Genomic DNA, 72089 nt, shown 5'->3' with positions numbered 1-72089 from the left:
ACATTGACACGACTTCAAGAAAATAGTATTCTCATGAGGTTCTCTCTTCACCTCTGTTTTCGACTTGCAGGGCCAGAGCCTCAGTCTATCTCAGTGCAGGGTCTCCGTTTTGTCCAATTAGCCCAACCTACATAACTGGGTGTGTGCATATATATGCACGCACACACACGTGCGCACGCACGCACACACGCACGCACGCACACACACACGCACACACACACACACACACAGGACTTTTAAACCTCCAGAGTGAAGGAACAGTGCTGTCTACATGGGACCGAGTTTCCGAGATAACGTGGAAACCTCCATGTCAGCGAGCCATGGTCCTGGCTGTGAAAGTCATGGAGGAAGGTCAGGCTGGGCGTACGGAAAGAAGCTCAGGGGACACATAACCGCACAAGTGCCACAGCAATGGACCTGAAAGGTAAAAGGGATCAATGCATGCAGCTCATGCACAGTCCATCTCAAACACATGCAGGGATAATTACATGAATTACAGCAAGTCATTCATAATAAGCTGGGTAGGAACATTAACCTGGGCTATTTGGCCTACTGGACCGAATTACCCCTGGAACCAAGAGTGGCCAGGTAAACACATAAACCTCAAAGGGAAAGCTCTGGTATTTTCTAACCAAAACCTCATTTTCAGGAGTCGGGATTCAACCTAAGTAAGTTCCTCCTTAATCTTTCAAATTGAGCTGCAATACGTTGCACAACATATTGCAGCTCAATTTGAAAGATTCTGATGCCAGTCAATCGGGTTGACTTCCAATGATCAAAAAAATACGATTTAAGTTAAAGCTAGGTTCAAAGCTCTGTATTGAATCATGGTTGCAGCAATAGAGAACAATGAGAGGAAAAAAGGGGAACCCGGTAGGAAAAGGCGATGTTGCCTGCATATTCCTTTGGCCCCTGGGATTGTTTGGAGGGCAGCTTCTACAGGGCAGAGAGGCAGAGAGGGCAAATGCTACAGTATATATATGTAGTATATATTATATATAACATTTTATAATTTGGCAGGAAGACCCTAGAGTCACTTTAATAAGACGTTGGAAACAGGATGATGTTTGGCTCATAGTTAAAACACGCTAGTGAACACTTCTTCTGCTTATTTTTTATTCCATCCAAAGCACATTGGACTGTTACTGTAGCTAAAACAAATTTGCTTTTTGTCAGCATGGTCACAAAGACAGCAAATGACACTCGATATATAGACTATCTTATGAATCTGATGAAGTATGACTGGATACAAAAATTAATATGAAGAAGGGTGAGTTAGATATCAATTTTGATGTATTGTGCAAAAGAAAACATTTCATTATTTCCTTTCCATCCAGTGAGTTAATAAAATAAATGACACAACAGGTAATTGCACCCTCCTATTTATCATTTATTTGATTATATTTAGTTTTTCCTATTTCCTCAGTCCTAGCACCCGTTTAATCGTTCATTTATCTCCCGGTTTCCTTGTGGCTTACATGATAATGAGACGGCATGTCTAAAACGCCTGGGCGGTGTGTGATACATCACGGGTATTATGCACAACAAGCGATTACTTGTCTGTGAATAGAATTACCATATTCAGCAACTAAATATTCGATGTGGGATTCCCATGAGCTCCTCTTGCATGGTCCCTTTTTCATGACCCTCGTCTTTCCTTACACCGTGTGACATACATCCCTGCAGCCAGCTTTGTGAAAGGGGTGCGTTTTTTTGGGGGGTTTTTTGAATCAAAAGTGGACCTTTTCATTGTGAAAAGGATATATTGTGTACAGGATATATTATTTGAGGCATTTTGCATACTATCAAATCACTGTTTACCCGCTTTAAATATGGAATGCAGAATCAATCTCTCACCTGGATTTCCAAGACTCCAAGGAGAAGGATTACAGTTTAATTAAAAAAATATGCATGCACACTGGTCCTGCCTTCAGAATTATTTTGTAAATATAAAATATGAAACCATGAATACAAATAAAATAAATATAAATATCATAAAGTTGGTCTAGTCTCACTGTGACAGATGACTTAGGTGGGAAAATGACTGAACTGATGTGACTCATGCAACTAGTTACTAGATTATAATGTAAAGAAATTCCATTGAGTTTTCCATTGAAAACCAAATACAAACACAAAATCGGCTCTTACAAAAACCATTGAGTTTGTACAAGTGAAGTTAAACGGTATCATGGGTTCTGTAAATAATGACTGGAGTTGAGGAACTTTTAGAATTGCACAGTGTGGCGCTTTGAGTGTCAGTCACTAATGTAAACTGACTGCACGCACTGCTCTGAGTTTAATTTCCTTTTCTCTTTGGCCACTGACGCTCTGATAAACCATGGCTTCTGTGGAAATGCTGAAAAATAAAATAGATGAGAGGGCTGTCACGTTGATGACAGTCAGGATATGGCAGTGTGCCAGCACGCCTGTAGCTTCCCTATTTTCTGACTCTGTCAACAGTCATATTTACCACCGCTGTAGTTGCCAGCGTAAACATACATGGACCTTTTGATCAATAAAGCACTTCATGAAACCTGTATATTCAACTAAATCATGTAACCCTTTCTATGAAGCACCTGTTTACAGTGCATTATACAGTGTAGTTACATTTTTCTATGAACATATTTGTGATGATTTATGACGGCATTTATAAGAATCTATAGTAATTACACCCATATATGATGCTTTCCGAAGATCTGTTTATAGGGATTAATGCACATTATAAGGCTTGAAGGGAAGCGGACGTTTTGACTATATCGGTCCTTTTTTTATATGCTGGCATAGGGTATTCCAACCTGCTCCATGTTTCGCTGAGAATTGTTTTAGTGAATATCCGTTGTAAAAGCAATAGCAGATAATGGAGAGCAGAAAGAATTACATTCCCAATTTCACTCACAGAGACCACAGAAGCTGATGTTAAAAATTATTGCAGCATTTGGATTTCAATCGAGGTAAGGAACATATACAGTCAAACATTCTTCGGAACTTGCATGGAGCTTCAAATATTCAGAAATATTCATGTTACTCAAATATTTTGGATGTGTTAAAGTGAGATGCTTGATTGTAGTTTATAAATCATTTTTTGTCTGCTTCAAATACAATTATCAACTTGACCAGACAAGAGAATTAATACCAAAAATACATTTTTCCTTTAATTACAAAATTTACCATCAATAATTGAAGTGCTCTGTATAGCGAAGGCTTTAATTTACCAGATGGGATTAAATCTTTTGCAATGGTCAATTCACCACCAACAATTTAATTTCCAAATTATAATTGTTGGAAAATGTCAAATTCCAGTCTGGAGGTTAGGAGCATTTCCTCCTAAACAGAGACAAACAACCCTGTGGTTCCAGGTATCTTAAATAAGACCCGGGAGATCAGCCACTCGACCTTCACTGGAGCGATCATTTCCCTCAGAGGGGGAGTTGTAACCCCCGTTGCCATGGAAACGCCGCAAAACTATTATGAACAGGCTAAATGCAGCAGGGAAATTTGAAAATCTCAGTTCAAGGAAACCAAGACCGAAGGCCAAAACCCTATGATTGCACAGCATGAAACGAAGCCTCAGCCAAATGGTTTGACCCCCAAACAAGATAAACAACCTGCTCCCAGTATTCACCACCTAAAATGATGTCCATCAACTGTGCCAGAATGGTTGTACTGTTTACTGACATTCTCCAATGAGGTTCAGAATTTGGAATGAACTATGATACAATCAGAATGGGTTCAGAATGAATTAAAAATAAATATGCATTCTAGTGTCTGCAGTTGAAGGATTCACTACAGGATTAACCATATACAAACCTCTATTGTTCTCTTGGAAATTGTGTTCTAAGGAAATAAACTAAATGTGTTATTGTTTGTGGAAATAATTGCTGAGCAGCAAAATAATATGGTTGCCCGGTAAAAGGCGGCGAAAAGAGTGCCGATCAAACCAGTAGGTGCTCCTGTGAGCAAAGTCAGAAGAGCGCCTATCAAATCAGTTGGTGTCCCTGCAATCAGACCGTATTGTGCTAAGCAAGGGTCAAATCAACCCCATACTACCTGGGGGCCTTTTTTTTTGTTTTTACAGTAAGCACTGGCGAATTGCTGAATTGGTGACTATAAAAACAAGTAAATAAATAAATAAATACATTATATGCAATAGATAATTCAATGAATGAATCAAAATTGAATTCAAAATGTAATCAGAATAAAACGAAATCAAAATAGATCTGTGGCAGACAAGGGGGAGTGGTTAAGCCGGGGTCGGCGGCTTACAGCGGTTACTTCCTCCCGCGGCGGCGCAGCTGGCCAGCGAGCCTTTTTCCTTGATTCATTAAATAATAATAAAACCCTGTCGTGTCGGCACCTCACTGCCAGGAAGTCTCCGTATCCCTCCCTGAACCCATGTCTGTGGACAGAGCTTCCCACAAGATCATGCTTATCGACCAATAAAATAAATCTTTGCTGTATTCCATTGCATTCTGTTTCACAATCTGAAAATGCAATAGAGTAAAACTGCGCGAATTAATGAATCATTGTGGTTTTAAAAATAAACCAAAATTGTAATTTATTTGCGGGCCAAATTTAACAATAGATCATAAACGTGTAGCGGGCCCCATTAAATTGTCACACTGTTGACTGTGGACCCGGGGCCTGTGGTTTGTGCTAAAGAGGATCGTCATATTTACCAGTCCTCAATGTACAAGACACGAAGAAGAACTCTTTTGTTACGTTTTAAAGGGGGTCATACAAATATTTGCATCGGCATTTTTTTCTGACTGGGGTCCAGTGCTACCAGATATCCTCCACTGCTCGATTATCATCCGAATCTGCCTCCCAACGCAGACATTTAGGTGCATCCTTGTCGAAGCAGAGTTTCGGGTTTATTAAGGCTTTCTCAAAAGACCTCAAACAGTTCACTGTCCAGCACACAAGCGAAAAATAACTTTCCAGACATTTCAGACTCAGTCTGAAGAGATTCCACAGTTGACATTTTGCTTTCAAATGGTGCTTTAGTGAAAGTTCAGTCAGGACGACTACTTATTATCATTGTCGGGTTTTGAATGTCAGCTCAACAGATCCTTCTGCTCCCCCTTAGTACTCGCACGGCAGCGCGTTTCTCCCTTGTGTGTGAGTAGCCACAGCCTATCCATATCATCCAGACATCTATCAGCTGTAATCTCCATCACCACCAGCATTAGGACTCCAACAGGACTCGAATACATATGGTATCACAGCCACTGGGAGACTTTTGGCCTTAGCTGCCTTTACTAAGTATTTAGTGACAGACAATATATTTGTAGCCATATGGAAAATTAGGCCTAGAATCTAAAAGTTTATTGATTCATAAATAGGAATTAATAAATAGTAGAAATAGAACAAGTTCATAAATAGGATTTAAAAGGTTAAAAACTATGCAGCGGTGTGATATTGCATATTGTGCCATAGGCAGAGGACTTCATTACTAAGTTCATGTGTTGAAATATTGGAATATTGGAACATTGGAACATTGGAATGCAGTGGACAGCGGACAACTCGGACATCGCGTGTGAGCTGTTTTGAAGACGTCTCTTCTTTCTACCAACTCGGCGCGCTCGCAGCAGCAGCGGCGGCGGCGGCAGCCATCGTTGCAAGCGAGTATTTCTTTTGTTCTCAGCGCATTGGCGCGAAGCAGCCTGTGTATTTGTGGCTGCTACCATCCCGAGCTTCATATCAGGCCTGCACCGTGGGACTCGGTAACTCATTGGGTTCCCATAGTATAATTTCAGTAAGCTGCCGGCGATAGGTATAAGTTTAAATTGTTTGAAATACTGTTTCATTGGAACTGTGTACAACTTGGTTTTGGTGGTCACTGAAATACTATTCTTTGTTTATTCATATTCTTGTACAGATGTAATCAGATGTAATTATATTATTCTAAGTAAACAGTTAAACTTATCTGTATTGCAGTTAAATGGTTAATTTGCATTTGATGGTTAATTCATAGCCATAGCCTTTACTTGAAGGTAAGCATTTAAATAGTATATTGAGTGAAGTATATAGATTAACTAAAATACTGAAAGTTAAGGGCTAATCCTTTAAAAGTGAGTAATAACCTATTAGTCATAATAGTCTTGCTATATAGTAATTAATACACACAGTTAAAAGACAAAGTAAACACACACTAATAGTTAGAGATAACACTTTATTTAAAGAACTCAGGTTAGTTACCCCTATTAATTGCCCGGGCGGCAAAGGGTTGCTACATATTGTAATTGCAAATTATTTCTCGGCGTCAACACAGACCGGTCCATCTTTAATCGCAGCCTATCTCTGAAACCTAATTTAGTACTCATATCAGGGGAAAATAAAACACTGAAACCAGAGTCAACATTGGTTTACTGGTGTTTTTATATGATGGAGAGCTCTCTCTCTTCTTGTATTCTGACCTGGTATGGTTTGTTTTGAGGATATGATCGACTAGTGCTCCCTCTAATGGTCGACACAACACAGTGTAACTTTGAAGGAAGCAGAATCACTACGATCACCAGGGACTGTGGCAGACCTTGCACAGGAGGAAAAAACATTCAGCATAATAATACTAAACATAAACATGAACATTTAGAGCTCATGGTATTTGGCTGTACTTTGAATTATTTGATACATAGCCATCTATATTTCTTCTTCTGAGGGACAAAATAAGACATCTTATATCATTGTTGCTCTTTGTACAGTATAAGGTAATTTTTTAAGTTCTCTACAGCATTGGGCTCTGAATCCAGCTTAATTGTACCTGTGTTATGGATTTCATTACAGGTGTTTTGCCAAAAGCTCTATCCTTTGACAGAATAGATTTGACAGTATATCGCGCTGTCAAGGTACAGTGGCTGGTATCTGCACTGTAATCATATGGCTTCCACTTTAATGGAGAATCACATAATTTCTATGCTTGTGTTAACTACTTGCTTTGCTCCACCTCTTATGTCTCTGCAGTGGATGGAGGTTGTTGTTCTCGCTACGCTGCCCCTCTCAGTTTGTTCTGGACCTGAGTTGATTCCTCTGCTGACTGGACTCTGCAGAGCGACGTCCTAGTGTTTCGTCTTAACAAGGAGCATCCTCACTGCTACACACAGTAACCTCATTATCCTTCTTGAGCTAGGGCCATCGACGCAATTGATAAAGTAAAATGAAAAAGTACCAAACTCATGTGTAAACTTATTTATTTTAGTTGCTCTTTTTGTTCTCTAATCTAATTTTTCTCATCTTGTTTTTATGGGTATTTTATATATATATATATATATATATATTTTTTTTTTTAAATTATTTTATTTTATTATTATTTATTTTTTTCAATTATCAAAAATGGCTACGTGACCAATTCCTTGTTTAGTTTATTATGACGACATTGTATGTACCGTAATACGGTATAATAATAACAACAAATATAGCTGCAGGCAGCAATACACGGGGTCTAGTAGATTCCTTTTAGGTACATATTACAGTTTTTTGGTTTCTGTGAAAAGCATCACGAGTTACAAAGATAACAAACATCATGGACTTCGTCTGGATCAATCAACATGGACTTATGTCTGCATGTTTCTGTTCTTGCATTCAGTTAAAATATTCCTGAAGAACGGTGTTTTAAGAATAATGGTCATTCCTGAGTAACGCAGTGTGGACACTGCGTCACCCAGTAATTTTAGTGGTGACTTTTTTCATCGAATTACATTTTCAATAAGTAACGTTTCCATGAAATACAAAAAATGTGGTATTTCTGTGAGTAATTACCATTGCACAGCTTCTATTTTTCCGCAGCTCGCTGGATCTTGAATGCATCACTCAGTCGTGCGTTCGAGTGGATTCGACTCGAGGTGCTCATGAGTTTTTGTGGACTGCTTTTTTTTTTTTTTTCACATTTTTCATTAATCCGACAAAGTAATGGGGACCAAAGAGATAAAATATCAATCGAACAGATCCAGAGACATCTACCAGGTAAGAAGGTACATAAATATACACGTAAATGCATAGTTTGTAATCTCTAACCACTACACAGTGACAGAGTCTACACCGCACACTGGACACGGTCCAAATGGACATTCTGAATCAGAGCCTGCACATTAACAGTTAATAGTATGATGACATCATAAAGCGTCTTACTGTAAATCTCATTCATTTTGTTTACAAATAGTGGCATGTCAGTCAAGCACGACCAGCTGAATACTTGGGGTCAAATTTGTTCGGTTTTTCACTTATATCTGCTCCGTTTGTGGATCGATTTGGATGAAATTTGAACCACAAGATGCTTGTGACTTTACCGATTTATATGACACCTCAACCTTGTACATAGCTTACGTCGTTGTTGTGTTCCAGATACTTTTACTGGATACCGGACCCCTAATAAACACAAAATTGTTTATCATGAAATTACACATTTGAAAAAATCTGAAATTAGTGACATGTATTGAGTAAGCATACAAACTACTTAACCTATTTGTTAAACTAACTCTGACTTGGTTGGTAATGGTTGGACTGTTATTGTGGCCCAAGGAACAGTACTGGAGGTAAGTTAAGGTAAGTTTTATTTAGGAGGATAAAATGTATATTTAAAACAACACAGACAATTAAATTATATAATTATAGAACCTAGAATCACGATTGTGGTGCCGCCCCGTGTGGCCACCTGCGCGACCGTGTCGGTTACGGACATTTTAGTACTTATTGTACTTTTAGAGCTTACAGAGCTTATTGTGCGTAATCACTAGGAGTCATGACATTTTACTGCATATATGTATGACCCTATGTTTAAGTATGTGACAAACACTCTTGTAAAGGTTTGAATAAGAATGCAAGTTTGTACCTTTAATATAAGAAAATAGGAGAGAAAAAAAACACGCTTTTATAGGACTGTTGTAGGATTTTGAACTTTTGTGAATGTCAAGGACTTACATTTTTAACAAAAATGAGACTCCTATAATTGTATTGCAAGTTCAAAGAAATGCCATTTTCTATCTGGTGAGGAATCATGCAAGAGAATGTAAAAATTTGAAGAAGATGTAAGAAGACACACTCTTGCCCTCCACTCTTGACCGCCGCTGTAAAACCTGGAACCATTTGCCAAAGTCTTTTGACTATATATTTTTGAAGACAGTAATCAAAAAATAAATAGTCAAAAGACTTTGGCACCATCCAATTATTCCAAATTTATCCTGCTTGTTGTGTTGAGATTTTCCATTACTTTGTGGATCATTAAAATGATAAATTATGCCATAATTTGACCATTAATATTTATTCCAGTTTTCCTAATATTTTTATATTATTACATTTAAATTGATCCAAATATATACAATATATATTTTAAGGGGTCTCTAGTGGCTGCTTTTCAAGCAGTACTATTCGTATGATTTCATCATGTCAGAAAAAAAAGTAGTTCCAATTAAAAATCTTGGAGAATAGTGAATATGTTAGGATACTAGTTTCTGTTCATACTGTTCAGTGAATATGAAACAGCTGCCACAGCGATCCTGTGGAGATTTTAAGTGGGGCCATCCAATCCAAGGCATAACAATGTATTAAAAGTTACTAATATGAACTTGAGAATCTTCAGAATGTACAACAGTGGAACCACTGCAAACGTGGAGAAGGAGCCTCGGCAGAATAGACTGATCTGGAAACTGCCTGTGCCATTGTAGTCGATACATTCCTGGTCATTCAAGATTCAAGAGGTTTATTCGTCACATACATATACATACTTTCATACATATATGCAGTGAAATGTAATGCAACTCTCCCGGTGATTACACACAATATGTTTTTGGAAAATTTCTTTCTACGAGACCAACTAACCGATTCCTAAAACGTAATACAGTAAGTCGAGTACTTATAGAATAAAATAAAAATATATAGAATGAAATAAAAATTAAATAGAATAGATAGAGGGAATAGGCTTACATATATGGGATAGACTTATGTATATGGGATAGGCAATTATGTATATACAGATATGTGCATTAAAGTGACAGGTGAATAACGTGAGGTAGTGTTTGTGGGATATTACAGCACAGTATACAACAGTACAGCGCAGCAATACGGTAACACCAAACAACCCAGAACAGTGACACAGTATGCGGTACAGTATGCTACATACAGTACAGTAGGTAGTGGAGCCTATGTGTGTGGCTCAGTGAGGACCCCTGGTGAGGTCAGCATTGACATTTCTTATGGCTTGCGGGAAAAAACTCTTGTCTCAGTCTCTCTGGTCTCGCTGTGTGACTGCGGAGGCGCTTACCCGATCGCAGCAGCTGGAACAATCCGTTGTTGGGGTGATGAGGATCCTTCATGATCCTGCAGGCTCTGCTACTACACCTCCTGGTGTATAAGTCCTGCAGGCAGGGGAGGTTTGTTCCAGTGGTACGTTCAGCTGAACGCACCACCCTCCGCAGGGCTCGCCTGTCCTGAGCAGTACAGTTCCCAAACCAGGCAGTGATGTTGCCTGTCAGGATGCTCTCCACTGCTCCAGAGTAGAAGGACTTGAGGATCCTCATCGAGACCTGGAATTTCCTCAGCTGCCTGGGGTGGTAAAGAGGCTGCCTCGCCTTTCTCACCAGAGTGTCTGTTTGTAAAGTCCATGTTAAATCCTCTGTGATGTGGACTCCCAGGTACTTGAAGCTGCTCACCCTGTCAACAGAAGTCCCATTAATCACCAAGGGCATGTGCGTCGCAACCCTGGGGGGATCCTGTATTCAGGGTGAGGGAGCTGGACATGTGCTTCCCCACCCTAACCACCTGGGGCCGGGCTGTGGGGAAGTCCAGGATCCAGGCGCACAGTGGAGTATTCAGTCTGAGCTCCTTCAGCTTGACAGCCAGTCTGGTGGGGACTATGGTGTTGAAAGCTCAACTGTAATCGATGAACAGCATTCTCACATAGGCCCCCTTCCGGCCATCCAGGTGTGTGAGCGAGGTGTGCAGTACCTGGGAGACCGCGTCATCCATAGCTCTGTTCTGCCGGTACGCAAACTGCAACGTGTCCAAGGTGCGGGGGAGGGAGGCGCAGATATAATCCTTAATCAGCCTCTCGAAACACTTCATGACCACCGAGGTGAGGGCCACCGGACGGTAGTCATTCAGGCAGGCAGGCAGGGGAGGCGATCTTCGGGACAGGAACGACGGTGGACCTCTTGAAGCAGGACGGGACCACTGATTCAGCCTGGGAGATGTTGAATATTGTAGTAAACACCAGAGCTAGCTGGTTAGCACAGGTCTTCAGTACTCGCCCAGATCTGCCGTCTGGGCCCGCAGCTTTCCTGGTGTTCACCATCGCCTCAGAGCCTTCCTGTCCTCCTGCACGGACACTGAGAGTGTGTGCTCATCCCCAGCGGTGTAACTCCAATTAGCCGGCGAGTTAGTGGTGCTGTTGCCAGACTCAAACCGCGCATAAAAGGAGTTCAGTTTGTTGGCTAGGGAGGCGTCCACACTCGTGGCTGGGGAGGAACTGCTTTTGTAGTTTGTTATCGTCCGCAGCCCTTGCAACAAGGGTCTTGTGTCCCCCTGCTCCATCTGCAGCTCCACAGTCTCCCTGTACATCCGTTTAGCGTCCTTCACCGCCCTCCGCAGATTGTAAGACGCCGCTTTGTAATTGTCCATATTTCCGGATACAAGACCGTCGTTGTAAGCGGCCGTGGATTTATCAACCCACGGTTTCTGGTTTGGAAATATCCAAACTTTCACCGTGGGAACTATGCTGTCTGCTACCGTAGCCACAAAGCTCACCGCTACGTCTGTAAACTCGCTGACGTCACTTGAACTTGATTGGAACATGTCCCAGTCTATGTCAGCGAGTGCGTCCTGAAGCGCAGCCTCTGATTGGTCTGTCCACCGCTTCACTTCCCTCGTCACCACCAGTTCTTGCGTGATCAGAGGCCTGTAAACGGGAACCAGCGAGATCGTAGCGTGGTCAGATTTCCCGAAAGCAGGGAGAGAAACGGTCTTGTATCTGTTCTTGTAAGGTGTGTAGCAATGGTCCAAAGTTCTATCTCCCCTGGTGGCACACGTGATGAGTTGGTGGAAATTAGGCAGAACTTTTTTAAGGTTCGCCCTGTTAAAGTCCCCAGTCACCACCACAGCCGCGTCAGGATGTTTGTTTTGAAATCCGCACAACACATCATGCAGGTCTGACAGTGCTGTGTCGGTATCCGCATGCGATGGGATATAAACGGCTGTAATGATGACCGTGCTGAATTCCCGGGGGAGATAAAATGGACGGCATAAGATGGTCAGCTGTTCCAGGTTCGGCGAGCAGGAGCGGGAGAGACGTGGTGTTGTTGGGGTTACACCAGCGGTTGTTTACCATTAGGCAGACGCCTCCACCTTTGGATTTCCCCGACTCCCCCGATCTGTCGCCCCGGAAAACGGAGAAGGACTCGGCTGGACGGATGGCTTCATCCAGCACCAGTGGGTTCAACCATGTTTCCGTCAGGCAGAGGACGCAGGAGTTCCTCGTGTCTCGTTGGAATTTAGTCCTCGCTCGAAGTTCATCCATCTTGTTCTCCAGGGACTGAACGTTGGCAAGAAGGATGCTTGGCAGAGGTGGTAAGGTTGCGTCCTCATTCTGACCCGAATGCTGCCTCGTTTACAACGGTGCTTCCTCTGTGGGCCCGCTCGTGGAACAGCGGCTCCATTTTTGTTGTTTTTGTTGAGCGTCTTCCCGCGTAGAATTTCAGCCGGCCACTCTGCTTCCACGGATAAAAAGTCCCAAAGAAGTTTTTATGTCCATGAGTGCATCGCGGCCCTCAGAGGTAACTGCCGATGCTTTTTTGGCGGACATTATGATGAAAAAAGGAAAAAAATACTAAAATGTGCAAAAGTCCACTGGAGCGCCGGCGACCGCAAGGGGTGGCGTCACTATCGACCATTCATTCATGGTCCTGCGTCTTTATTGCCAAAAAGGGTGTTTGGTTGTTGCTCGGTTTCAAAAGCGTGGTGCAGCTGGCCTTGGGAATCCGAATACATCTGGACGGTTGAGGTGGCTTGATATATTTATATAGCTTTGTTACTTTTTAGTCCTGCATGAAAACTGCTGATAATCACTGTTCTCCCCTCGACAGAAAATATTTCTGTTTTGTATGTTTGTAGAAAATCACATGTATCGTTACATAATCGATAGATAGAAAAATGACGTGTGAGTGAATAACCTGAAAAATCACGTGTTAGTGTATGTAAGTGTGTGTAGGGTGTGTGTAGGGTGTATGTGTATTTGAAAACCAGAGTCGAATTCCTTATATGTGTAAGTGTACTTTTGATCATGGGTCAGTAAAAATTCAACATTAAAAAAATACACAAATTCTGAATTATCCCTTTGAGCTTATCTCCATGCACAGTACAGTCATATTTCTAGGGACTCCCATGCTCTCTGTCTTCTAACTGGAGAAGCTGGTTGTTCTTTTTATTTATATTTTCTGGAGTTCCTACTCATATGCAACTTAGAAAATCACAAATTTGGTTAGAAAATTGCCATAGCAGTGTCATAATAAATAAAAAACAAAATAAAACAACAACAACCGAATTTATTCCAGTAGGTGGAATGTTATAACAGAGTGTATTCTCTAAAACCATTTTATGTGCATCTTCCCTCAAATGAACAAGCTTTGTGCCTCAGACTTTCAGACCTAATAGTCAGGGAAAAAAAGCTTTTCATTCCTCGCTACCTTTCCTCCTCCAACACAGAGAACACAAACACCACATTTCACACACAACCCCTGTGTTGCCTGTGCGCTGACCTTGTCAGCTCTACGGAAACCCACAATCCCCAGAGACTTGTCATATAACAGAATAACACTTCACCCTGCTGGATAACTCCCTCTGCTCAGCTCCCTGTCCACCTCTCCTCTGTGAAGGAAACACAGCTTTTTTCAAGTTTCCATTCTTGTGGAATCCACAAAACGGAACAGGTTTGAGCCAGGGTTATTGTTGTGGAAACGTATATATGTAGCTATAAAAATCATTGTTAGAAAGTTATTTATTTCTCTAGTTTCTCTGTGTTTCTCTAGTCTCTAGTTTAGTGCTGGCATCAGTGGTCATATCCTCTTCCTGACGAAATGTATGGGCTCCAGGAATCAGATTTACATGGCCATTTCTCTAAAACACTCAAGCTTTATATCAAGATTCATCTCGGATCCCAGCAGTCCTTATCTAAAAGGGACTTCTGGGGGGAAGTGTAGTGACTGGTGGAATGACAGGCAAGAGGACTCAATAGCATGACTCAAAGAGAGTAATCTTTATTCTGTAAAAGAAAACAGTCTTTACTTGGAGCAGGATCGGTACACAGGTAGACAGTCAGTAGATAGGGCAAAAGATCTGACAAGGAGTAGAGGAAGGCGAAGTCCAGGAAACAGAGCAGGGAATCAAAAATACCAGGATAACAAGAAACTCGGGAATAACGCTGTAATGCTTGACACAACAAAGACAAACTCACACAGAGAGAGGGGAACATCAGACTAAACACACTGGGGAGGAGAAGGTAATGAGGAACAGGTGAAACTAATCGGGCGGGGTAGGAAGTGAACAGGAAGTGAAGTCTATGGAGCAGGCCAGGACATGACAGTACGATACCCCATCTAGGGACGGCACCTGACATCCCCGCCTGGCCTGGATGGCAGTGATCGAAGTCCTGGATCAGGTCAGGATACAAAATGTGGCTGAAGGCCATCCATGACCTCTCCTCAGGACTGTACCCCCCCCCCCCCCCCCCCAGTCCACCAGGTACTGTGGTCGATGGCTGCGACTATGAACCACCAAGAGCCACTTGACAGTATAAACCGTCAACTGTCAAACATCGATGATCTGGGGGGGGTGGCGAGGGCCTGGAGAAGGGAACTAAGTGACTCCCCCTCACAGGTTTGACTCTGGCCACACGGAAGATGAGGTAAACCCTCATGGATCTGGGGAGTCTGAGTCACACAGCCACCAGATTGATCACCTTAGAGACAGGGAAGGCCCCATGAACCTGTGATCCAGCTTGCGGGATTCTACATGCAGGGGAAGGCTTTGGTACACATACGTTCTGCCCAGGCCAGTAGGTGAGAGCAGGGGTTTGCTGGCGGTCAGCCATCCTCTTATAATGGGCCGTGCTTCTTAGGAGGACCTGACGGGCCAGATGTGGTGACACCAATGAATGAAGGCCTGGGCAGAGAGGACCTCTGTCACTAGATCAGGGAACAGTGTACCTGTAGGCACACTGAAAGGGAGAGAGGCCAGAAGCAGAGCTGGGTAAGGTGTTGTGTGCGTATTCTGTCCAGATAAGGTACTTGCTCAAGGTGGCCAGATTCTGGGAGATGAAGCAGCGTAGATCGCTGTCCAGCTCCTTTTTAGCCGTTCGGTCTGTCCATTAGACTGGGGGTGGTACCCAGACGACTCCACCAGAGACTGAAACATAGCTGGAGCCCTGATGGGGTGAAAGGGCATTACGAGATACTCGTAATGCCAACCAGGAGTGTTGAAACTACTTCTACTTGTTCTCCTCCCTTATCTTCACCAAATAATAAGCATTTCCCAGATCGAACTTTGTAAAGAGCTCCTTGCAAGTAGTCCTTTGCAATAACTCAAATGGTGAAGAGATAAGAAGGAGGGAGTACCTGTTCTTGATGGTGATGTTGTTCAGCTCTCGGTAGTCGATGCAAGGACAAAGCATCTTGTCCTTCTTGTCCACAAAGAAGAAACCATCCCCAGCAGTAGAGGAAGATGGATGAATAACTCCAGCATCAATTGAGTATTTAATATACTTACTCATCGCTTCTATCTCTGGGACTGACAGAGAATAGAGGCATCCCTTGGGGGAGGAGGTACCTAGTAGGAAGTCAATTGCACAGTCATAGGGTTGTTGAGAGGGCAGAGAGGTAGCCCATTCTAGGAAGGAACCAATGATGCCAGCATACCAGCCGGGTGAAGACGGAACATTTTCTTCTCCGATTCGCAGGGCAAGAACATAGCAATGGCCAGTGGAGGGGTGGGCCTGCCACCTAATTCCCTTGCTCACAGGGAAGCCTCTGGAGGCCTACACAGCGATGGATGAGAAGTCCAACACCTATGACGACCTGAAGGAGGCGCTGTTGGTAAAATTCTCACCAGAGACTTATCAGCAACGCTCCAGGTCTGAAGCTGTACCACCAGGGGAGTCACCAACAGAAACCTATCATCGCCTGAAGGGTCGCTACCAAAGTTGGATATGGCAATAACAGCGGACAAAAGAGGAGATCGGTGAGGCAGTAATCCTGGAACAGCTGCTGCAGGACTTCCCACCAGACATCAGAACCTGGGTCCGTGAGCATGAGCCTGAGGATTGGCTCACTATAGCCAGTTTAGCCCTGCATTATCTAAATGCCAGGAAGGCGGCGCCTACAACATCTGCGCCACGATTCAAGGACACAATCCACTCCAAGGACACTGCAATTAACTCTGGGAGGATGGGGTTGGTGAGGAAAGACGGCAAGGAACAGACTATGATGCAGCACAACTTTAAAGGATTTGTATTTCTTCACTGTCGCTTGTATGGGGTATGTTATGTGCTTAGAGAGGGGGATGGTGGTCAGGGGGATAATGATAATGGGAACCAGAGAAAGAGAAAGTCTGGAATAGTACTTGTGAAAGTGAATGGTAAAACAATCCCTGTATTGCTTGACTCTGGTAGCTCCATGTCATTAATCAAGAAATGCCACGGCAGGAGGTGAAATGTCAGAGGAGCTAGAGGAGCTAACTGGTCCTTTATGGGGTCGGCTAGCCTATAGAGCAGGGGTTGGGAACCTATGCCTCTTTCGATGACGGTATATGGCTCACAGACAATTTTGAGCTAAAATTTTTCATCACAATCAATAAGTAATAAATTATTATTCTGTGTAATTTTAAAGTAAAACAGGTAAGAGAAATTACAATTTTGAAAATGAAATGCAAAATATGAACGTGATGGACAAAGGGGCGTAGTCAAGCACCGGCTGTGGACCACAGAAAGACTCCGGGGCGCCTTTTACTCGGCGCCCTGTCCCTCCCGGGTCTCTGCTCAGGCGCAACTTGTGGGAGTCTCTGCCCACAGGTAAAGGTTTGGGGAGGGAGACGGAGTCTTTCTGGCCGTGATGCACCGACATGGTGAGAGTTTTATTGTTCATTTCAATATGCAGCATGCAGGCCACAATTATATATATCACTGAGGATTATTATAATAATTGTGGATAATAATGATCCTCTTGGGTGCAGGAGGAATGGCGTTCCACTGCTGTGCTGCTTACGAGCCTGTGCGCCGATCCCCTCTGTAAGACAGACAAACATTAAGAAAACTCCCTGCCTTGAGTCAGACCAATCAGCTGAACACAAGTGGACAGACCAGCTGATTCTTAAAACTTGGAACGAGCTTCCTGTCACCACACAAGGCAGCGTGTGAGTATTGCCGTATTGACCATGTTTGGTTCTACATACGCATGTGAGCAGTCTTTCTCGCATCTGAGAAACATTAAGACCAACCTACACTCACGTCTAACTGATAGAAGCCTCAACGCCTGCATGAAGCTTAACCTCACTATGTATGAACCAGACTACAAGGCCATCAGCAAAACCATGAAGTCGTATTAATGGTAAAAAGTATTTCATTTATTATTGGTTAGCTACAGTATAACAACAATATTATTAAGAAGAATAAAGATAAATGTATTATATATAGCGCTTTTTTAAGTACTCAGAGATGTGTTATACGTTAAATATGTATGCCTTACTTAAAATGCACGCATTAAGTTGCATTCAATTTTATTGAATATTATATGGCTCACCAGGAAATACATTTAGAAATACTTGGCTTTTATGGCTCTCCCAGTCAAAAAGGTTCCCGACCCCTGCTATAGAGGAAGGCGTTGAACAATGAGTGAGAGTTCCAGCCGCTGTCGGCTGCCAGGGTGCGGAACTTAATGCGGTTGTCGGGGACCCAACACTTACCCAGGCACAGGCCCAATAACGTTCTGGCCACCTCTCGGCTCGAGATCGGGTCGGAAACGAGGATGCCTGTAGATGGAAATGCAGCCCACACCAGGAAGGATCAGCAGTCCCCAAAGTCCCCGGAAAACGGTTCAGGTCTGGAGAGGTGAGGTACCAGGGCTGGGGATGTGAAGACGGGAGTTGAAGCTGGTGCTGGAGCCAGACAAAGACTGGAACTGGAGCTGCCACTGGGTCATGGGCTGGATCAGGCCTATGCAACTGGGCTATCATTACTCTGAACAGGTTGTCTTGAGAGTTCTGTTGTTCAGTGATGGTATGAAGGACCTGTCAAGTATGACTCCCTGGGCAACAATTACCTGTCCATGCACCGCTAGCAGGTTATCGAGCACTGAGTCCATGGTCTTGTCCAGTTTATACTGTAACAAATGGTGGAAAGACAGAACACAAATGGATAAGACAGAACGTGTGTTGGATAATGAGAGGGCGACAAAAAGAAAGGCAGAATGGGAGAGAGAGAAAGAGAGAGCAAAACTGCAGAGGGGAAGAGTCAGAGAGAAAGGATGGGAGATATTATCAGTTATCATTTCCTGTTCTAAATGAGCTGCTTGAGTGGGAGGTTAGTTAAGCAGCTTAAAGCACCATTCTCCCATTCCAGTGGAAGAAATAGAAACACTGCAGTGTGCAGGAGCCACTCATTGAAACTGGCAAGCAAACTGAGAAGCTATAAAAATGAAAAGTGAGCCATGCTTTTTGGCAATTATTTCATCAAATCTCAAATATCAAACAGCAAAGTGGCTCTGTTTTTTTTTAATCACTCTGTTTAGTTCAATTAATCAATTTATCCAATGTGCCGTTGATGAAGGATAATATCGAAATCTCCATTAACTGTCATTGTCTCTTAGCAAGGGTCTGGCTTCACTTCCAAAAACTACTGCAGTGGAACCTCGACTTACGACTGCATCTACTTACGACTAATCCAAGATACGAGTAGCGATAGTCATAAAAATTTGTATCGACTTGCGACCGACTGCTCCAAGATACGACCGTGGAAATTTGCAGTTGGCAGGTCGGCGCCAGTCAGCAGTCAGTCAGCGGGCGACCTACATCGTGTGTGCATGTAGTTCGTGGCTTATCGATATTTTTTTCATATTTACTGTGTTTGTGCTGTGTATTTTGTTTATTTTCACCCTTCATGATTTCATAATTCATATGGTAAAAATTGCTTCGACATACGACTGTTTTAACATACGACCGTTCTTATAGAACGAGTCACAGTCGTAAGTCGAGGTACCACTGTATTTGGATAAACACCTAATTTCACAGTTCAGATATCTGTTTTCACTGAGGAGCTTAATTTCAAGTCAAAGTGATGTATCACCAGTGAAATGCAATCTAATTTCAAATAAAAGAAAATACTTATTTTGCTAAATATGTTTGTTATGGTGAACTCTATATTACTTAAATCTGGAATTCCCACATTTAGAACTGAAGACACATATCTAGACACACTTTAGACACTAACTTTATGACACAGCCTACAAAACAACAAAAAAATTATAATTAATTTGTATCCTCGTACTAATCCCGACAACAACTGGGACTGTGAAATCAAGTAATCAAGCAAATAAAACAGAAGGTAATATCTGGCTGGCTCTTCAAAGCTGCTTATCATTGTCTGGTGTTGAGGGTGCGTAAAACAGATGAGCAATCCGAGAGACAGGCACACGCACGCACGCACGCACACACACACACACACATTTTACCTGATATTTCGTAGCACGATTCCATCTGTAACTGTTACAGGAGATTTTGAATTACATTGTAAAATGTTAGTGATTCTTGTCACTGGGCGTAATTGCTGCGTATTATCAGTCCTGACTGCGCTCCTGGACCGGAGGATTAAAAGTTGCAGCGGGGCACATTACGCTGATTGTGCTTTGGATCTGATGGGTTGGTCTTCCAAACATGAGATAAGCAGTCTGCACGCATGGCTCCACCACGCCGCTTCGGCACCGGACACATGCTTCAAGCACACACACACACACACACACACACACGGGGCGGAAGCCTGTAAAAACAGGCCCAAAAATACAAACATTATGAAAACATTATAGGTGTCCAGGTATGTGTTTATTGCACAGAACTTTTTTGAAAGGATGATTTGTTTGACGAGGTGTGTCAGATTTAGATTAAGTGGAATCTAGCAATGTTTACTGAATCAGGTGTCTGATGGTATCTTGTCTTAAAGAATTGCTTTGAAGGCAAATGGTGACGCTGACAAGCAGCGGTGGACTGGCAAGACGTGTGTCTGGACTTTCAATGACAGTGCAAATAAAGACAGTTTGATCTTTCTTGTCATTTTGGAAGTACTGCAGACTACACAAGTAATATAAAGGTGACACACCGGTGCTGCATAAGACTGAACCCCCCCTATATGTCATTAATTCATGACATTGATAAATACAGGGTTCATTCTTGCATTGCAGAATTCAGGTAGTTTTTCAAGCACTTTACTTCCATTTTCAAGGACTTCACGCAAAACAAATATAACCAAATTTCAATGCGATCTTTATTTATAAAAACATAATTCTAATATAATGTTAATCTCATCGTCTTTTATTTGTTTTGGTATATCTTAATATTCTACACCTGTTAAAGCTAAACAGTTATAAACTTTCTTCGTGGACGGACTAATCGTTACAAAGGAAATCCGAGACTATACTTTTAAGTAAATAAAGTATTTAATCTGGTGCCAGAGGCGCATTCATAAAAGCAACAGCACAATACGATGTCACCGTGGAAATGGTCAACTCTCTCCGGAGAGCTGAGACTTTTATAGGATGAAGACTCTTGTTACATCATCGGCTTGCTGATGGTGATCAATATGTCCTTCTGTGACACGTTATGAACACGTTGTTCCTGCACGTAGCCACTTGGGTACAAACTGTTCATGATGTCCTGCACGTACACGTCAGGACATGTCACAATACCTTATAACTTCAATCGAAAAATACACAGAAATACAAAATTCTTATTACAACATCTATTATAGATCTCATTGCTGGAATAACAAAACCAGGGGGGGGTGCATATGCTTTTAATTATTCTTCAATGGCATTTCAAGCACTTCAGCATGACGTGGGCTTTTTTCAAGGTATTCCACCACTTAACTTCTGAGGACGAAATTCAAGCACTTCAAGCATCTCAGGGACCCGGGAAAAACCCTGTAAATAACACTTTACTTTAATCAGCTTGTCAAAGCAGAAGTTCCTGCACACCGAGGAGCGTGTGAATTTACGGATGATCCTAGTCTGTCCTAGAGTCCTAGTCCTCTCCCTGTTTTTAGCTCCTGTGGAAGAAGAAGCCCCAGAAGCTCATAACAGTAAACTGCAAGAAGTTCAATTCATTGTTTCAATACTTACAAAAAAACCTGTGTGAAAGGAGCAACTGTTATGCAAGGCTGAAATTCCGGCCCCAAATTGGTATTTTTGTCCTAAAAATAAGACGCTATGACAGAGAAATATTGTATAACAGGTCAGTATGAGTTGCTCATAGATGTCCGAATTAGACCGGGCAGGTTCTTTTTTCTGGTTGTTGTTTTTTTAATCAGAGCAGCCAGATCCCATATTAGTGTCCACGCAATAGAATCGAAATGTGTTTATTATTCCCACAAAGCCCCACAAGTTGTGTTTTGAGTTTCTTTTCAGAAACGTCCTCTACAGCGTTGAAAAAAAGCCTATAATTTGTGAGTTTGTCGTCTAGATTTTTGTTGATGTGCACAAGGTCATTTAGACTGAAAACCTCCTGAAATCTTTGTTCTGTTGAGTGATTAAAAAACAGACAACAAAAAAAAAACCCAGAAATTCAGATAAAAGCATGTAGTCTAAGCTACAACAGACAGATGGCACATTCTCTTTTCTTTCATCTCTGATGTGAAAACAATGGCAATCCTTCATTTATATTCATGGCTGACATGGCATTTCAATGCCTGGCACATTTCCTCTAATACGATTTTTGAATGAATATTGAATTTGCTCTTGTTGCTATAGGCCTATTTGAAAGTTGGGACTTAATAACAAATGTCTTCAGCGGAGCATCACGTCCTCCTTTCGGGGTTACCTATCACTCCACAGCGAGGGGATGGCCTTTTGTGCCGATTTGTTCTTTCTGAGGAAAAAGGTTACGCTTTAGAAATCACCTTCAACCTGTCAGGGTGTTTTGTCTGCAACAGCGAGAGACTGTCACAGCTGTTCTTACAAGATAATCCGGCCTTTTTTTTTTCTCTTTTCCTCCTTTCATTTTTTACAGAATCAGAACCCTCTCCAACCACATTATCTTTCCTGAACATCACACACACACACACACGCGCACACACACACACAATACACACACACATGTGCAGACCTACAATCAATTAGCACCTTCCTCCACAGCATGAGAGCAGTTGCCATGAGAAGAGTCCACCTACTCACTGGATACTTAAGATAATGCATGTAAGGATTCCTCATCTCTCTGCTTTACTCATGTAATAGCGGTATGAATGTACACACACACAAACACAGTTTTAAGTATGCCCAAGGACTTCCCAAACAAAACCAAAATCCTGAGTGAGGACCCGCCCTGGTGACAAAGGATAAAATACGTTTGAGTTTGTATATACTGTGGGTCACGACTACAAAAAATAAAAAAATAAAATGCTCGATCATGCATCCTTTTTGCAATTCTTGTCACTTCTAAATTCCCGGAAGTCGGAGGGGGTTGATTGGATTTATTGGGCTGAATGCAAGTCTTTCATGCAGTTGTGAGGAAACATTTGCACGATACATGTGATTGTGAATGTTGTTTATGTTGCAGACCCGTAATGGCAGCAAATAGGATGCTGTTGCTGTATGTCTGTTGTGAATGGAAAACAAAAAATTGAAAATAATTGGCTTAACAACAATTCCTTCCACTATCCACATCCAAGTGTAAGCCAGCAAACTGAACATTTAAATGAATGAATTACATAACTCAAACCAAACCACAGTACGACCCTATATATCAACGTTATGATTACTCACCGCACACTGTAGATGAATTCAACTGACATTGTAGTTTTATACCAGACCTATCTAATCGATATGTCCTCGGACGATATCGAACGCATTGTCTTGCGAAAAGCAGCACAGTGTGGATATTATGTTGGGAGAGCGTTTTGCGAGGGCGAGCCCGGGCTTGTTGCCCGTCCTGGTGAAAAGGTCATTGCCTTCGATAAAGGAACCGCGTGACAACGGGGTGAGAAAAGGGCAAGAAAGATCGCCGCCGTCACAACCCCAATACAGGCAACCATCTGCTGCGGCAGCATCGCCACGCAGCGCATTCATCCTGTATGCTCATCCACCAGTTAACCCTGGAAGCCCAGCTGCAGGCTCCTATTGCCTCCATGTATTACGACAATAAACCCAATTTCCGCAAATTGACAACAAAAACGACACTGGCTCCGTGCTGGTAACAATCTTTGATAAAATAATGAAAGCATGTAAATAAATAGTATAATATCCGCACGATAACATTTCATGCTCAATGTAATTACTAAGGGAAACCCAGAGAAATGGCCTTACACCACACGACGATACTTTCCAGCCTCGTGCATTATAACCAACCAGCCACGATGAATGATCCGTGGACATCAACACAACAATTAAATCACACTTCACGCAGGCAAAGCAGAGAATTTAGATCAAACATCCAAGAAAACAAAAAAAAAACAGGACAATTACTGTGACTGAAAACTTGTCAAAATAGGCTCATGTAAAAAAGAAAAAAAGAAATAAGTTCATGTTTGAAGCCGGTGTCCTGGCTTTCTCTGGGGAGACATTAGCGCCTGCTGAAGGGTTCTTCTGTCTCTTTTCCCTTTCTCATATTTCTCAATCTTCAAATATATGTACGTTCATGTTTAAAAAAAAATAAAAAATAAAGTCTAGAAGCAGAAACACAAAGGCCTGGGGGGGGGGCGGGTATTTCCCCGGCGGTACTCGCAGCTACATATAGGCGCAAATATATATAGTTCTCACATAGGTGTAGATCCCCCAGAGAGGAACTGACAGAGATCCTCCTTTGATATATGTGCTCGTCGCCGTCCTAATGAGCAGAAGTCTCTCTGTGATAACCGACCGCGCCGCGCAGGAGGAGGGCTTCATTACTCCGCCACCACTGAGTTGATATTCTTACCCCCCCCCCCCAGTGCACGCCTCTCCGCCGTCTCCCACCGCCTGCTCCCCGCCTCATTCCGTCTTGTTTGAGAAGGAACCCTTTGACAACCGCGGCGGCAAAAAAAAAAAAAAAGAAAGCACCAACTAAATGGCGCCGTACGTTCAAACGGCGGAGCGGAGGCGCGAACCACACCTAGAGAGGTTGTTTAACGCAGCACTCGCTCTGAGAGGACGTCACCGTCGCGGCCACCGGCGCCATCAAGCGCTGATCGGACACGAAACCAAAATAAAGTGACGGGACCGGTTTTCGGGGGAGAGAGCGCAGCAGCACAAGTTCTTTGGGAGATTCGGTGCTGGAGACTTTTGACTCCACGACATTTCAACGCAAATTACTATAGTTTTCGGTCTAATATTTTTCCGAGCATGGTCCCGGATATTTATATTCACAAATATCAAAAATGTATCCCGCGCGCCGAACGTGCCTCTTTTAATTGTAGCCGCGCAGGCGACCGCCTGCCGCTGAGACTCGGAAATGAGCCTCTCTCAACTTCCCAGCAAAGTGCCTTCGATCGCGCCTGTTATTGGTCTGCAGTGGTGGTTGTGGAAGTGCTTTCACGTGGAAAACCCTGATCAGTGTAACTTGAGTTCACCGGGGGCCAGTGTGCGCCGCCATGTTGCTGTGACGTCAGATGTGCTGGAAGGTTGGATTTTTATTTTATTTTATTTTTTTTTCCTCTCTCTTTACCGGTTCACGCCGGCATTGGGACGCCGGCACTGGGACTCGGCACTGGGCACTGGGACGCCGGCACTGGGACGCACCCTGGGAGCTCCTTCCACCGCCGCGGCGTCGCGCATTTCTGCGCTCCAGGCCCACGTGACGCCGCGCTCAGGTGTTCGGCTGATTGCCGGGTCGCCGCGGGACTTAACTTGAGTTCGCGCTCGAAATGTGTCGACCCGACGCGCCTCGCCGAACCCCAGCCATGTCTCTCTGAAGGAAGCATGTTCTCGACGGCGAACTTCTCAGCCCACGGGGAAGTAAACGTGAGCACGGCGGACGCCCAGGGGCTCGTGGAGCTGGCCCACCGGCCCGTCAAGGTGGCCATCATCACGGCCCTGGGCGTCGTCATCACGCTGGGGAACATGGCGGTTCTGGTTGTGATCTCCTCCTCCGTGTCGGGCTGGTCCAGGAACTCCAGGTACTTCCTGCTCTCCCTCACCGGGGCGGACTCCGCCTTCGGACTGGTCGTGATGCCGCTGAACCTGTGGGTGAGCCTGGTGAAGGACTACGACGAGGGCCCCGACGCGCTCTGCCACGTGGTGGCCTTCTGCAACGCCGCGGTCTACGCCACCTGCATGTACACGCTGGCCGCCATCAGCCTGGAGCGGTACGTGGCGGTGTTATACCCACTACAATACTCCACCCTGATGACCAGGCGGAGGGCGTTACTCCTGATCGGCTTCTCCTGGTGTTTCCCGCCGTGCCTGCTCCTGCCGGTGTCTATTCCGGAGGGGATCATAGAGGTCCGCTTCTCCACGGCGTCGCTGGTCTGCAACCCGTGCTACTCCACCAACGTAGGCTACTCCCTGTCCCTGACTTGTTTTATATTCTTCCCATGTTCCATCGTCATGACCTTCGCCAATCTGAGAGTGTGGTGGGCCGCCAAGAGACAGGGGCTAAAGTTGCGCAAGTATCACCCGGGTCGCAGCCACAAGTCCAACATAGCGTCCCGGGTGCTGGTCCCCGTCATGGCCGTGTACTACACCTGCTGGACCCCCTGCATGGCAGCCATGATCTACAATGGTGAGGATATGATGTAGTGATTTAAAAAAAATAATAATAATATCCGTCGATATTCAGTGGTTGGAAGAAGCAATCAGAACTTTTACCAAAGTTAAAAGTGCAGATGCCCTGATGCACAATGGCTTGCTCTCAAATGTACTCAATGTACTAAAAGTAGTTGTCATCGCAAGTGCCCTGATACAGCAGTGACTATAATACGACATCATGTGCTGCTGTACCCTTTTGTTCTGCAGGCGAGTGTCCATGCAGATCCTAATTACAACTCCAAAAAAACATAGTATGGGACGTGTCTAACGAGTCACTGAACAATCCCGAATGAGCAGTCCAATAGTCCCCGATTAAAACACAGATCGATAAATACAAATGTGGACGAGAGCATATTCTAGATATTTGCGTTTAAAAAGTGGTGGAGTGAAAGTTGAAAGTCTCCAATGGCATATACTTGTTTGAGTACAGTAACAAAGTACTTGTACTTTTCTATTTTCCACTTACATACTGTACATCTTAACAGCCTCCACTACAGTCCCCTTTACAAACACACTAGTAGTGGTCGATACATCTTGCAATTACTGCGAACGTTTAACTTAAGCCTAACATAGAGCATAAAATACGTAACGTGACAGCAAAGAAGAATAAAAGCATATCAGTAAAAAGCTTGAAATGAATAAAAACATTAAAGTGCAGTTTAAAACAGGTCTTCACACTGCTTTGGTCATAAGCACTTCAACGAAAATTTTGAACTCTGTTACGACACATTTCGGAATTTATATAAAAAATAAAAAAAAAATCTTAAAACAGACAAACACATAGATAAAGATTAAAGTACAATCAATAACAGGCTGGTTATTCCCATAAGTTATTTTGACTGGTGTTTTGGAAGAAGTGTTAGTTTTGAGGTGTACCATACTTCTAAATAATATAGTCGGAATTAAAATTTGGCAGGGTAGATGTTGGCAATCCTACGTTATTTGACCATACACTATAAATATTAGTGTGAATCACAATTCTAAATACTTACTTTACTTCCTCACTTACTTTAATTTCATCTGCAAAGTAAATGAATAACACTCATAGAACTTGAGAAGCAAGTTAAAGCAAATGACAGGTGCTGGGAATAGATATAAGAATGAATTTGATTTTATATCTTTCAAAATATATTTTTAAATGTCACCCTTTATGAGAGTGCCATGAAGTGAACCACCTTTTGTTGAAGCGTTTATGAATGAATTACTTTGTTTTTAGCAATTGGCAGTAACAGCTTATGATCTTTGATTTAAGGTTATACATGGTGCTTTATTTGCCATGATCAAAACTCCAGGCAGTGAATGTGCCGCTTGTTAGAACTAATATGTAATTTATGAGTCACATAGCCTATTGAAGACAATCATTCAGGATGTGTATTCATAGGACAGGTATTTGAGTACTGCTAATGAATTTTCCCTTTTCAAAGGTTGGCAAGATGTGTCCTCAAACCCATAGGTACAGCTGTGAACCCTGTGTTAAGTGTAAAATGCATTATGTCCCTATGCTGTGTTACCCCGCAGCCATCTCCGGTAGCAGCGTTCCAGAGTGGATAGAGTTTGTTGTGGTATGGCTGCCAACCTCCAATGGTTTCCTCAACTGTATCTTCTACTTTTGGATAAACCGCAGCTTTCGCCGGAAATTCCACCTCGTCATCCACAGGCTGTCATTGTCGTTGTGCCCTGCGTTGGCCAAGCTCCTTGGCTGTTCGGAAACTCCTCAAACAGATTTTGCCGCAGGCGTTTGGGATAACAACAACAGTGTCCATGAGCGTTCGTCCAGTGTGTCCTCCACCTGCACCCTGGTGACCCTGGCGGAGGGCGACTCCGTCTGAGGAGCTTCACCGGCCCAGTAAAACCTTTGTACCCTCATGAGTTGGGCACCAGGACGATCCGGTGGATTAACACATGGTCAACATGTTATGAAGATTGGTCGATTAGGAGGCACCACCGTGCTGTCACAGTATGATGGCAAGGCTATCTTTCCCACTGTTCTTCTTCCATCATTTTTCAATTTTCTGTCTTTATTTTATTTTTATTTTTTTTTCCCCCCAATCTTAACCAATGTTCTGCTTATTACAGTAAGATTGATTTGTATTTTTTTTTTTTGTTTGTTTTACTCAGGCACACTTGTATCAAGATTCCATGGGTTTTGAGGATTCCATGCACTCTTAAAGCAAGCTTCTTAAGTCATGTTTTAGTTTTTTGTTTTTGTTTTGTTTAGTTTTTTAGCTCCCTTTCCATCCTCCAATTATCAAATGAGCTGTCCATATGTGTATGGCACTATGGTCTATTCTGTCTATGGTACTTTGTAAGTAGCCACCAAATCAGTTTTTTTTTTTTTTTTTTTTTTTATGGGTCACATGTGCACATTTTATGTGTTGGTCATGTTTGACCTCAGGCTTTTGTTATTAATCAGTAAATTCATGAAACAATATTCATATTTAGCCTTCCAATCATACAGTGTTAGACTTTTGTAAAATATTGCACCGCAGCCTATTCTTCAATTCAAACTCCTGCAAGACCTTGACATATAACAGCTTAGTGAAGTTAACCTTTAGGGCAGAGCATTTCAATATTTTCAGGGAGAAAAGTAATTAGCAACTACACTATAAAAAAAAGGTTACCCAATTTGTGCCTCTGAGAGATAACTTGCTGTGTTTGTCACTTCTCTGGCTGTGGTTCATGATTTTGAAATGTTAAGCCTGTAATCTGCCCTTCTGTGTTCATTATGACATCAAATGGCTACTGGGTGGCTGGTGTTGACTGTTGTGGTGAAGGTTGATCTACATGTGATAATCAGGGTTTTTTTCCCTTTTTTATGACTGTACTTGTGCCATTTTTCCAGAATATATGAAGCGCAAATTGACTTGCAAAATCAACTACGAGTTTTATTCAATATTTTAGCCCTCAAGGTTGTTGAGAGGGTACAGTGTAGACCTTGGCAAATGGCCTATTGTGTATTGTAAAAAAATGTCAAATTTTTAATTGTGTGTAAGTGAATGACTTGTACAAAATGAATACTTAATTAATTATATAAATTAACTGTTGACAATGTGCTGATTTGTGAATATTCTGAGAAATAAAGCATTTTGCCTTAAGTGCGTCTTCATTTATCCTCAGTCACGCATCATGTCAAATGATCGAAAATATAAGATTGCCTGGTTTTCTCCTAAATGCAGGAGGTCCTGTATTCAATCAAAATACAGGAATTTCTTAAGTATACATTATTTTACACACTGTTGTGTGAATATCTCACTTTTCCATACTGCTATGGGGGAAGTTTGGAAGGGCTTGGAAGTTACAGAACTACGTAAAATGGTGCGTTCTAAAGAGTTCTCACACTCACTGTTATTTAGCATGATTTACTGTTTGTGATGATGGTAAATGTCACAAATACTCTTGTTTACTGTGCAGTGACCTCTTGCAAGCACTGGCTGTCCTCCCTGATAAACCTTTGACGGGGGGCTGCTTCATGCCCGGTCTCTAGTCTGTCAGAGGAGCTGAAGACGGCAAGGGCACATGCTGAGAAGCCCCAAGGCTTCATACAGATTTTTACTGCTCTGACAGCACATTGCTACTGAACTGCTCCCTTGACAAAAATAATAGTGTGGCTCAATCCCAGTGATTTTTTAATGGAACAAGCCTGCCGCACCCTCCTCCATTGGGGGCTTTTTAGCTCTGTATCCCTCCATTTCTCACCTTGCCTAAAAAAAAAAGGAAATATATGCTTGTGTTATTGACATATTTAAATTGGGCTGTTTTAAATGAAAGGGACAAGCACTATTCCTACAAATTCACAATGTAAATGAGCAAAAATTGTATTGAGTTTGGGACTGCATGCTGAGCGTGGAGAGAGACTTACACAGCTTTAATTGCATCATGATAATTTTGAGTGTTTGAAAATGAATAACCATATGTTACTCATAACTTCTGAAGATGATTCATATTATGAATGAATGCATTATTTGTGTTCTTACAATTTCCTTGCACAAAGTCTAATACATGTATTTATTTTAGATTTTTCAAAATCACATTCACTTTTCTATTATTTGCAGAGTCCGTCCCTGCAAACTGAGAAGGAAGTGTTTTGATTAGCTGTCTGACTGAAGGTCGCGGGTAAGCCCCGCCCATCATTCAGGGCCAGTTTATGCAAGGATGGGTCAAAGATGATGGGCTGAAACCCCGAATCAACATCGTGCTTGCAGCCAAATCTGTCTTGATCGTTTGTTGATTGTTAGGCTCTGATGAACTCGGGCAAAAATATTTTCATGCAGATATTTTCCACGTGGTTTCCAGCACGAGCAGGACCCTTCTCGCAAACCAATCTGCAAATAGAAAATGTTGAGCTGATAGGGCTGGAAATAATGGAGAACCTCTCATCTGTGATAGAGTATTACCCTGTAATAATACATATTATCTTACTTTATGCAGGAACCGAACCTAATTTTCTCATACGTAGCACACAAAGCTGTTTCTGTGAACACATTCACTCTAAATAAATGACCTTTTTGGCTGACTCAAACCACCTTTAGGGTGAATGGTGTTTGTCCTGGAACATCCATAAGTGATTTTCCAAGCGGTTAGGGTTTTCACTGAGATGGTCCCAGGAGATGCTGGAGTGTTGTGCATTAGCAGCCAAAGCTCTTCTTGAAGATGTCTGATTGTCGAGAGACGTGACTCTGGGAGTGAAGCAGGTCTAAAGCAGTTTATTCACCCATGTCATATTACAGTACATGTTCATTGGTACACCTCTGTTCTTCTCATTGTTATCCTAGCAGTGTCCGAGATACTTATCCTGCTGAATATCCTAGCAGACATGGTCCGTGCTGCAATCAGTCAATAAAGCTGATCACTTATACAATGCTGCTAGAGCTGGTTCAATGACACCCTAACACACTGAGTCCTTATTGGTTAATGATAAGAAACATTAAATAATTGTGGGAGAATGAATCAGTGTTAAACAATTTACACCTGTTAATAATCTATATTTGTGCAACAGTTTTGCTTAAACATGAACACCTTCACGTGAAAAGCAGTCAAACTGTTTCTTGTCCATCGCAATAATTCTAAAGTTGTGTCTTGGTGTAAACTCTGCACGCACTTATAGTGTGTGTTTTCAGGGGTTTAGATCATACTGAAAATAAATGAGTATCCTATTATTGTATGTGATTTATTGGATGCGATTCTTTTGTATAAATATACATGTACTCAACCTGAAAAAGACAAAATAAGTCTGAAATAAACTGCACAGAAGCAGTAAGCTGTAGTATCATGTCGCCTGCAACGGGACCAGTCTAGTTTAATTTGTTGGTGAAATAACTGGATGCATGGGATATTAACAACCTCGTTGTAAGTGTTCTTTATCAGCATTCAACTCAAATGCTGTTAATGTTGTTGTGGGCTGTTTTTATTTATTTTTATTTTTTAATTACCTCATCTTCCCTATCATGTGTCATTGTGTTTGCCGATGTGCCATGCAGTGGAATCATGCAGATACACAATGTGATGAATGTATTGGAGTGGGTGCATAAAAGAGATCAGCCATGGCATGATCCATGTGGAGATTCTACTTCAGTATCTCCTGCTGCTGACTACATGGCTCGTCTAAAATGAAACAATTGAGATATCACAACCTGCTTGAGGTTATGGTGCCCCCCTGTGGTTGTAGTCAGAATGACAACAGCAGAAAATAGCATGTGAATTTCAAGTCATTAAAAAGTATTATTTCAAAAGTTAAGAGTCAAGAAACAGGTGTTGTAGTGAAACTTTCTTGAACATTCAGGAATGTGAAAACGAGGCATTCCCTAATTTGGAGTGTTTATCACCAAGTTTATGAGCACTGAAAATGCGCGATGCACCTTATTATGCATCTGAAAAATGCAAATCAACAGGTATATTACCACTTTGCCCTGTCAACAGCATCTTCACCTTTAGTTTATTCTCAGTCGTCTGGGTTTTTGCATCAGTTATATAACTCGAGTACCAAACCTGATACATTCATTAGTACTGATTTGTGCCTTCTCTGCTTCGCTGGGCACACAGGCACCCACCTCTGTGTTGGCACTTTGAGGTTGTGGGTGGAACAGAGTAGAATTTAACCACTGCTACCTATTCCTCTCCACAGAATTATGCTTGTTGGGTGCAGGTAAATGGATGACTCAAGTATCATTCAATCTGTGTTTGTGCTGCACTATGAAAGCATACTTAAAAAAAAAATCTGGTCAAAGTGAGTGACTTTGATTATGACCACACTATGATGTAATGGATAAATACTTTCAAAGCAAACCTTTGTAATTGATTGGAAAAGTTTGGAAAAAAAAAAAAAAAGTGGTGGCAGCAGACAACCTTCCGAACAGATAGATCCATCAAAAATAAAAGCCTCCCCTTCCTTGAGGGATTGGGGGCGGAAATGTACTTTGCACTCTTTGCTCCAGAACTTTCTTAGAGGTTCGGGATATTCGGATCACGGCCTCGGGGAGGACAGATTGACAGATCCTGGTGTTCACGAAACTTGAATTTGTTTGGTTGTGTGTATGGAGGCACTATGGTCCTGTCACATCATGAGCAAACTGTTTGCACCACAGGTTGCACCTGATAATGACTGCCACTAGATAGCTGCCCACAGGGATCCATCATCAAACATGTTTAAAATTTGGCTCCAGTCATTGTTGGTTGAAGGCATCTTTAATCCATAAATGAGTACATAGAAATTATTCTGTCCACTTTACTAGACTACAGTAAATGTTTTAGAATGTTTGTTGTGGGCTCTCAGCTACTTTATTTGTAAATGATCGAAATAGATGTTATGGAAAAACTGATCCCAGTGATATGTTACACCCTGAAAATAGTCACAAGGTTCACTGAACACCATTTAAACATTTCTTTTTCCCAGGTGTCCTTAAATTCCAATTATAGAAATTCCAGCATTACCCACTACAATATGTAATCTGGAGTCACAATCACATTGATTGAGCAATTTAGTACAAAGTGAATCTCCAGGTTGCAATGTCCACTTCTAGAAATTTAGGTGAACACTGTGACAGGATGAGAATTTTAAACTACTATTTACAGAATTATATCCCAGTTAAATCAAAGTTCGCTTTCAAGTTTTGAAAGGTATGCGCATCCCAAAAACATAACCTATAAAATTCTGACATGCAGTCTAAAAGCAGCATGTTCCTATATTTGATGAGACATTATTTAGCCAAACTGACTACGATCTACTTCTGTAAACAATAGTGAAATAAATTTGTTTAAGTAATTTTGGCCTTTGCAATATAATCTTTTGTGTTTGCAAAAAAAAAAAATAATAATAATCAAATCCTTAACTTTTGACAAATTGTGCAGAATTAACATAACAATGCTAATATGTCAAACATTGTGAACATGGATGCAACTCAAATAACGTCATGGACAACTAAAGACAAACTAGAAGGGTGGAGACCTGCCCGGCTGAAATGTAAAGTTAAACCACTGACATGTCCAAACAATATCCATAAATCACAATGAATAAGTTGTGAAATTGCATTGGTATTGAAGACTGTCTACCATTTAGACCACACACACACACACACACACACTTCAAGTTTGGTTACAATGAACATAAAAGAAACAGAAGAGTAGGACGCAAGGCATTCAAACACACATGTGGACGGCCAAAATAAATGTCACACGTCGTTGTCATGTCCCAGTGTTGGTAAGCTTGAGCAAAAACAGATGAAAAACAAAAGGGATCATTGCGCTCGACAGTTTGAACACATCCCCCAGCGAGCAAGAAAATGGAATGTCCAAATGAAGGATTCTATATTCTTTGAGGGTATGAACAACAATTTTATCCTTTTTTAAATTTACATTGTTTGCATATTATGACATATTTTACAATAACACAGGAAATAAGCAGGATGCAGAGTCATTAGTCATGTAGCCTGTATTTGTTATCCTAAGAATATCTAATTTTCAGTATTAAAAAAGGTTATCGGTACACCTGTTATTTTGTTGGTACTTAATTTTTATTTAACACAACTGAACCCGCTGATGTGAAAACTTCCAGCCCACCCAGTGAGAGAAGGCGATGTAGACTATAACGCCTCTCCAGCACCAATGATTTATTTGTTGACATTAACTTCCTTCCAGATCCCATTGTTGAGATGTCCCTGATCTTCCTCCCCACTCCCCAGTGTGTGCTGAGGTGCAGCCCTGTCATACCATTAGTTTAATCTGGTTTGTGCAATTCCTAGATAAAAAATAAATATAGCCCAGTCTAAGAGGCCATTAGTTCAAGCAGAACATTTACAGAAAGATTTGACATTGCCGGCATGTAGCATGTTATACACCAATCAGCCACAACATTTAAACCACTGACAGGTGAAGTGAAGAACATTGCTCATCCCGTTAGCCATTTCTTGAAGTTGATGTGTTTAGAAGCAGGAAAAATGTAAGTAAGGATATGAGCCACTTTGACAAGGACCAAATTATGATGGCTTGACGACAGGATCAGAGCATCTCCAAAACAGCAGGTCTTGTGGGGTGTTCCTGGTACGCAGTGGGTACTACCTACCAAACGTGGTCCAAGGAAGGACAACCAGTGAACCGGCGATAGAGTCATGGGCGCCCATGAGCTCATTGATGCACGTGGGGAGCAAAGTCTACCCCGTCTGTTCCGATCCAACAGAAGAGCTGCTGTAGCACAAACTGCTGAAAAAGGTAATGCTGCTATGATAGAAAGCCACAGATCGGTCAGAGTGCCCATGCTGACCCCTGTCCACCGCCGAGTGCCTACAATGGTCCCGTGAGCGTCAGAACTGGACCGTGGAGCAATGGAAGAAGGTGGTCCGGTCTGATGAATCGTGTTTTCTTCTACGTCATGTGGATGGGCGGGGTTAGGCTCCGATCCGATCGAGCATCTGTGGGATGTGCTCGACAGCCCGATCCATGGGGGACCCACTTCGCAACTTCCAGGACTTAAAGGAGCTGCTGCTAACGTCTTGGTGCCAGATACCACAGGACACCTTCAGAGGTCGTGTGGAGTCCATGCCTCCACGGGTCACAGCTGTTTTAGTGACATGAGGAGGAGCTACACAATATAAGTGGTTATTAGTGGTGATTTTAATGTTGTGGCTGATCGGTGTATATTGTGCATTTCGATGTGATTGATGCATTTGGCCTGTAAGGAGTGGAATTAACTCATGGTTCCCGTTTAGACTAACAGGAAGGTGGCAGTATTTTGGAAAGTCGAAGGAAGACTTTCTTACACTCAAATTAGTTATTTAAAAATGCATAAAAATTGAACAAGAACAAATTGTTCCATTGAAATTAAAACCCTATTTCTAACACCCTTTAACTATATTTCTGTTTGCTTTAAGTCTCATATCAGTGAGTAGAAGGCATTTGACAAACAAATACATCGAACATGGGAATGAGAAATTAACAGATAAAAAATATTTGTCTAAAGCATGAGAAAGGGCTTGGGAACTTGAGAATCATCCTTGGACAAACTGGACAAATGGCAGGAGAATAAGAGGCAGAAATTGATGGCGCACAATTTTACTCAACTGCACGTTCTGAGGTCTTCCAAGAACAAAAGTGGATCAGAACATTTAATCCAGCCTCTGCAAGTCCTTCCCCAGTGCATGAGACATAGAAGCCCGGAAGATGAGTGCATTCAATGTGAGATTTTCTTCTACCATGTCAAGGCATCCAGATGAACAGAATAAGAGATCAGAAGCAGGAAAGGCTGAAAATCAGGAGGACTTGTGCTCCAGCATGTAGTAGCGATACATAATGCCCACAACAGCAGCAGCAATAGCAGGTATCAACCATGTTGTCCATGAGCTGGAGAAAAGACAAAAGTACCTCGGGGTCAGAAACATTAAATTAATGGGGCAGAGTAATTACCATAGTAGAAAGGGGGCAATACAAATATGATTTAAAGATGTGAATGTGTCATGACTGACCTGGACTTTGCTGAAGTTGTGATATAGACTTCCTGTTTGGAGAGAGAAATAAAAATAATAATAATAAATAAATTTAAAAAAAAAAACACGGGACAGACTGATTTAAAGTTGAATACCATCAGCCTCATTTTAAAAAGGCTGCAATTCAGCCAAATAATACATGCAGATGTTATTACTAACCACTATTAGCAATACACCAAAATGAAAATTCTTGGCTGAGGCCAAAGCAAAAAATCTGGCTCGATGCTCAAAACCAAGTAGCGGTATTTTCTTTTCCTTCCATTTATAGGCCAATTTGTACCGTGGCATAGATTAGATCACATTTCACAAAACTACACTAGGCGAAGAAGGTTACAGGACAATAATAAAATTGACTTACGTTTGCATTCTCTTTTGCTCTGTCATCCTAGAAAGAAATCAGGTAAATAGAATTACCATCTTTAAGATCGCTTAAAATGAAAACACATCCAACATGGAAACATTCAATAAAAACACCTCCCCTGGAAACATCAGATTCTTAAAATACAGAAACTTTAAAATATATGTGACGCTGCATGTTCCATTCTGTAAAATATCATGGATGGCCTGCTTTTGGGGAGTACAGCAAAAAACTTGAAAAATAAGACATTTATACAGAACGCTACCATATGCCAAAGAGTATTTTCCACTTCAACTATGAACTACGAGCAGGAGCCTATTCTATATAACAAACTCTTGTTGCATTTTAAATATTTAGTCCCCCAATTCCCAAGAAAATACACTGCTGTCTAGTAATGTAAAAGACAAAGCTAGTTGCTGAAGAGTTACTCGTAGCAGGACAATCTGTCTTGAAAAATTTGTTTTAACTGTAATATTTCTTAAATGTGTACCGTAAAGGAGGAAGGAAATGTGTTTTTCCCCCCTCCCTCAAGAATATCCACCGTTATATTTCAAAATGTATGTTTCAAAGTTTCTTGAGAGTTATGAGTCACAGCAAACTGTGCACTTTGGCTACCTCCACATTCTGAGGCAACTGCTAAGGCAGTGGCACTTGACCCTTCCCAGTTAAGGAGCCACATTAACAAATTGTTTTTCCAAGAGCCAAACTTCTGAAACGTCCCTTTCCTCCATCAAACCATTATGCACTCTAAAATAAGCCTACTTGTAATATCTTATTAAGGAATGAAAAGCACAATATATGCAATAACTGCAATTTATTATTACTACCATCACCATATTTGTCAGCAGCACATCTGCATGTGCTGCTGACAGAGCTCAGAACACCTGTTGAGTCCGGACGGAGCCCCTTCCAGAACAGTCTTTGCGGGTTTTTTGTTTTTTTTAATTTAATGAGCATAAAGCTGTCCCTGAGCACACGTGGACGTATGCAAGCAACATTTAAAAAAAATAAAATAAAATTTAAAAAAATTTCTGCTGAAACACTGCTTATCATTTGAATGCTCATTTTCAGATTCTAACAATTACAAGGCTTGAAGTTAAATCAATGAGTCAATATTCTGTGACTGAAGGAATTCATTTTTACAATTCAATAGTTAAATAAAGATATGTTATTGATCCTAATTCTTGCAACAATTCATCACATAACACGTAGGCTTGGCCGACAGGAAAGAGCAGTTTATATGTTGACTGTATACAATGTTGTGTTGGTCATAGATTTATTGCTCGTGCTTAGTGAATAATACAGAAGATAAGGAACTTAAAAAAAAAAATAAAAAACAAATTTGCATATTAAATGCCAATCACAATATTGGTCAAAAAATAAAAATAAATAAATAAATTTGTTCAGTCCTACTATAGATGCGCTCTCTCAATGCTGTCATAAGTTGATGTGTGTAATTGAAAACTCAGTTTTGAATAATGCAGACAATGTCTCAGACAAAATGTATTTAAATTCTATAACTATAATTTTTAATAACATTTAAAGAGCCACATGCAGCTTGCGAACCGGGGGTTGAGTATCACTGCAGACCTGCACGCATTTTGTGTACCAAATACACAATTCTTAGTCATAATACGAAGGAACAAAATGGCCACGCACGCACGCATGCACACACAGTGGGTATTTAAACTACACCCCTCGGATTGGACCACATGCTACGACCTGTGGTTCTTAAAGTCCTCCCCTCCCCCTTCTCTCACGCAACATCTGAGCAGTACTTTATTATCCACCGAGGTGTAACGCTGCATTTCTAAGGGTAAAATGGAAAGTGGGAGGGTAAATAAACTAACTAAACTTAAGTAATAAAGCACAAAAATGTGACCGTAATGTTGAACATATAAAACATGAGATTGATCTGCTGGGGACCGGAATTGGTCGGTTTTCACCGGCCAATCAGTGTCAGATATTTTTTTTTTTTATTTCTCGCCCGACAATATTCTAACATTGTGCAGACTGTATCTATCACTGTCACAGCGGAGCTCCGCTCATGATGAAAAGTTTGACTCTTTTGAGACTTGGTTCTTGACGAGTCACTTATTAAAATGAGTTGTTCGATTTGTAACACTTGGTTTAACGCACGGCGAGGGAAAGAGGACGTCCAGTGGACCAGAGTTCGCCGTTTGTTTTTATAATGATTGCAATTTATTTCAAAGTATCATATTAATCTAATATAAATGTATATTTGCACTTAAAGTGAAAGAGACTTCCATTTGAAGTTTGAACTGGACATTTCCATGTTAGTTATATGTTGTGTTCTACCAAAACTCAGTGAGAGTTACAGGTTGAATTATACTGAAACTTGGTGACAGTCCCTTATTCAATTTTATTAGAACTCAGTGACAGTGTCATGTTCTATTATTGTTCCGTAGTGAATAATGAACAATAATAAACAGTGTCAAAATCAGCAATCTCACTATTGTAGGAACTGAAAACTGCAGCGGTAGACTGTATGAGCAGCTGTCCAATCACGTGAGCGTGATCAGATCGGGGATGTATTTGTCATCGACGTACAGCAGATTGGAAATCAGAATCTGCAGGTCAGACTTAAAAAAAATAAAAATAAAATTAAAAAAAAAACACAACAGAGAGAGAAATAGGAGTCGGCCAAGAAAATTGCAGTGGGTGCATCTATAGTCTGTAAATATGGTCAGTTACTTAACGAGATGATGCAATTCAAGGGATATATCCTAATGATATGAATTAGTATACTGTATATAGTTAGTCGTGGTATACAGTGTGAATAACTAAGGAGTGAAAAAAGCTGCAGTAACTCAAACACCTGCAGGCTTAGGGTCATAACATCAGAAATGTTGCCTCTGAAGCAGAAGAGCGTGAACTGGGGCGACAGTCAAGCCATCAGAGGACTGCTGCTTTGATTCCCGGGAGCACGTCGGAGTGTCCTTGCGCGAGACACTAAATGCCGACGCCTCCTGATGAGCAGATTAGCACGTTGCATGGCTGCCTGCGACATGGGTGTACGAATGTGTGTGTGTGTGTGTGTGTGGGGCGAAATTGCAAAGCGCCCTCAAAGTCCATTTTAATTCCGATGCAAAGAACCACACGGACAAATGAAATCTGAGAACGTCTTTGAATGCTGAAATTAGGAACCCATGAATTTGAATGCAAGCCTATTTAATTGCATTTAAAAAGGCCTAATATTTCCTGCAGGCATTCTAAGGACCTGCAGATGCATGTCTGTGTACAACTGACACATTTGGGATATGGGTTCATACATCCAGTCATCTTTAGTTCAGCTTACCAGATGCAGCTCCCCCATGTAGTACTGCTGCAGCATCTCCCTGGCATCGGTGGAGTGACCCACGTCCTCAAAGCTCTCCGTGGCGTCTGCCCCAGCCTGCTCCAGTAAGACCTCCTCGCCCCCTGGGTGCTGACGGACAAGCGGTGTGTTTACCCATCAGCCTAGATACTAGTAAAACACACGACGATACTACTACTACTAGAAGGTACACTCTGAGGGGTCACTTTACTGCTACGCGTGATGGACGCCTCGAATCAGCACCGCTGAAATGTGAACCACAACGAACAATAAAAAGGAGAAAGGAACCGCGGAGTTCCCTCGGCTCACGCCAAAACAATAAGGTAATAAGAATAAAGAATAGGGAAAATGTCAACAAGAAAAACAAAACAAAAAACAACGGCTTTACACTAAACCCCTCTATCGAGAATAGGAAGTTGTACAAATCGGATCGTTTTTCCCCGTGTGTTGGGAGAGAATTCGCCGCGGACTCTGGGCTCCGACTAAACGCTGAAACGAACACCCCCACCCCCACATACTCGCCAATCCGTGACACACTTTGCGTGCCACGGGAGCGGTTTCCTGCAGCAAATAGTCATAGCCCACGAACCGACCCACACCGCCGCGCCGCCCGCCGCTCACCTCCTCCAGGAAGGCTGAGACGTCGTAGACCTTGTCGTGGACGATCAGCCATGTGTCCTTGCAGGTGTTGTGGGAGCGTATTTCCTCCAGGGTGAAATATTTAACACAATTCTCAGACGACCCACCGTTGCCCTCGGGGACGCTGTCCGTGTTTCGGCAGATGTCATTGCTTTCCTCGCCCATCCCGACGCGGATCAGTGAGCTTAGCGGTGGTTCGGCCAAACCGGTTCGCGGCGTTTCGATCGGCGTTTCGCGGCGTTGGTTTTCTAATGTTGGACGCGGTGTGGCCGCCTCAAGCCACTAACCCACAGCGACACCACGACTCCGCCGAACCCGATCGTGCGATTAAAAAAAAAAAAAAAAAAAAAAAAAAATCCACCGCCGTTGCGAAAGCCACCACAACCCGGAAGCATTTAGCAGGCGAGGCTGGCCAATAGCGTCGCGGCAGCCAATGAACGCGGACGAACATTTTATACTGACCAATCAGACGGAGCCGTGCTAACCGCCGGCCAATCGCTATCCATAACACGACCATCACGAGACCACGCGCAGCTCGCCGAGGTTGTCGTCCTGGCGCGTCACCGAGACCCCTCGACTTTTCGCTTTTCATTCTATTATTACTTTTTCATTTATTTCACGGAGAAAAAAAAAAAAGACAACATACCCAGTGTGCGTGTGGGTCCTTCGTAAGTCCTTGGATGTCTTGAGTTCAGTTTCATACATTTTATAACTATAAAGCCTGAAAAGTCATTAAATAGATAAAATACATTTTATCTGTAAAATATGTCTAGTGCAGTATTAGATTTCCATCTGTAATCTATTTTATAGAGATAAGACAGATTACAGATCTACTTGTTTGAGCCTCTTGGATCCTGTAATCATGTCCGGGGGGCCTTTGACTGTGGTGTAGGTCAGTAATAAACTAATGTTGGTACCTAAAGCCAATACGTTATACTACAGCTGGGCAATAAAGTTGACAAAATCAAGTATCATATTTTTTGATGAATAACTTCATGAAGATATTTCCGACAATATGTTGGGGATGACTATTGGGTCTTCCATAATATTTACACACAAACACAGAAACAATATATATATATACATACACAATATTTACATCACAATATTATAATAACCAACATCCAGGGCCATATCTGCTCTCATATCGACATATCGGCCAGCCCTACATTATTCCTTTCGGGAGTATTTCCTCAACGTTCCTCCATGTGAATGTTGTATAACTACATGTCATCTGCTTCTGTCTGTACTTGATAAGAGACTGAAGCGTGTCCACAACCGATTAGGTCAGATAAACAACAGCAGCAAAGCAGTGTCAGCCATAAATGTCACAAACACCAGTATTCCATTACTTCACTTTCTTGGACGGACGCTTTATTAGTTGAATTTATTTTATTACTTGATTCTATCCTGATTGCCGGAAATAAAAGCATGTCAGTGGTTATCAAATGTATTTGAAAGGAATCTACTTTGTCTTAAATGGGGTGAACTTTGGGCACGCGCGCACACACACACACACACACACACACACACACACACACACACACACACACACACACACACACACACACACACACACATATACATATATATATATATATTTATATATATATTTATATATATTATTATTATTATTATTATTATTATTATTATATATTTAAGTAATTGTAAAACGGTAGCACTGTAAACGTCTGCAAAAGTCATTTGATTAAATGTTTAGTCGTAGTTGTCGCATTGTAAACGGTGATTGTCAGCAGGGTTAAATAAAGTTTTGTACAACGCGGGGAGTTGTGGGATTGCGATGGCGGCCTACATGCCTGTAAACAAATACGTGCTGTGCGCGACGGGTTGAGTTTTTGCTCTTGAGCGATATAAATGACTTTTTTCCCCCCTCGTCTTAACCTTGCAATTTGCGTCGACCATTCGCCGGATTATATGATACATGCGGTATATTAATCGAGGGGACCGTTGAGAAGACCGATTTATAATAACTGCCTGGCAAATTGTTAGCTTGCTGAAGCTAGCTGCTAGGTAGCAGGGGTATGTCGAAATATTATTAATCATTACTTTCGTTTAATGTTTGTGCAAATAAAACATACTACCGGACTTAGATGAAGAACAATAAAATTTACTGCTGATCTGGAAGTAACATCAAAAGAACACAGATTAGATGCGTTTGCTTACAAGTTGATATACACTAACACACACATTTGTGTACAAAAACTTACGTTCATAGAATCAGCTCAACAGCACATAAAATAAATCAAGTCAATCATTGCTTGTCTGACACATATTTGAATATAATATATTAAATACATTTTGCTGTCAAAAATTCAGAAGCACTGGTTGAGTAGATACATATAAAAGAAGAATAACCCATAAAAGATGCCAAGATTTCTACAATTTACTAACCGTAACAGTGAGCCACTATTTTATTTTACAGGCAATGGATGATGATGTGTCCATGCATAGACTTGAAGGCAGTGATCCAACAGCTCAGGTCGGTGGACTGATAATAAAGAAGAAGAGTGCTGCCGCAGAGCCTCATGTCTTCCGGGCTCCCACTCCACGCACCTCTTTACTGGGCCTGGATCTGTTAGCAGCACAGAAAAGGAAGGAGCTCGAGAGCAAGGACCAGACCGACGCTGCCAGCGATGACAGCAAGAGTAAGAAATCAAAGATTTCCTCCTACAAAGACTGGGAAGAAGGGAAAAGTGATTCTGGGTCTGATGAAGATGATGAAAATAATGATGAAAGAAGTGCTAAAAAGGAGAGGTAAGTTTTTGTGTCGTGAGAATACCTTTCCATCTTTCCCAAATGTTCATGATGCCTCTCAAATTCTCGTGATTTTTTTAAACTGTTTGCTTTTAAACTGTTTGTACATTCCATCTTGTATTGTCTTGGCAGTCGTAAATATCGTGTGACTGGTTCTGAGACACCGTCCAATCCCGGAGGGGTCAGTGAAGAGTTCCGTCGCAGACACCAACAGAGAGAGAGAGACAGACGTGAACATGGCATGTATGCTTCCTCGAAAGAGGACAAGAACACGGAAAAAGAACGAAACAGAGAGAAGAGCAGAGACAGAAACAGAGATCGCCGGAGTGAAAGGGGTGATTTTGATTTTATTTTATTTTCTAAAGATATTTTAAGTTATTTGGCTGAGGGGTGATATTCACATCATCTGTGTTAATAAAGTTTGTAGTAGGGACTTTTGGAAATAAATGACCTTTATTCCTTTCAGACGAACGGGAACGCAGCCATAGCCGTGGTAGCAGCAGCAGCCGTTCAGAGCGTTCAGACCGCAGTGAGAGGAGTGAGCGGTCACAGCGAGAGGGCTGGTCTGACCGCATCAGCCGGGGCAGTAAGAGAGATGAGCCTTCCACACCACAGCAGCGACCCAAAGGTAAACCTTTAAAAAAAATATCTATTTTTTTAATGTAATGTGACAGTTGTTGCAGCATGGTTGAGCAGCAGGAAGCCCTATCGACTTGCAGCTCCAGTGACCTGGCTTTGAATCTCACCTTAGGTCCAGTCCGAATGGAGTTTTCCATGCGTTTGCATCACTTTACTCCTGTGTTCTGGTTTCCTCTTTCGTGAATTCCCCCGCTAAGGATTAATAAAATACTAGAGTTATCTTATTTTAAAGATAAACAGATCAAAGATAATTGGAGACTATAAATTCTCACTTATGTATGTATTGTGTATATGTGTTGGACCCTGCAATAGATTTTACACCTACAGTATAGTCAGGGATAGGCTCCAGCTCTCTGTGACTCTGAGCCGGAAAACAAGTAAATAAAATGGATAGATAATGAGACAGAAGTTAGTTAAGCAAGTATTGTGGCAATTAGATTATTATTAGAAATTTGTATGACAGTTAGTAGTTATGTAGTTATGACTAAAATTGAGTGATCAGTCTGACCCACTGGCTCACTTGTGCTTCTCCTTAAATGTATCCAGACTCTTTCACACCGTCCCGTTCCAACTGGGACGAGGATGACAGTGGCTATTCCAGCTCCAGACACTCCCAGTGGGAGTCTCCATCCCCAGCCCCCTCGCACAAAGAGGCGGATCGCTCAGAGACCAGCCATCGCTCCGTCCGTGAGAGCGAGAGGAGGGACAGGTAAGCTACCATTGCAGAAAAACATCTAAAGGTGTTCATGCTATTTAACTCTGTCATTGTTTTTATTTGATAATAATTTGTAGCTTATAAAGTGCTGCTCCACTCCACACTATCCGCAGGTCAGTTAGAGGTCGATACCCGGACGACACGCCGCTCCCCACCCCCTCCTACAAGTATAATGAGTGGGCCAATGACAGGAAGCATTTAGGCTCTACACCTCGCCTGTCACAGGGAAAAGGTATTATTAAAAGAAAGACAAAATGTTCTCTTTAAAGAATGAATGTTCACATTTATGTTTGAACATTTTTCTCGCGGGATGGTTCCTTAGGTTGGAGGCTTAATAGTGTTGTTGAAGTGCGGAAAGCTGGTTTTGAATGTGTTTGATGCCATTTTAAATCCTGTCTCCACGCTGCAGGCAGGAAGGGAGATGGTGAAGAGGGAATTATGTTTGACAATGAAGATGAGAAGGACCAGTGGGTGGAAGACCAGAAGGTGAGTGCTCAGGAAAATCTGTTTGTCTTCAGGATCGAGAAATATTTAAATATCATAAGCTATTTCATTGACTGTCGATTCATTCTGCAGCAAGCTGACAGGGACTGGTACATGATGGATGAAGGCTACGATGAGTTCCACAATCCTTTGACTGCCACCTCTGAGGAGTATGTGAAGAAAAGGGAGCAGATACTCCAGAAGCAGACGCAGAAACGCATCTCTGCCCAAAAACGACAGATCAATGAGGTACAGCGACAGCCGCATTGGGGCTGTGTGTTTTATTATTTGTGTGTGTGTGTGTTTCCATGCTCCGAGTCTCATTGTGTGATGATGTTCCTGTCAGGATAACGAGCGCTGGGAGACTAACCGCATGCTCACCAGTGGGGTTGTGCAGAGGCTAGAGGTGGACGAGGACTTTGAGGAAGATAACGCAGCCAAGGTTCACCTGCTTGTTCACAACTTGGTCCCTCCTTTCCTAGATGGAAGAATAGTCTTCACCAAGCAGGTAAACACACATGTTTATCTTCAAGGCTTTTCAGCTATGTGTTAACAGCTTAAGACGATGGTGCACTTTTGCTTAATGTTTTCCTGTGTGTGTATGGGTGTGTTGCAGCCAGAGCCTGTCATCCCTGTGAAAGATGCTACATCTGACATGGCCATCATATCTCGAAAGGGAAGCCAGCTGGTCCGTAAACATCGTGAGCAGAAAGAACGCAAGAAGGTAAAGCTGGCTAAAGGAACACTGACTGTGTAAATGGAATTAATATAAATATGGATGGTAGCTCAGGAGGTAGAGCTGGTGGTCTAGTGATCCAAAGGTTGCTGGTTCGATCCCAGGCTCCTGCTAGCATGCTGTAGTGTACTTGAGCAAGACACTTAACCCCTAATTGCTCCTGATGGCTGCGTCCGTCGGTGTTTGAACAATTGTAAGTCGCTTTGGATAAAAGCGTCTGCTAAATGACTAAATGTAAATACATAATATTGGTATGGGTGTGTATATATATATATATATATATATATATATACATACACACTGTTAGCTCATGGTCTTTTCTGTGCATGGACATTGGCTTTCAAGACATAAGTGACACTTCAAAATATGCAGTGTTGAGTGTTTATATATGACTCATGCCGAAATACTTACACATGGGACTCCCAGACGGTAGTTCCCGATGATGGATGATAATACGTGAAAGATGATATTGTCTGTCTAATTAGCATCATCTTCAATAACTTGACAATATATAGCATTGAATGCCCTTGTCATCATGAATCGAACAAGTAGCAAAGATGTCCATTCTTGCATATATTTTATGAGTAATCCAGTAATAATGATGTCCAAATAAAAGACATGCTACGATTGTACTCCCGGAAATGCATAGAAGCTGCCAGACTATTAAGATGCCATGTTCTGTAGTGTCTTTGTAATGTCTTGTTTCATTTTACACTACAGAAATGGGAATAATCCTGGTTTTAAAAAATAATTCTGAAGTAAATAAATTGTAGGACTATTGATCTCAATGGCACTTTCGAGTCAGTATTTAATGAGACTTTTTGTTAACAATGTGATACATATTGTGTAAATTATTATTACGTCTAGGCGCAGCATAAGCACTGGGAACTGGCAGGAACCAAGCTGGGAGACATCATGGGCATTAAGAAGACCGAGGAGGAGGACCACTCCGGAGGCAAGCCGGTCGGCGATGACGGCAAAGTAGACTACAGGTAAATTTATGTGCTCAAAGGGCACAAGATTCTATATAATTTGGGTTTGATATTTTGTTAAATCCACAGGTAATGGGTGTGTTGCTTTGGAATTGTTTTTAAATCTTTTTATTTATTTTATTTTTTTTATTACAGAGCGGAACAGAAATTTGCAGAGCACATGAAAGATAAGAATGAAGCCAGCAGCGAGTTTGCTAAGAAGAAGACTATTTTGGAGCAGAGGCAGTACCTGCCTATCTTTGCCATCAGACAACAGCTTCTCAACATCATTAGGTAATTATTATGGGCTGGTTAAAAATTTACAATTCAGGTCAAAAAGGATTTGAGATGATTTTGAGAGATCATATGTTACATTTCCTTGAGCCTTTCAATGTTCGTGCCAACGTGGTTTCTGGTCCTTCCCTTGCAGGGACAACAGCATTGTGATCGTTGTGGGGGAGACCGGCAGTGGGAAGACCACCCAGCTGACCCAGTACCTCCACGAGGACGGCTACACCAGCTATGGCATGGTGGGCTGCACGCAGCCTCGCAGGGTGGCGGCCATGAGCGTGGCCAAGAGAGTCAGCGAGGAGATCGGCACCAACATGGGAGAAGAGGTGAGATCGTCTGCTGGTGTTGGGCTCGCCAGGTTTATGATTACGTCAGGGGTGTCAAAGTAAATACTGTTTCATGTGGCGGAATTACTTTTATTTTTTATTTTTTAATTGAAGTTGGAGGTGCATGTGTTTGATAACCTGTGCATAACCAGGTTATGTGGACGAGATCTGGTGAACAGTATGTTTTGTAAAAAAAAAAAAAAAAAGATTGATTTCTTTGATTGAAAATGAATGATTTGAATGACACTAAAGCCAGTAGAACAATTGCTTTTACAGTGCTGCTGCTGTAACCCCCTATAACCCCTTACATTTTCTGTTGTCTACTAATTGTTACAGATTCTCTGTCCCTGGTGAATTTGAAATGTGTATCTAATTTGAATGATTGCAAGATAATATGTTCATTGCCAATTTGCACTTATTTGAGACTACTTCTGCATTCTCAGATGTTTTGAAAATAACTCCCTGTACAATATTGACTTAATGATGATAAATAATTTAAAAATGTCTTTATTTATAATACCCTTTCATTTGGGAATAAATAAATTGCCTCAGTATTTCCCGCTCTGCCTTCGTATAGTTAAAAAAGGATAACAGATACAAAAGGGTGGATTTCAGTCTTTTCTTAGATCCAAAATACTGTATATTTCAGCACAATACTAAGCTGACATCTAGTGGACAAAATGAAATGACAGTTTGGCATTAAACGTTGGCTCCACCTGCTGTTGTAAAACTGTGCTGCAGGGGCAGAAGGTTGCGGGTCAGAGTGAAACCTGTGAGTTACAGCTGGTCTGTAACAAACACGTTGTTATTCTAAATAATAGAACTAACTGGCTCACTTGAACATTATTTTCACAACCCTTGTCAAACACATTTTGACAAGCACAGTGACTTTAAAGAGGCTAAATCTGCTGCTATTTGGAACAGTTCTGGCAAGTTATTTCCTTAATTCTCAATGCAGGTGGGCTATGCAATCCGTTTTGAGGACTGCACATCGGAGAAAACGGTGATTAAGTACATGACGGACGGTATCCTGCTGAGAGAGTCCCTGAGAGAGTCTGATCTGGACCACTACAGTGCCGTCATCATGGACGAGGCTCACGAACGCTCTCTGAATACTGACGTGCTCTTCGGTTTGCTGCGTGAGGTCAGTGCTGCATAACCATACACTGAAATAAAACCTTTGTCTTTGCCTTGGCAAAGAAGAAAATTGTTGTGTGCAAATGACTGCTTTCACAGTTATAACATAATCGTCTGATCACAATTATTTGAGCAAATCACAATCTTTTTGTAAAATTGCTAGATTCAGCAATCATGTTTCTGTCCAAATTGATTATTGTTTTAATTAACAAAGAAAAAATAAAGGATTGGGTGTGTTTTATCTGTTGGATTGGTCGACATTATTGCAGTGTTTGGAGATTATACTATGCCAGTGGTATAAAAAAAAAAAAAAAAATATATATATATATATATATATATATATAAATATATATGTACTCTAAACAATTAAATTGTTCAATGCAATTGAACTGACATCCGTTGGATTGGTCAACATTATTGCAGTGTTAGGAGATTATACTATGCTAGTGGCATTAAAAAAAAAATATATATATATATAATTATATACATACATATACTCTAAACAATTAAAATGTTCAATGCAATTGTTTGTATGATTGCTGACTTGTTTGATTGTCAACTAAAATTTCATGGTCGTGATAGCCATAACCCTCAATGTTTATTGAAGCTGTCTTTGCTCTCTTTGGTCAATCGATCCATATTAGGTTGTTTCTCGCCGCTCTGACTTGAAGCTCATTGTCACCTCCGCTACCATGGACTCCGACAAATTTGCTGCATTTTTCGGCAACGTACCCATATTCCACATTCCAGGAAGAACATTTCCAGTGGACATCTTGTTCAGCAAGGTGTGCAATGAAAATCAACAAGACTTTCAAATGTTTTGGACACTTTTAACACAATTTCGTGGTGTGTGCAAATTAAACTACAGTCATTTCCAGGGTATTGTGCTATTTTTATTTTTTTATTTTTATTTCGTTATTGTTTGTGTAGACCCCCCAGGAGGACTATGTGGAGGCAGCGGTGAAGCAGGGCCTCCAGATCCATCTCAGTGGGATGGTTGGAGACATTCTCATCTTCATGCCTGGCCAGGAGGACATCGAGGTGGGGGACCTGCACTGCACCTTACTACAATGCACTTAATAGTCACACACATTTTCAAACTTGATTTCAGCACTGCAGCACTCCTATCGTTTATGGGTTAGGGCTTGGTTTATGGTTAGTAATAACAACAGTGAAATGTTATGGATACATCAGATTTCTGTCAAACCCTATATACTGTATATATTTTATTTATTTATATATTTGATCACATATATTTGTGTGTGTGTTTGTGTGTGTTTTAATTGTCATTCAATTTTCAGCCAATATACTATCATACAATAATATGTGTGTTTAACCATTTTGCTCTTGTTTGTTTAACCAGCCGTCCTCTCCATCTTGCTGTCTGACATTAAGTTCATCACGTCCCTTTTTCATATAGGTGACCTCAGATCAGATCATAGAGCGGTTGGAAGACCTGGAAAGTGCTCCTGCTCTGGCTGTGCTGCCCATCTACTCTCAGCTCCCTTCTGATCTCCAGGCCAAGATCTTCCAGAAGGTCCCTCTCTCTCGAAACCTACCACTGAATATAAGTCGCTGTATAACTGTTTATTGACCCTTATATTATCGGAAGACAGGTGCATGTAACAAGTATAAAAGAGTGTTTTTAGCCTATATGAACCGGCTTTGTTTTCTCTGTTGTTAGGCTCCCGATGGGGTGAGGAAGTGCATCGTTGCCACTAACATTGCTGAGACCTCTCTGACTGTGGATGGGATCATGTTCGTAGTGGATGCAGGATACTGTAAACTGAAGGTACCGCTGATGCTTTAAAGGCTCTTTATGTTTTATCGTCCTGGGTTAAAAAAAACAAGCGTTACTCCACGACAGTTCTATTATTTCAATTTCGATTCCGAAATTATAATATCTATTCTTTATTTTTGAACTATAGTTACAAATCAATTGAAACATTACATTTCTGTATTAGACAGAATTGGTTCTGTGAGATATCTTTGCAATGCTCTTAGGTGGTTTACTGAAAAGCAGGAAGTGATTCTCATTATGTATAAAATGTCGATGTATCGATATAGAATGGAATCGTGACCCTTTGTATCAAAATTGAACCACATCATGAGACCTATACAATCCATAGTGTTTCGTTAGTGAATCAACATTGCAGCAGGTCTGTTAACTCGTTGCTCTGTCTGTGAGCAGGTTTTCAACCCCCGCATCGGCATGGACGCCCTGCAGGTTTACCCCATCAGCCAGGCCAACGCCAACCAGAGAGCCGGCAGAGCAGGGAGGACGGGGCCGGGGCAGTGCTACAGGTAGCCTCCTCCTTGTTGTCCTTATGCCCAGAATTTGTTTGTATTCCAAAATGTAACGCTGGAATTGATGTAAGATTATTTTAGTGCTCAAATCTTGGGTTTATGCCCTAAACTTTAGAGAGTATTTAGGGTATTCACAATAGGGCTGCACAATTAATCATATATATATCGCCATGTTGCTATCTGCACCGTCTTAGTGATGGATTCACCAAATATATTGTGCTAATGATATGCCAGCACAAACACACCCATAAAGTTTTGCAGCTGAGTGTAATTTGCCCTTATTTTTTGTCTGATCGCAATTATTCATGTGGCAAAGTAAATAATCCGTGCATCTGTGTGCCAGCGGGAGCCCGCTGCAGGCACCGTGGACACACACACAGGAAACGGGCTTACTGGAACTTATTGGAGTCTCCATTTACGCATACGCCACTGCTCTACACTTGCCTGTTTTACGAATTATCAGTCTTAAATAAATATAAAACATTAATAATTGTCCCACAGTAGTTATTTTGCTATAAAGTGATTAATGAAAATGTAAAATCCAAAGTAAGTCCTTGGGGGTGCTTTCTTCTATCTGTCAACATGAAAAGCGTGCTTTCCCAAAGAAAAGGAGAACATTCCTTCTTTTGGTCAAAGTGTTTTTTGAAGTTTTTTTTCCTCCCTCGTGTGTAGCACAGGAACGACCCCCTTGAATGGAGCTTATCTTCCCTCTTTCATGCCTATTTTAGCCCATATGCAAAAGTGAACTACCTGAAAATCCCTTCCATTCAGGCTGCTATCTCATTAAAGCCCTTCTGCATCCCCCAAAATACAGGAAAACCAAGGTGTGATATTTAAGTGTAAGTTTTATTATTGCTGCTGCTGCTGCTGTTAGTGTGTTTTCATCCTCTGGTTGACTTGAGATCAGCGTCCTTCTCACAGGGCTCCAATATGCGACATGGCCATGCTTCAAGACAGTCAGGCAGGAGAGAGGGGGGGGGCATGAATCCTAATCTCCAGAAGATTTCATGCAGTTTAACTCTGTTTACAGCAGTGAAAATGTGCCACAAAAGCTCCAGTCTGAGGTTTCACATGACCTCGTTGCCTTCTTTACCACATTTACTTCGGCAGAGTTACGGTCGCAGGAAAACGTACTTGCATACTTTTTTGCATTGCTAATGAGCTAGGATATCTGTGAGAGCCCTCATATTTCAGGGTAATCCTCCGCCCATTCACGCACACACACACACACACACACACACACACACACACACACACACACAAACTCAAGCTATCACAAATCTGTGGAGAATCAGTTTGGAAGTGGAGCTTTGCGGCGAATGGAGTGAAGGTGTTTGAGTGGCAGCTGATGTGTGAGCTGAAGGAAGAAGAAGCTAAGCCATGCTCTTTGGCTCTGCTATCGTGGTGAATTCTCTGCCCAAAGAACCTCTCAGCTGTGGCCACAAATACACACTCATGCACCAAATTCATGTATGCCACTGTACACATCCAGCTCATATTTCAGTCATAAACCCACACTTCATATGACTTTAATGACTGAGAGTTGTGGAAGGTGTTAAGATCAGCTATGAAGGCTTCTCTCAATAAAATGTTATAGGAGTACACTCCCTGTGTCAAATTGATAGATATTACGGCAGAAACTTTCCACATTGGTCCCACTCCCACATGGAAATGATGCTAAGGTGATGATACAGAGAAACACATTCCCCGGAATTCTCTCCACAACTACACAGTTTATTTTGATTTAAATATGTAGTGTTGATTTTTTAATCGAGTAACGAGTCTCACAATCTTCCTTCCCTCAATCATTTGTCTTTCTTTCTTTCTGCTTAGGCTATACACTCAGAGCGCCTATAAGAACGAGATGCTGACCACCACCATACCGGAGATCCAGAGAACCAATTTGGCCAACGTCGTCCTGCTGCTCAAGTCTCTGGGCGTCCAGGACCTGCTGCTCTTCCACTTCATGGACCCTCCTCCTGAGGACAACATGCTGAACTCCATGTACCAGCTCTGGATCCTGGGGGCGCTGGACAACACAGGTGGGCAGCCACTAAGGCTGGACTATATGGACAAAATCAAATATCACAATATCTTTTGACAAATATCTTAATATCATGATTATGAACAATTGAAATGGAAAAAAAAAAATTGAACCTTTTTTGTCAGACCAGATATAATGCAAATGTCTTAATTATTTTTACCATTGTACCATAATTTAAAAATATTTTATAAATATTTCAAAATATATAGCAAACTATTATTTTAATATTTGAATTAACTGGCGTACCTTACACTGCACTTTATAGTAATCTGAAGTGTAATATCAGATCAGAAGTCAAGTTTTTCCAAATGTCTCCCCTTAATATTTCAGACACCATATTATGAGTATCTTGAAACGCTCTTGAATTTAGACTACCAAATTGCGTATCACAATTAAATTTATCTTAATTTAATGACAATACAATACCGGAGAAAGACAATAAATGCATCCCCATCTCCTAGACCATGCAAGATGGAGCCTCCGCAGGTCTCCTCTTGCTCTATACTGATGCTGATGGCTCATGAGGCACACAGCTGCCCGCTCTCACAGCGGAGTGCGGTGGTGATGCAGACGTTAGAAACAAGGCCTCAAAATGTTGCTGTGAGGGTTTTAACCAGTGCAGTAATTGCCTAGAACCTGATCCTGTGTTTGATTTGACTGTCCTGGTCTCATTTCTGCCTCATCTCAGCCAAGTTCCTGAGGATTTAGGGATTTCGGGATAAGGGGGGACTTTTGATGATTCCGCGTACGGTGTGTTAACAGCAGATTATCTCTGATTAAGGCTTACCTGCCTCAAACTGTTGGCTCTGCCGCTCCGCTCTCCTCTCATAAGCTCCTTACACTCTGTCATGTAATCATTTCAATCACAACTGGCAAAGTTTCTGATTTAAGCCCCCCCCCCCCCCCCCCCCCCCACACACACACACACACACCTGTATGAAGTATTCAGAATTGTCAGCAATTTATACTGCAGGCTTCAAATTGTAGCATCCTCTTCCTTGTGACTGGGGGCGACTCACCTGTCTGTCGAGCTCTGAGGCACTGTAACGTTTGGATCTTCTGACCCCCAGGCGCCCTGACGCCGACGGGCCGCGTGATGGTGGAGTTTCCTCTCGACCCCGCTCTCTCCAAGATGCTGATCGTGTCCTGCGACATGGACTGCAGCGCCGACATCCTCATCATCGTATCCATGCTGTCCGTGCCGGCCATTTTCTACAGACCCAAGGTACCACTTACGAACATCCGCCCAAAAAAGCTGTCAAAAAGTATTTGCTTCCTGTTTTTCTGCACCTTTTTGACACTGAATGTTGCTGGTGTCCATCCAAAACCTGATATTCTCTATCGCCGGGATCCTGCACCCCATTGCCCCCCCACCTCGACACGCTGCCTTTAGCAGAAACAAACTGCGACTAAATGCTTCCTGCAGCTATTGATTAGTCTCTCGGAGCGCCACGGAGGAATTCTGCTCCACTCAGCCATGCAGAACTGCTTCAACCCCCGTGACATTTGTAGCTTTTCAATCATGAACTCCTCATTTCAGGTTCTGGCACAGCTTCGGAACGGGAATTAGGTCTTGACTTTGACCAGGCTGTTCCAAAACTTTTAATTTCATTTTATTTCTTCCAACAATTTTGTATGGAAGAAAAGGTTTGTATGGTTGTTCATGTGAAAAAACAAAATGATTTCATCCTTGTTTGGTCTTTCAGGGTCGTGAGGAGGAAAGTGACCAAGTGAGAGAAAAGTTTGCTGTCCCAGAGAGCGACCACCTCACGTACCTCAATGTCTACACTCAGTGGAAGAACAACAACTACTCCAGCATCTGGTGCAACGAGCACTTCATCCACACCAAGGCCATGCGCAAGGTCAGACTCTCCGATACAAAATTGCTGATGTCATTATGGTTAAATCTTCCTGCTGGTGAAGCAGGAGGAAACACATAACCCTGTTCCTTCTTGGATCAGTCCTTTGTATTTACATGTTGATGTGTGGACTTGGGTAGGTCGATCGTTGCTAAATAAATGCTCACATGATAATTTGTGTCAAATAGTGGTCCGCAGATTAATTGGGCTGAAATTTGCGCATTTCAAGATCATTTTGAGATATCTATTTTTCTATATATATCGATTCTGAATATTTGAAACGGTTTCAATACAAATTTTCTGCGCTATTGATATACAGGTAGCAGCTGTGCTCTCTTCTCTCTGACAGCGAGTCACACACACCGCTGCAGGGCCCACATAGCCCCGCCTCCCCTCGCTCTCTCGCTGTCTTCATTCGTCTCATTTGCACGGGTCTGTTATAGTGTTAGCTCATTAAAGATGGCAAATGCAGGGCCTCTGTGACCAGTTTTGAAAGAAAACAGCAGGAGTGCGTTCTTAACATTTGAGGCAAACATAAACCTTACTCAGAGAATTCGAGTGGAGTATTTATTTATTTTTGTCCTCCAGACAGCGTTGCACCATGCTTGTGTTCCCATTTTCCTGTGTTTTTTATTTTAGATTTTATTTTTTTTTTTTTTTTGTATTTATTTTTTGTTTGTTTCTTTCTTGTATGATACAAAATTTTTAACTGAGTTAAGGCACTGTCCTGTTCTGTCCCGTTACAAAAAACCCTGTCCCAAGCCACATCACGTCTTTTCGTTGCTATGGGACTTAATTTAGATTTAAATACTGGATGTTTAAATACTTTATTTGTAAATATAAAATCGTGCACTACTGGAGAATTTCTCAGTCTTCCGACCAGAGTTTAATATGACAGCATTTATTATTATTTTTTTTTTTAGTTTATAATAATAATGAGAATTAATATAATAATAATAATTGTTATTATTATTATTATTATTATTATTATTATTATTATTATTTATTATTATTATTATTTTATTATTTTATTATTATATTATTCTTTTTTACAACGTTTAGTTTTTTGGATATTTATTTAGTTAATTCATTTTTTATTTTAAAAAAGTGCACTGTAGACTAGGAGTGCAGAACGAAATTCGAATAGAAGTCCAATATTAAAATAAATAACACTATTTCGAACGCTGAAATTGCCATTGGATTTTTTTATTTTTTTTATTTTTTTAATAATAAAATAATTGATTATACATTTTTTGGCTTACGTTAGCGAATCAATTCACATGTGATGAGCAATAAAGTTCAGCAGCGTCCGTGGTGCCATCTTGGGTGATTTCACCCGTGAGCTTCAAACGAGGTACACGGTCCCAAGCCGCCCGACCATCACCGACAGAGTTGGAATGTCCTCTAGTGCAGAGGTTCCCAACCACCGGGCCACGGACTGTGGCAGGCCGTAGGGCATTTTCCACCAGCCCGTGAGAACGCGGGCGGGATCATTTCAGAAGCGATCTGCAATCTGTTCCACAGGGAACAGCAGCAGGAAACGGAGTACATGAAATACATCTAGAGTTGTTTTTTTTTGCTTTGTTTAGAGAAAAGATCGCACTGATCGGAGCTGCACAACCGTGTGTAAGTCTCCCTCCATTAGTGCTAAATTTGAGCATTAAAAACTTTATTATATTCCAATATTTAAAAAAAATAAAGCATACAAATTTGAATGGGATTATAGAGGAATATCTGCAGCCCTACTGCAGACAGAGTGCAGATCTACTTAAGAAAACAGAGACAATGCAGACAATAACATTAGTGTTATATAAATATTCATTAATGTTCAGCAATTTTGTGTCTTATTTGTTATATTTAAATTGTTGTATTTTATCAGATGCAAAAAAACATGATAAAACATGATATTGGCATTATGTGTCAGCCATCGGCCATCCTGCTCTCTAAATATTGCCATGGGCCATTGAAAACCCCATATCGGTCGACCACTAGTGTCAGGCCCACAAAAAGCCTATTTGATACTAGCTAATAATATAACCCTTTGTTTTGTAGAATATTTAACCGTTTTGTGTTCCTTACATTTATATTAGGCCATATACAACTACTCGTTTATACCAGTTACTTTTATTTTTGCATGAAGAACAAAGATTGTCTTATTTTGGCTCTTCATTGACTTCCATTGCTCTCACAAACAATCTCAGAAACAGAAAATGAAGAAGATTGAAACCTACCATGCATAGATATCAAAAAGGACTCTTTAGCATGATGTAGGCAGTCGATATAGGGAGTATTCTTAATCATTCAGACTGTAAACAAGCCAGCTAACTAGAATCATCTTCATTGTAAAAGTCACTGAAAATGAAAATTACTGCGACTGACTAATTCATTATTAATAAATTAGTGACTTATATTTTACTGCCAAGTTACTTATGATAGATGTGTGTGTGTGTGTGTGTGTGTGTGTGTGTGTGTATTTGTTTATATATATATATATGTATATATATTTACAATAATTGTTTTCGTCAAATTATTTATCAACATATATATTTACATTTATATCTTAATTCAGCTATGTTGTCCTAATTAATTTAATTTACGAAATACAATTGCCAACATTTCTGGGGTTCCAGTGTAGCCAGTGGATATCGGGGCCAAGACTTTCTCTTCCGTGCGCCCGTCATTGCTTACAGTCCGTTGAGCCAAGATGCGAGACGTTCGATTAGAGACGCGAGGATGTGGTTGGAGCTGAGAGACGATGTATACGACCTGATTGTTTCACAAGTAGTAAAAAAAAAAAAAAGCTAATAAAAAGCTAGATCGTTGTCAGACCAATAGCCAGTGGGTTCCAAGATTGCCTAGAGCTCCTCTCTCTCTGTCTGCCTTTCTTACATAATAGGTAAAAGATGACTAGTCGACTACTATTATAAAAACCTTGGCACCTAGTAAAAATCAGTAAAAAAAAAAATCTATCTATCTATCTATCTATCTATTAATTTAACTAATAAAAAGTGATTAAATGTGAGTCCAGCCCTAAGTCATCCAACAACGGTTTGGTGTTTTGCCCTCATCCAAACTCTAATGCATGAGCACCATGTTGTTGCTGTGAAGGTGCGTGAGGTGCGCTCCCAGCTGAAGGACATCATGGTGCAGCAGAGGATGAACCTGGTCTCCTGCGGCTCCGACTGGGACATCATCAGGAAGTGCATCTGTGCCGCGTACTTCCATCAGGCGGCCAAACTCAAGGTACGGCCAACACCAAAGGTCCTGAAGACATTTTTAAGGGCCAGCTGGGACAGTGTGAGCGCGGAGCCTTGTTTTGGATAACAACCCAACCGAATCCAGGTTCAAGATATCGTGAATACATTTTTTCAATGTCTTGACCATTTGGCGATAAGGCTGAGATTATGGCTAGGTTTGGGGTAAGGATCAATTTGACCCTATTATTATATCATTATGATATCAAAGTATTGTTCTATGAGACTAAATATTGTCTCGGATTTTATTTATTTTCATATAAGGTTGCCTTTAGGGATGCATGACAAGAAGGTAAGGCAGTTTTCTGAAGTCATAGACTGTTCTAGCTGTTTTAATCAATGCCTCTGCCTGCTTGGTCATAATATCCACATTACTATTGTTTCTCAAATATCTTTTGTGTGTAAATATCTTACGAAAGTACCAAAAGTGATCTCCAAAAAGTTGCCCGATATTGAGGTATTTGTCTGTGAGGTGAGGTAATCGCCCAGCCCTACGTGGCAAATTCACCCCCATCACCCTCCTGGCTTGTAAAACACAACGTCAAAACCAGTGTTTTTACACTTAAAGATCTGCTTCTTTGCCTGTTTAAAGACACTCGCTCTAAATTCAAACCCACCCAAATATCGTAATCACTGTGTGTGTTTTTTTTGTTTGTAGGGCATCGGTGAGTATGTGAACGTTCGGACAGGGATGCCATGTCACCTCCACCCCACCAGCTCCCTGTTTGGAATGGGCTACACCCCTGACTACATCACCTACCACGAGCTGGTCATGACCACCAAGGTAAGGACTTAACTCACTATACCAGTACATTGTGTACACATCTATTCTTTGAAGACTCACAAGCATACATCCCCCCTAAAAACCTTTATGTTGCCGGCTGCTTGCAGGAGTACATGCAGTGTGTGACTGCAGTGGATGGGGAGTGGCTGGCGGAACTGGGACCCATGTTCTACAGCATCAAACACGCAGGAAAGAGCCGACAGGTGAGAAAATACCAGACAGTTTAACATCCCTCCCAACAGCAGGGGTCCCAAATGCAAGTGACCTGGGGTGATCAAATGACCAAGTTGTCTCCTCAACATCAAGTGAAGAACAAACTGTGGCACATTTTTTTTAAATTGTATTTATTTATTTTATTAAAATTAAAAAGGTCATCGGTGAACTTGGTTATAATACATTACAAATATATATTATTTGTTATATAATTTTAATTTCATACTGATTCATATTCTGAAAACAATTAAAATAAAAATGTACATGAGTAAAATTTAATTGAATAATTAAGTATTGTGATTTTAAAATAAATTTTTTTTGGACCAGATTTAACAGTAAAATATACCACATGTATATTATACACTCACTGAGCACCTACCTATTCATGCAATTATCTCATCAGCCAGTGTTGCAGCAGTGCAATGCATTAAATCATGCAGATATGGGTCACAGCTTCAGTAAATGTTCACATCAACTATCGGAATAGGAGAAAAACGGTGATCTCATTGTTTGCGACCGAAAAATCTGCATTATTGTTGGTGCCAGGCGGGCTGGTTTGAGTATTTCTGTAACCGTTGATCTCCTGGAATTTTCACACACAACAGTCACTAGAGTTTACTCAGAATGCAGTGGGAAAAAAAATACAAAAAACATCCAGTGAGCGGCAGTTCTGCGAACGGAAACGCCTTGTTGATGAGAGAGGTCAACGGAGAATGGCCAGACTGGTCCGAGCCGAAAGGCTACGGTAACTCTGATAACCACTCTGTATAATTGTGGTAAGCAGAAAAACATCTCAGAATGCACAACATGTGGTACCTTGAGGCGAATGGGCTACAACAGCAGAAGACCACGTCGGGTTCCACTTGTGTCAGCCAAGAACAGAAAGCTGAGGCTGCAGTGGGCACAGGCTCACCAAAACTAGACAGTTGAAAACTGGAAGAACATAGCCTGGTCTGATGAATCACAGATGGTAGGGTCAGAATTTGGCACCAACAGCATGAATCCATGGACCCAACTTGCCTTGTGTCAACAGCTCAGGCTGGTGGTGGGGCAACGGAATCAGCCATCGCTTGAATGCCACAGCCTATTTGAGTATTGTTGACCATGTGCATCCCCTCATTGCCACAATTTAGCCATCTTTTAATGGGTTACTTCCGCCATGATAATGCACCATGTCACAAAGAAAAAGTTGTCTCAAACTGATTCCCTATCGCAGGGACTGAGATCTATCACTCATGGGATTTCAGGTGCAGGAGCCAGTTGTTTTTGTGCTTGAGTGCCCAAGTAAAGGGTAGGCCCCTGTCCAAGGAGCGGTTGGCTCATTGGCTGGTGGAAGCCATAGACTTGGCCTATAGGAGCCTGTCAATAGAGGCCCCTCACGGCTTGCTTGCGCACTCCACCAGGGGAGTGTCCTCCTGTTGGGCCCTCTTCAGGGGGGCGTCATTGGAGGATGTACGTCGGGCAGCGTCTTGAAGCTCCCCTCATACATTTATGCGCTTTCACATGTTGGACATTACTAGCTCTGCGCTGCCACATGCCATGTTTGCCGCACGAACCAGAGTAGGCAGGTGTTACAGACAGTATCCCGTGACAATTTTTCCTCACGTCCACTCATGTGAGTGGGGGATATGTTATAACGCGAACCTCGTTTGGGTGATCACCATACTATCGCGTGATGGTATACGGTCCCACGAGCAATGGATCACAGTCCCTGCGATAGGGAACGTCTAGGTGGCGTAGGCAACCACGGTAGGCAACCCTGAGGAGGGAACAGAACCATTACTGCGCTGCGGTACGGTGCCAATATAAAGCCATGGGGGTGGGACGGAAGCGTGGCATTGTCACTTCCTCCACCTTTTTCAGCTGTGAATGCAGAGTGTTTTCGATTGGATTAAGTGGTCTGACGATCAGTTCCATGAGTAATACATCTGGTGACAATGAGTTGAGTGTTCTTCAGTGGCCTTCCCAGTCACCGGATCTGAATTCAACAGAACACCTTCGGAATGTGATAGAACGGGAGATTCGCAGCTTGAATGTGCAGCTGAAAAATCTGCAGGAATTGCGTGATGCAATCATGTCGACATGGAACAGAATCTAATGGAATGTTTCCAAAATCTTGTGGAATCCATGCCAAGAAGAATTGAGGCTGTTTTCAGAACAAATAGAGGCCCCGTTCAGTATATCAGTATATTATCCTGATAAAGTGCTCAGTGAGTGTATATTATAGACTGGAACGGGTGGCCCTGTGCTTTGAGAACCCTGCCCAACATGATACTGTCGTGCTCCCTTCATCAATGTTGGAAGGAACCAATTACAACTAATTACATTCTAGTAATTGGGTATATCATTTTATTTTTCATCATTTTATTTGTACCTTTTTAATTCGCAGTATCCTACTCATGTCAGCATGATAACAGTGTTCTGTCCCTGGAGTTAACTATGCTGTGTGTGTATGCACTATACCGCCACATTGTGGGAAGTTATCAAATATTAATATTTAATTAAATATGTTATATAAAAAGTTTATTTTGCTTGAAAGTTAATGTTTGATAATTCTGCTGATTAGTGTTTCAGCTTTGAGTGTTAAATATCAATGTCATTGATTGCTGCTATTACTGAAGGCACGGATTATAGCTAAAATAATAATAATTAATAATTGAAATGTAAACTCCTAAATAGTCACAATGTTTGAGGAGTAATAATACTTAGGACTACAGATAAAAAAACCCTGAAGATCTTCCTTTGGTTCTTCTGTCGCCCGTTCCCCTCTTTTCCCTCTGCTCCTCCCCTCCTGTCGTTCTTCCAGGAGAACCGCCGGCGCGCTAAGGAGGAGATCACCAACATGGAGGAGGAGATGACGCTCGCCGAGGAGCAGCTGCGATCGCGGCGGGAGGAGCAGGACAGAAAGAGCAGCGGCACCACCGTCCGGTGAGAAACCTCGTCCTCGAGGACCGTCCTCTACCAACGATGGCTCCCGGTGCCCACGTTCCCCAGCTCAGCCAAGTTTAATTTACCTGGCTTTTTTCCCCCCTCCATTTCCAACCCCCGTCTCTCGCTCTCTCTCTCGCTCTCTCTCTCTCTCTCTCACTCTGCATGATGAGCTTTCCTCACCTCTGGTCCCTTCAGACGAGACAAAAAGAAATAATATTGACTCCTGGGTGACCCCCATTACTGCAGCAATTTAAATGGTGCCACAGCAGAGCAGAGAAAGAAAAGGAGCGTTCATTTTCAAATTAGACTCCCAAAAATTAATTTCACACCCGTGCTTAAACTTCTGAGAAGAGAAATTGGGCTATAGAGAAATGGAAGAAAAAAAACCCATATATATATATATTTTTTTAATTAATAAACAGACTTATCTGTCAGAGTTTGTAGTGACGGACGCATATCTGGAAAATAATCACATCTTAGGCGGAGAAATAAGTATTGGATTCAGCGGAGGAGGTTGAAGTCCCACATCCTCTTGTTTCCCTCCCGAAATGTCTGCCTCCTTTCTGCACCAAAACTGCCAAGAAAAATAATCCTGCCGCCTAATTCTGTCTTCTCCAACCAGTGAGCGGACAAATGGCTGGATTTAAAACAGCGTAAGAAAGCCTTCCTGCGGCTTCTGTTCTGAGGTGGTGGTGTTCAGAACAAATGTGTCCGTGGTAGCAGCGGAGTGGACAGAATCACTGTAGACTGACAAATAGCCTTTCCATACGTCATCCATCCATCCATCCATCCATCCACCAATCCATCCGATTAGCCGTCCATCCAACTATCCATCCATCCAACCTTCCATCCATCTATCCAACCATCCAACCATCCATCTATCCACCCATCCAACAAACAACCTATCCATCCTACTATACATCCATCCATCCATCCAACAAACTATATCCATCCATCCATATTATGAAGCCATGGATGTTCTCGCGGTAGCTTCACCAGTGCAGGGTTTCTGTTTCCTGCTGTGGTGGAAGGGGGGACGAGGTGTCACACTGCTGTGATTAAAGTTGATCGATGACACTGTCCACAGGGTTTGACTGGGATCAGTTTGCCCGCTACGCTTCCATCATCCCCTCCGGTCTCCGTTTGGCCCCGGCCGCTAGGGGGAGAATGGAAAATGAAGCACAACATTATCCAATGATAATATATTGATATATAACACTGATCATGGCGCTTGTGTTGATTCTGGATTTTGTTTTTCCTCCCCCACCTGTTTAGGGCAGTCAAAATCTGCACTCCTGGAAGAAAAGAAGAGGCCCCTATGACTCCCAAACGCACCCCCGCCCGCTTTGGACTTTAAACCGTCTGTACAAAGAAGCCCCCGAATCGTCCCATAGTCCTCATATAATACTGCATCATCGGCACCCAAGCCATTTCCCGCATATACAACCACATGGAACCAAATCCAGTCTAAATGAAAAGCGGGACTAAAAACACCCACCCACATCCCCTCGCGGACGGAGCCCACTGCAGTTTGTCCAGGAACCACTAGAGGGGGAACTTGTATAAGACACTGGAGTCCAACATGAAACTCGGTGTTGAGCTCCATGACGGTCCATCCCTCCACTGATATGAGGACAGCATGTAGGGCTTTTATTTTTTTTTTTTTAAGAAGAAAAAAAAAAAAAAAAGAGAAAAAAGTCAGAGATAGCTTATGAAAGATTAAAGAAAAATGTTTTTGTTTACATTCAATATCATATTCAGTCACTCACCATGGGGCTGTATTTTTGTAGCTGGTCAATTGTGTATTTTTGAAGAAGTGATTTTACCTACGCAGGCATTGTTATCTCCGCTCCTCTTATCTTCACTATCTATGAACAGCTTATTGGAAATTATCCAATTTCACAGTTGTAATTTGCCTTTGTGCCCTCGTGATAGTTGGTTCTTTTTGTCTGTCATTTGGGGTTCTGTGGGAGTCTTGTGGCTATTTTGCAGCTTTCCACACATGAGACAGATTTCCCAGACTGCAATGGGCTGACCTCCCTCCGCTGTGTTGTGTTGTGGGTTGAGCGGTACGGCGCCATCATGAAGTGCTCTTCCACAAATTGAAGCACTATTCAAACTGTACTTGGAGCATGAGTGTCTTCAGTCCATAACATTTTATTGTAAGACTCGCGCTCACACACACACACACACACACACACACACACTTGAGCGTCGGCAATTGACCTTTTTGGGTTTCTATTAACCTTGTTTCAACATTAAAATGTTCTACCGACCCGCTCCATTCAAATGAATATTAGTTTAATCCAACATGTTGGATTAAACTAATGAGCACCATTTCATTTTCATGGTTTTAGTTTTGAAAGTGGCTGCCAGCTTCCCCTCAAGATTCTTCTTCCCTTAAATATAAGTGTATACTTCCATAATTCTTTTTGGAATGGTAGTTGGCATGTGCCTACCCCCTCCCGCCCCAAAAAAAGTGAATAGATTACAAATCCATGGTTGTAAATCATGTCTGCTAGTTTGTATGTAACAGAACTGTTTGTTTCATTAAAGTTGATGTATTGGATAGTGATAGCGGTTATAGTCTGTGCTTATATGTGACTTCAAAGTAGGATTTTTATTTTAACTTCTTTGCAAGCTGTAAAATAAAAGGCACATTTTTGCCACTGGTACTTGAATCTTGTTTGAGTATCTAAGCTTCTTGTTTTAGGGCACTCGTGTCAACTTGTTTACAGACTGGAGGCCTGGAGACATTGGGATGATAGGATGGTCTGACTGGAGCCGGACACCTAAACTAGTAATATACTAGTACAAACGTCAAAGCTGGACTCTTCTGATTCTGGTTCCTAAATGATACTTTCTTCTTTGCAATTTTTTATTTTCTCACCAGACTTCCCTCTCTCCTGGTTTTATATTTATTTAAAAAAAAGCTTCCTAGTCCTAAAGAAAACGACAGTGTGGCACATTTCATTTATAAGCAATAACTGCTAAAGAGATCAACTTCGTGGGTATGGGAGTTTGGCATTGAACGCCACCATTTTTTTTTTCTATACTTGATAATAGAAGAAGAACAATCTTTAATCGTCACACATGCACACACACACGCTTTGGATGGTGGCCGGTGAAATGAGGCCTCTGCGTTTAACCCATCCCGGCTTGTCCTTCCTCCGGGGGCACAGCCAGGAGCAGTGGGCAGCATTCGTGGACGCGCCCGGGGACCTGGTGATGGGTGTCCATCGCTGGTCAGACGATGATGTGTGCATGTTTTTGGCGGCGGTCCTTACTGACGTTAGGTGGAGGAAACCCCATGTGAGCACGGGGAGAACATGCGAACTCCACACAGAAAGAATTTTAGAAAGAAATATTCAATTTTGATTCCCTGCGCTCTGTGAAGGATCAGAGCCCAGAGAGGAAGGAACATTTTGACTTTGAGAGAGAAATGAAGCTCAACTGCTGAGATGTGAATTGATGCTGGTTCATTAGAGGTGCAAGTTCGGGCCATAATTAATTTAGCTTTTCCTGACAGGTATCAGGTTTTACACTCACATACACACGCATGCACACACACACACTTACAATTCAATCAGTTGCTACAGCAGGAGAATATTAAGCTGGTGAAAAATCACGCCGATAGATGAAGTGAGAGTTTAAAATGATAATTATGATGGATAGGTCTTCTTGTTCAACAAAGCAGTGTCCTCCAATATCTTCCGAACAGTCGGCCGGCAGCCTGGTGGAAGCCAGATTCAGAGAGGAAACGGCCAGACTCAACTGGACATCAGCATCTTGTACATAGATAGCAGAGGAGGCCATGATGGAATGGAATGGCTGTTGTTATTTCTTTCATCATCTACTCAGCGGTTTTGAGAATTCATCAACGAGGAACCAAAGTCTTACGTCCATACTGTACGTCTCTGCTCCAGACACTCATCTACAGATCCTACAGATCCACGCCTGGGGTTCCCGGGTTTTGGATCCCCTCGCTCGTTTGCGAGGATGCTGAAGATGAAGAGGACTGCGTGGAGGAGGATCGCTATTAACGCTATGTGTAAATCTCCCGGTCAGGTGGGATTAAAGACTGGGTGGAGGTACTAGGATCTTCATCACGCTTGTGCTGATGTTTCTTCAGGAACAACAAGATGCTGGATTTGGCTGTGATTTCCCTGGAAGAAAGAGTGTGTGTAAAGCTTTTCAGAAGTGACGCTTCCTTGTTGGTCAGTATTGTTCTCCATCTCCCTGTAACTCTAATGCAAATAGGGACAATTATGAGCCTTCCCTGAAACCCCTCCGTTGGCCAAGTTATCTTCATTGAGCGTGACAGGCGGAGTAGGGGATGGATATAATGGACAGCCCCACTCTAATGAGGCAAATCTGGGCTGTGGGCTGACATTGTGAAATAGTTCTTGTGAGTGGCGCAGTCAGCAGTCACCTTTACCAAAGCGTTCCAGGGAAGGTCCCCGTAATGATGGAGAGCATTAAACAGGTACTTCCAGGTGATGGGGGGGATATGGGCCATGGGACGAGGGGGGGAGCCTCACCTGTCAGCTGGACCTCGCTTTGCCCACACGCCACAGAGGGAGCAGCTTTCAGGTCTACTGAGTGAATCCACGCCGCCACCCTGAGACTTGTACGACCGCGTTGGTGGTCTACTGTGGAGTTGGCGACCAATGTGGAGAGAGAGTTTTTGTCCTGGACTCTGCTTTCTATTACCCGCACGCCCCTTCCTTTCTTCTTCCCACTCTGTTCCCCGCCACTTCGCCGTGGACGCACGCGTCTGGTCGCAGATTGTGTCCGAGCGCCCGCCGTCATTACAGACTTAATAAGAGCGCAAGGGAGAACGATGAAAAAAACGGGCGGCCTCTTTTAATTAACTCCTGTCCCGTAATGACGCCAAAGCGAGAGAATGAGCCACAATTTCTTTCCATCCCTTTTGTGTTTTGTTGTCTCCCACCCATCCCATAATGAACAGCCTTCTGGGACCCAATTACCGCCAAGGCTGCTTTTGAGCGCAGCGGGACCCGTGGAAACTTCACTTGAGCTTTCCCTCATCACCCCCCCCCCAAACACCCACACACACACACTCACACACACACACACACACACACACACACACACACACACACACACACACACACTCCCTACTACCATGCTGGGGATGGCCTTCACCTGATTGAATTTTATATGTTAACCCCTCCTCCCCCAACACACACACACACGCCCACTAAATTAATCCTCAGTTCCCTACCTTCCTAGCAGCATACTTGTGGTGTACTTGCAGTTAACTGTCCTTCGCTCTCCATTGATGGAGTGATTTGTATGCAATATGGCGTCGGTTCTGCCGGAGCCCCCTCACAAAGGTGCGACTGAGAAAGCCCACCGACGCCGTCTCCCTCCCCTGCATCCCCCGCTCATTATTCAGTGCCTGTGTGTTGGGTACGGTGGGGCGTCCTTGCAAAAATTCTGTGCCGGGCATTGTGTGCCGCGAATTCCCTATAACTAGTGAACTGTAACCTTGTGCTTCTTAAATTGAATAAACACTATGATGAGATGTGATTTAAAAATCCATTCGGGGTCAGCGCTGGTTCATGGTGAAGTAGATACTTGTGGTGAGTCAATTCTTTAGGAGTTGTGCTCTTTGTTGCTTCAAGGAATTCCCTTTGCCATTCACAATGCATTGAGATGGTAACGTTTGTGCTCGGTGGGTGAAACGTTCATCAGAAGTAGTTAAAATGACAAACTTTTTTTTTTTTCTTCTATAAGCACCGAGTTGCGTATGTGGAAAATATCACGTTATTACATGATGAATGTGGCGCAAGGTCTATACAACGTAAAAAAAACCCCAAAATAAATAAACAACTTTTCTTTTGCTCCGTGACAAAAAAGAGGTGAACGATGCTCTTCTGAGGCCACACGAGCCACGTCTAGGGGGCAGTAACTCAGGAGGTCGGGCCGGTCGTCTAGAGACCACGTTACCGGTTCAGTCCCGCTCCTACCAAGTGTCCTTGAGCAAGACACTCAACCCTCTCGTCGAGCTGCTGTGCTCCTTGCACGGCTGCCGCCGCAGTGAATGTGAGGTATGCACTGTGAAGCGCTTTGAGTCGGAGGACTGGAAAAGCGCCGTATACCGAAAGGATGGATTTCAGCTTCACAACACATTTCTGAATATTGAGGGCAAAAAAAAAAAAGAAAATCACTTAACTTCAACACCGGAGACCCACCAAAGATCACATGAACAGCTCAGTGGTGGGGAAGAAAGCTCATGCCTTTACTTTTGTACGTTTCAGTTCTACAAAAGAAAACCGTCTTTTCCAGACTCACATTGATGCGTTTGCGTTCCTACAATTCACGCACGTGCAGTTTGAAACGCGCGTTGGGATACGCATGCGACCGCGTTACATCTGAATTGCTCCAAAATGCAGAACATGGGGAACATCCAGGACATTAATAACAATTATTGGTGTTCTTTGGGTTCCCCGAGACACCTTAAGTGTTGGGTATTGACTGCTGTGCTGGGAAGAATGTTGCCTTATTGATTTGTCCGAGGCAGAACGCGATGGTGTCCTCTTCCTGTAAAGATGGGATTAATCCTGACCCAGAAGCCTCCACTCCAGCGACCGGGGAGACATCCTGCACCTCAGACCCACCGCTCACGCTGAAAAGTAGAACAAAACAAAAGGATATTCACAGCCAAATCACTGAAATCACAGTTTACTGTGAGAAGTGGAAAGCCAATAGCTGGCTGTAATTGCTGGAGGAGCCAGCGGGAGTCAATTACTGCAATTTCAGTTTGAGAGGGAAGAATCCTTTGGATATCTTTTTCATAAATCAATAGCGCGAATGGGCATTTTTAACTATATTCTTGAAACCTTACTCCGCCGTCCATGCCTTCGCAAACAAAACAATCTATTTTTGCGTCGTATTTATTCTGTAAGAGCCGTGTATCACAGAGTGATCCACGTATTGTAGATTTTTCAGTAAATGCAAGAGATGTCAAGGTATTTCAGCATCCAGTGGTGTTTTCAATATTCCATTGTCATGTTCCTAATCAATTCTTTCTATACCGAGTACACAGCCAGACCTTGTGGAGCTCCTTGTGGACCGTGTGCTTGCTAACCGCTCATCCACTATTGCTTAAGGGTCTTATTGTGTTGCAGAAGAGAAGACTTTTTACTGTCAAACTCTGACATCCCATGCGAGTGAAGGCCGATGGGCATGGAACTCTCAGCGTTGCCCTCAAAGCCGTTACAATGCCCACTTTCACAAAGCCAACTTCTGGTGGGTGGAGGGGAAGAACAAAGGCAGACTTGTAAGGGTTTAGATTCTCTTTATTATCATTTTCTTTCACTGCAATTTCTCATCTGTCTGCCCACATTTGTTACGATTACGGATACAAGGGCTTGCTTTTTTAGGTCGAGCACGGATTTGCCAACAAAGCTTCGGATCCACAAATGATTTTGCGCCTTCTCTTACAAATCAAATGAATATGTAGCTAATTATATATATATATATATATATATATATATATATATTAACATAATAGTTTAAATCTTATCACGAAAAGGGGATATTTCTGAATAACGAGTATATAATAAAAATTTCTGACGTTTCAAAGAACAAATGCAAATCTTGTGAGAGTCAAGATGCCCAAACACACTAACCCTTTGGCAGCTGATACCTGGATACACTTTTACAGTGTTTTCCAACCTTTTTTTCTCACATGAAACTCTTCTCTACGAAAAAGAGGAAGACGTCTATCCTGTTAACGACTACAAATGTCACAAAATATTTTACAAAACTGTATAAATGAGGCTAAATGTTTTTGCTCTGGTGATTATTATTCGTGTTCTTGGCATTTTTCGGGCTAAAAGTGTCTGAAACACGAGGATCACCAAACCCATGGACATGGTTGAGTTCTTGCTGGAATGGGGGCGTTTAAGACATCTTGTGTTTAATCCACATTGATTTATATTTGGAGGACGAATTTGTGAAGAACCGTTGAAAATTTACCGGATGCTGAAGGACATCGCCGTGCTTGGTTTGTTTGCGGAGCGAGCAGCTTTGTGACATCATTAACTGACCGTTAAGTACGCCGATCAGCCACAACATTAAAACCACTGACAGGTGATGTGAATAACATTGCTCATCTCGTTCCAATGGCACTTGTCAAGGGGTGGGATATATTAGGCAACAGTCACTTCTTGAAGTTGATGTGTTGGAAGCAGGAAAAGGGACGTAAGTGTCTGAGCAACTTTGAAAAGGGCCAAATTGTGATGGTCAGAGCATCTGCAAAAGAGCAGGTCTTGTGGGGCGTTCCCGGTATCCACTGGTTAGTACCAAACGTGGTCCAAGGAAGGACCACTGGATGACCGCGACAGGGTAATGGGCGCCTATTGGGCTCATTGATGCGCGTGGGGAGTGAAGTCAAGCCCGTCTGGTCCGATCCCACAGAAGAGCTACTGTAGCATAAAACTGCTGAAAAAGTTAATGCTGCTTTGATAGAAAGGTGTCAGAACACACAGTGCATCACAGCTTGCTGCGTATGGGGCTGTGTAGCCGAGTGAGTCAGAGTGCCCATGCTGACCCCTGTCCGAAAGCGCCTACAATGCCCTGTCACATTGCAAACATTGTTCAGGAATGGTTTGAGGAACTTGACAAAGATTTCAAGATATTGACTCGGCCTCCATATTCCCCAGATCTCAATCTGATAGAGCATCTGTGGGATGTGCTGGAACAACAAGCCCGATCCACGGGGGCCCCACCTCGCAACTTATGCCATCCGCACACCACGATCCTGGTGAAAGATCTTTCACCAGGCTCCCTGACAAGTCTTTTGGGCCTCCAAATTACGTTTTGTGAGGGAAACGCACGCAAGAAGTGACACCGGATATGAGGCGATGCCGTGCGGGGGACAGAATTATTATTTTTTAAATTATTATATTAAAAATTTATCCCACTCCGTGTCTGCTCTCATTGGCTGTAGCTCGTTCAATCCAGACTTGATCCTGACGCCACCAGATTTTAAACCTGCTTGATATCTTGCCGGCATCTGCAAGCCTGTGAGCAGTGGGATCGCGTTGTGAGCAGTTCACACCACATGATTTGCCTCGGATCTGGGGTTTTGCTTGGCGATCTCCAAAAACCTGTTGAACAGGTTAAAATGATGGAGTCTGAACTCAGCATTACAGGACTGAAAGGAACTGCTGCTGACGTCTTGGTTGCCAGATACCACAGGACACCTTCAGAAGTCTTGTGGAGTCCAAGATTTGAATCAATTCTCGATTTAACGTATGCATTTATTTTTTTCAGCACTGACTCTTAGATAGACTACTGAGTTTTGATTTGCAAAGAAAAAAACTTCTCAATAAGTATCTTTTATCTGAATAATAACCCATAAACTTAAAAATAATAACAAAAATATGAGAATATTTAAACAACACACCTAGACAAGAGCTTTATGAAAACTGGACCTGAGGGGAACGCTGGTAGTAAAAGGCAAATGACTACCTGTATGCCTTGTCTTCTACATGTACTAAAACGCGATCGGCTCAGTCGTCAACTCTGACCTTGTGCGCCTGCCGCGTCCGCCATATTTGAGTTGTCGAGATCCGCTGGCGGGAGGGTGCAGCGCACGCAGAGGAACGCGGCGCAGCGGACCGCTCCGTGGAGCCGACTGCGGCTCGCCAAACTCCGAACCGAATTTTTAACGACAGTCGGTTCGCCGGGCGACTCCGCAGGGGTGCCTGCAACCCCCAGCGCACACTGCATTTGTTTACTGGCGGATCAGTACCACCCCAATATGGCGACCGTGTCAACGGTCCGCGTCAATACGGACCGAGCGTGTCGGACAATATTACCCCAAAGAATACGGGGAGAATCGTGAACCTGCTTGTGATCCAGCAGTTCGAAATCAAATGTTCATTTCGATCGATTTTCGATTTTGAATCCGAAACGTGACCCCCCCCCCCACCCCCCTCCAAAGTCCCTTCACACGCACGTCTCGCAAAGTCCCGCAGAAAGCAAATGTGATCCAGCGCTTCGCGCTAACCCTCCACTTTGTCCCCATCCCTCTTAAGCTTCTTGTCGACCGCCTCTGCCAGTGTTGTGTGTAAACAATTGGCTCCTCAGCGATTCCTGTCGCATCGTGAGCGTCTGCCCTTTTCGCGCTGTTTAATTCCACCCGGATGAACAGACTCACAGATGTAAAAAAAAAAAAAAAAAACAACTCCCCCCACCCCCCCCGAACACAGATAATTAACCGAAGAAACAATCCAAAGTATGACTGATAATCCGCCTCGGTAACATTATAACTTTTAAGGGAGCGTGCGCGGGCGGGGGTACGGTAGACTCGAACACCGAGGGAAACG

At 42.3% G+C, this 72089-nt stretch overlaps 3 protein-coding genes across 3 annotated transcripts; 2 read left to right on the top strand and 1 right to left on the bottom strand.

The window, feature by feature from the left end:
• Positions 1-25124: 25124 nt before the first annotated feature.
• LOC307227823 (adenosine receptor A2b) lies at positions 25125-27781 on the top strand (the record flags this gene model as incomplete). The annotated part of the gene is made up of 2 exons (XM_079997261.1): positions 25125-25926; positions 27471-27781. 2 exons carry the CDS (start codon positions 25125-25127, stop codon positions 27779-27781), a joined length of 1113 nt encoding a protein of 370 aa, XP_079853387.1.
• A 4505-nt stretch (positions 27782-32286) lies between these two features.
• Positions 32287-40573, bottom strand: cyb5b (cytochrome b5 type B). Its single transcript, XM_079997729.1, has 5 exons — positions 40240-40573; positions 39601-39729; positions 36282-36308; positions 35903-35934; positions 32287-35780 (listed from the first exon to the last, which is right to left on the bottom strand). The coding sequence occupies exons 1-5, from the start codon at positions 40420-40422 to the stop codon at positions 35690-35692; spliced, it is 462 nt and encodes a 153-aa protein (XP_079853855.1). The 5' UTR covers positions 40423-40573; the 3' UTR covers positions 32287-35689.
• A 1542-nt stretch (positions 40574-42115) lies between these two features.
• dhx38 (DEAH (Asp-Glu-Ala-His) box polypeptide 38) lies at positions 42116-64394 on the top strand. Its single transcript, XM_079997011.1, has 27 exons — positions 42116-42297; positions 42701-43032; positions 43165-43367; positions 43499-43660; positions 44218-44380; positions 44500-44618; positions 44796-44872; positions 44963-45118; positions 45216-45377; positions 45486-45593; positions 46473-46597; positions 46733-46870; positions 47007-47193; positions 48152-48337; positions 48975-49115; positions 49261-49371; positions 49751-49867; positions 50015-50122; positions 50522-50634; positions 52471-52679; positions 53752-53906; positions 54388-54543; positions 57649-57783; positions 58453-58578; positions 58686-58781; positions 61598-61719; positions 62998-64394. The coding sequence occupies exons 2-27, from the start codon at positions 42704-42706 to the stop codon at positions 63077-63079; spliced, it is 3786 nt and encodes a 1261-aa protein (XP_079853137.1). The 5' UTR covers positions 42116-42297; positions 42701-42703; the 3' UTR covers positions 63080-64394.
• Positions 64395-72089: the final 7695 nt, after the last annotated feature.

The sequence above is a fragment of the Zeus faber genome (assembly GCF_960531495.2).
Source record: "Zeus faber genome assembly, chromosome: 3".
In the NCBI taxonomy this organism is placed as follows: Eukaryota; Metazoa; Chordata; class Actinopteri; order Zeiformes; family Zeidae; genus Zeus; species Zeus faber.
This window is presented reverse-complemented; position numbering and strand designations above follow the sequence as displayed.

Coding starts and splice junctions, on each gene's coding strand:
- cyb5b (XM_079997729.1), bottom strand. CDS start 40,422: ATGGGCGAGGAAAGCAATGACATCTGCCGAAACACGGACAGCGTCCCC. Junction 39,730..40,239: donor TCTCAGCCTTCCTGGAGGAG/GTGAGCGGCGGG, acceptor CTTGTCCGTCAG/CACCCAGGGGGCGAGGAGGT. Junction 35,781..35,902: donor ACAACTTCAGCAAAGTCCAG/GTCAGTCATGAC, acceptor TCTTTTCTCCAG/CTCATGGACAACATGGTTGA.
- dhx38 (XM_079997011.1), top strand. CDS start 42,704: ATGGATGATGATGTGTCCATGCATAGACTTGAAGGCAGTGATCCAACA. Junction 44,873..44,962: donor AGTGGGTGGAAGACCAGAAG/GTGAGTGCTCAG, acceptor TTCATTCTGCAG/CAAGCTGACAGGGACTGGTA. Junction 58,782..61,597: donor ACGCAGGAAAGAGCCGACAG/GTGAGAAAATAC, acceptor TCGTTCTTCCAG/GAGAACCGCCGGCGCGCTAA.